Here is a 71122-nt window from a genome sequence, read left to right on the forward strand (position 1 = left end):
AGATAAGATATGGAGATAATATTAACATAGAGAGAGAGAGAGAGAGAGAAAGAGAGAGAGAGTTACATGATAAGTAAAATATATACATACTGACTTATCAGAGGTTATACATAGCAACTGTTTGTATCCATTGTATAATATTCACCTTGTGTGTATCCTCTGCAGGACAACCCAGCCTACGACATTTGGGCAACTATGCTGTTGGCATTGCCCGATCGTAGCCACATTAAAATGGGTTTTGACGTTTCGGTGTGGGCAGAGGACGAAGAGCAGGCCCAGGAGCTGCTGCAAAGGGACTGGGTGGTGCAGGATGGTTTAAATCAGAACATTGACCTCTCCACTCTCATCCGAATTTGTCCTTCCGACCAGTCAAAGAATTCGCGCCTCCCGCCTTGCTGAAAGATAGGCATCTGCCTAAAAATATTCAGATATTTGATTATTATTCCTTGAAATTTTACATCAATCGTTTCCTGAAATAAAGTTGAAAATTTACTGACTTTTGCTTTCCTGTTATACAAGTAATTCAAATCCATAGCTTTTACGTTTACGCATTTGATACGCAAAATATATATACCGAGTAAAAAAGAAAAAAGAGATTTAGGCACATTTAACTAAATATATGTATATATATTTATATATTTAGGCATGTTCATGAGCGTCGAATTTGTTTGTTGACAATCGCGGGAAAGGGAAGGGGAGTCGCATTTGGCGATGGTAACTATTATGGTTTGATTGTCGCCTTATCATTAGTTGTAATAGGTCTTGGCCAGCATAGTATTCACAAAGAACATGAATCAGGCTTAAATACTTTAAATGAGGCACGTACTTTGGTTGTGACAATTCATAGGAACAAATAGGTAACAATCAGTTTGAAGGGAAAAAGCAGGTATATTAAACAAAATCCAAGGGAAGCCATGTAATGATACAGTAGAAACAGAAATATGTCATTATATAAAAGCTTACTGAGGTGGTCGTACGTCTTATTAAGGATTACCGCCGACTGGAGGGAAAAAGGAAGATAATGGTAGCTAACAGAAGTTACCGTACCAGTTCTTACACGCATCTTCACAAATCCCAAAGTTTGTCAGTGTTTATTAATTCATTGATATTTTCAGAGAGTGACTTTGTGAACTTAAACCGTTCAGCCCATATGAGTGGCCTTGGAAGGAGAACATTTATACTGTACATCTGGTTTCCCCATTGTGCAAACCTTTAAAATTTGCAGCTGGATCCCATTGTAATAGGTTGATTTGGCACATGAACCATCCTCCCTAGGTTCATTCATTCATCCATTCATTGCCAGACGCCATGTATCCCAGACGGGGTGGCCAATGGCATAGAGTTAATTGTTTTACAGGGAGGGGCACTAATCCTCCACCAACCCCACTTGACACGTAGGGATGCCAACAGCATCTGGTGTTCCCAGGCGGTCACCCATCCAAGTACTAACCAGACCCAACGTTTAAGTTGGGCTTAGTTAGAGGTAAATTTTTCTAACACGAGTTTTTACATACAGATTTGTTTACTTGATTATTTTATTTGGTAAATATAAATAAGAGTGATGCAGGGATTCCAGCTGTTTTCTTATAGACCTACCCTACCTTCTCAAGGAAAATTATTTTAGTACTGTACTAGAGACATTTCAGGCAATTAACATTTGATTTTCAGTCAAAAAATATTGGAGAACAAACGAAATATACCTACTTGGTGATATTATTGACAGCAGCCTTAATGCCCCTGATAACGTGTTTACTGCTGAACTTGCCAACAGGACATGACGTCACCACACCAAAACAGAGTCATGTTTTGTTATCGTTTTTGAAGGCTCCAGCATGCTTGCATGCGTCGGCCTTGGTCACCTAATGGCAGCTATCCATGCTGCTCAATCTCTGGCAGCCTCCCTCTTCAGTCCATTAACCCTGAGGACACAATGACCTCATCCAAGGTCTTTTTTGGTTTACCCATCGCAACCCCACCCCTAATAGCCTATTAATGTTTATCACTTTCAGCACCCAATTATCATCCCCCATCCTCTCCACATGCCCAAACCACCTCAGTCTATCTCTTCTCATCATATAGTGTACATCATAAAACAGAAGGAGCAGAGGAAGCCTAACTGAAAGTGCTGAAACCTAACTGGAGGTGGCTTTGCCCCCCAGACCCTCCAGTGATTATAACCTACCCAACCTAGTGCAATCTAAAATGTGCATTACGTAAAACTTGCATCAAAACAGTATCCTGCATTAGAGCGTTTGTTCATCATGGCGCAATCGTCATACGACCATGTAATGGCAAAGGTAGATGCAATCATAAAGCAAGTCTCTATATACATCACACAGGAGACATCCATGAAAATATGACACAGGTCAGTAAAACAGCGCTCGGCAATTAAATTTAATCACTTCATATTCCCTAAAATATGAGACGTGTAGTATTACATATAATAATGGAATCCCCTATATACTGTACAAACATTTTTATAAACCAACATTTTTTAAAGGCCTAGTATATATGCTAATCTATAAAAAATAACAAAGGATCCTGCCAACATTTCATTCCAATAGGAAATTTGGAAATAGGGCATCACTGACATACATATTTAATTTTTATTTATTGATTTTTATTCACTGATTTTTACATACTTTTCTAGCATAAATAACACCTAGTGGATCCCCTCCCCCCCCATAGTTTATTTATTGATCACCTCAGATCAGTTGAAGGCATCCCTCTGCAGAACCTTAGCAAGTACTGTTAAAATGTAGAATACATTACTGGATTGAAGGGGTTGATGGCCTTTGCACAGTCAATGGGCAATGATCCAAACCTTTTTGCTGTATGTTTCAGGATATCCGCAACTATTTTTCTACCATTGGTGCCAAAAAGAAGCCCGGAGGGTCATCACAACCAAACAAGGATGCCAAGAAGAAGGTGTTTGTGATCGACTCTGATGAGGAAGAGGAGTCACCTAAAGTGTCCAAAAGACAGAGGATTGAAGAATCGGGTAAAGTGCAGAGTAATGGCGGGTGGTGTAGGAGGCTCTGTAGCATCCCATCTCGACTGATTTATTCTGCTTGTCACATATTAACATTCTCTTGAATGATAGCCACAAATAAATCATCTACGCATCACCTTGTCATCTGCCATTTGACTGATCTTCCTCCAACTCACACTCCCCTTAACTCATGTATCTCTCCAGTCCATCCCTCCATCCCATTCCAGGGCTCTTGCTAACTGCCGATGGTTGCGATCCATTTGGCTCCTGAGGTTTCAGATTTACGAGCGAAATAAATTTTTAGTAGCCAAATTGACTACGAGCCGAAATATTTTACGAGCAATAAATATATTTATATATTTATTTATACATTGTCTATTTTTAAACATTCACAGTGGCGACAAGGAAAGACTTTATAATTGATCACAACGTGCTTTTTTGTTCATTTAAGTGAGATTTACTTATTGTGTAGTTTACTGGGTTTTGAAGTGGATGTATTTTCTCCTCGCCAAAAGACGACTTGCATGTAAAATTTGTTCGCTGAAGGAAAAAATATTCGCATTTGCGAGCTGTGGCTCGCTAAACAAGAGCCCTGCATTCTTGGTCTTCCCTTCCACCTCACTCACGTATACTTTTTTAGTCAGTCTTCTGTTCTCCATCCTCTGCACATGACCAAACCGTCTCAAGAGTACAGTATTTTTCTTACCACTTTCAGTCAGATCCACATCAACACCACAGCACTTCTTGGATGTCCTTGTATGTGTCTGTCTGTCTCTCCACATAATAGCACGTGCTCCTCTCAGATGCTTTAAGCATTTCACTAGAGTTGACCCAGACTTAAAATCCAGGATGTGTGCTGTTGAAATGCTACTTTAAGTGATATATACCGTACAGTTTTAAGTGAAACATGATCTAGTTCATGACTGAGAGGCTAAAACTGAAAGAAACACCCTCATTTCTCACCTTAGAAGCAACTTCTGAATGAATCACAGGCGTCGTAAAGTAAGAAAATGTGTTATTTTGTCAGCAGCATAATAATGAAAGAACTTTAAAGAAGAACTAACTGTATGTATAAAATAAATGTTTTCCAGATGAGGAAAATGTTGAAGTCAAATGCAAGTGAAAACTATGAACTACGAATGAGGAGGAAAAGTCTGAGTCAGCGCTGATTATATGAAGAAATATATGGTACAGTACAGTCTTCTAAATGAGAACATCTATTTTTCCAAAAACTACCATCATCATCATCATCCAGACCTCCTTTCCCACCCTAGGGCAGGGTGAGGAGTAGCAATGTCCAGACAGCCCAAGTTCACCCAGTCCAGTGGGCCATGCTTCCATTCACTTATCATTTAAGCCACTGGAATCTTGGCTGTATCGGATACACCAAAAAACTTTCACCACATTCTGTAGCTTCAGATAAACGTATCCGAGAGTCAGTCTGACTGCTGTCATGTTAAAAGGGATGCCAGATCCCTGATCATGCACTTCTTCTTACAACATTCGTCCAGTCAGCTCGATCTCTTGTCAGTCCCCTAGCCGTACTGACTTCCATACCTCTCTTCCTCACACACTCATCTGCCATATCCTTCCACCTTCTCCTTGGCCTTCCTCGCCTCCTCCCTCCTTCAGATTTGCTCAGATATACCTTTTTCACCACTCTCTTGTAATCCATTCTCTTCACATGACCATACCATCTCAGTACACTTTCTTCGATTCTGGTGTCCACCGGCTTCATCGCTTCCACTTTCCAAAATATTTTTTCATGCAGTAGGAGTTGTTGCTATCATCTGTCCTAATACCACCAATGCATTTTTGAAGTCAGTGTATTTGCAGACAAGTATAACAAGAGATTTTACATTACTAATGCAGGGTATTTACTTTTCAATGTACTGTACTGTAGACTATATTTTTTTTACAGGCATTTCTCGTAGTTATCGTTATGATTCTGCTTTCCAAAATATTCCATTTTCTGAAAAGCCTTTGAACTCAAGCATTTTGGAATTGAGGGTTTGTACTGTATTTTGGAACACACACCTGCTGAGTACTTATTGTAATTGTTCTGCAGATGATGAAATATTTGAAGTCACACCTAAGAGAAAGTTGGAAGCTAAGAAGGAGAAAAAGGCGAAATTGGACAAACATAAGTCACTTCCCAAGCCCAAGCCTCCCAAGCTGAAACCAGTTGCAGCAACAGACTTTTTTGGCCATGCTCCTGTGGCACGCAAAGAGAAACATTCATCGGAAGAGAAAAAGGAAGAGGTGAGAGAGAGAGAGAGTAGAGACAAGTTTGTGCCATGATTTATCTCTTAATTCATATCAGTATGTTGCATAGAAAATTTTTGTATTATTTGAAGGTTTGAATGTTAGATTAGTGTCTGTTGAATAAAGTCTTTCATAAATTTTAGGTTGGGATGTGAATGAGTGCATGGTCCATTTCACTGGGCATGCTGTTGATACCGGTAGTTCTCCCACTTTCATGATAGCTCGTACCATGTTTTCTTGGACTCTACCTCACCGTATCCTTAGTCAGGAAAAAAGGTCATGATGGTGATGGTAGTGATGATATACTAGTATTGAGTGTACCCTTTTTACATTTTTCAGATTGTTATTGACAGTGATGATGATTTTGCTGAAACTCTGTCACAGCTGGATGAAGAAGACAAGAAGATAAAACACGCCGAACCAGAGACTAAACCACCTCCTTCACCCCCAGCTAACGAGGTGAAGCCTAAGCCCAATGAGAACAGTCCCCCAAATAAGATTAAACCAGAGGAGAAACAGGTGAAATCAACGGAAAAACAGGTGAAATCAGCGGAAAAACAGGTGAAGTTAGCGGGGAAGCAAGTCCAAGCATCCCAGTCCCTAAGTCTCTCCAGCAAGTTATCGTCAAAGCTGAAGGACTTTGAGTATAAGAGGAAGAGTGATGGCTTAGAAAGCAGTGATGATAACAGAAAAGAAGAAAGAGCATTGATGCATAAAGATAAGAGAATGAGGCATGAGGATCAGGAGAGAGGAGAAGCAAAGAAGGAGTACACACCACAGAAAAACAAAAATGAACACAGAAGGAAAGAAGACAAACACAGAGATGAAGACAGAAAGGAAAGAGACAGAAAACCACATAAAACTGAGAATGACGAAAGCCACTCCATCTTAAAGAAGAGTAGTAAAGGAAGCTCAGGGAAGGAGAAGCCACACTCACACACCCCAAGTAAAATCAAGGAACAGTGGGATGGGAAGAAAATGACCCCCAAAAGAGAAAGTAAAACCAAGGAAGAAGAGGATTGGAAGAAAGTTACCCCAAAGAAAGAAAGTAAAGAAACACCAGGAAAGGAAAAAGATAATATAAAGAAAGAGACACAGCAAGGAACCCCCAGCAAGGGTGAGCAGACGAAAAAGGGTGATGATGCAGAGTCAACACCACAAGATGAGAAGAGGAAGAATGCTAGGGAAGCGTATTTTAAGTTTCTGAGAAGGAGTGGCCCAGCTAACCCTGGCAGTAAGCTCATACCGGAGGTGAGAACATCAAGTTGTCTCAAGACTTTGATTTAAATTTTTTTCAAACAATTTGTACTTGGTATCTATCTGTCTTTCTATCTGTATGTCTGTTGTCATCTGCCTTAGTCCTGGGAGGGGTGGCTGCAGACAAATGACTTCTATTTCACCCTGTCCTTCACCATCAGGCTACCCTCCCACCAGATCACCTGACCTTTGCCTATATGCATTCTCTATTCCATCCCTCCATATCCTCGTTCTCTCCCTCCCCTCTCTTCTCCCACGTCTCCTTTGTTTAAATAAAGTTTTGTTACCTCCTTTTGCAGAATTTGTTGCATACAACATTACCATTACCTGCAACCAGTGCTGTTACGTAAAAATTTTCACAGCCATATGCTATATGTTAACTTTATCTCCTGCCTTAATCACTAAATGAAAGGGGGCCGGGCTAACCCGCATTATTTATTTTGCACTGTGCATTTCATAGTGTTTACTGTATGTAGGGTAGTTATGTTCAATCTTGAGTTCTTGACTGGGTGTGTTGCTCAGTGGCAGAAAGAGACAATGCTTCAGCACTACATCCTTTCCATAGCACATGTTCGTTACTAGCATCATATTTTGGTGTCAGTAAATTATTACAACTCAGCATTCAGGATGGAACGAATTACGAATGTATTTTTAGTCCAAGTTAGAGTAAAAAAGGTATACAACTACTTCACTAATACAGTACCACAGTACTACTACTACTACAACTACTACTACTACTACTACTACTACTACTACTACTGCTGCTAGTACAACTAATGTTACTGCTTCTATTCAGCTACTACAACCACTAAAATACTGTTACAACTACCAAAAAACTACTAAGACCACTATCCTCGCACCAGGGAGAGTTGGGATGCCTTCAGGGTTTGGTGTTTGTGCTGAGCGGCGTGTTTGAGAGTCTTGACCGAAAGGAGGCAGAAGACCTGATCAAAAAGTATGGTGGGAGGGTGACAACATCGATCAGTCGCAACACCTCATACCTCATACTGGGGTCGGAGGCGGGCGAGGCTAAGCTTAAGAAGGTATGTGCTTACTTGGTTTTGTCTCCTGGATGATTGCTACTTATCTTTGTGTTGATCTGTATATCTGTATGTCCATCTGTCCTTATACTGTATGTAGTCCTACATGTATGTCCAGCTGTCTATATATATACAGTACTGTATATGTCAGTCCCTCTGTCTGTCTATTACGAAGTACTGTACTTTAATCCTATAAGGGGTGGCTACATATGAATTGTCGCCATGCCATCCTATCTCCTGCCATCACACTGCCCCTTTTCAGCTCACACCCCCTCACTCATATACCTCTCCACCTGATGCCTCCATCTCATCCTTAGTCTCCCCCTCCCCTCTTTACCTCACTCACATTCACTTTCTTAGTCAGTCTCCCATTTTCTATTCTTCATGTAGCCACACAATAATGATATAAACTTAAACACAGTAGTTATAATTTGTGATACAGTAGTACAAGAGTATAAAAGATTTTGTATTGTGGAGTGGGCAGCACTGTAGCTGAAGATCAGCAATATAAATTATGCTTAGTTGAGCAGGCAACAAACACCAGACCATCAGATTAGGAATATCTGTTTCTGGTAGGTGGTGGCACTCTCCATCTATCCACTCACTCGGTGATGTGCTGCTTTCAGGTTACTACACAGAGCAACAGGTCAGATGGTGTACTGTCACCCAGGAAACCATTTACTCTGGTGGATGATAATCATATAAGCAAAGTACACCTGGTGGTCTAATGAGTCAAGACACCAACCAGCTGGGGCTGCAAGGGTTGAAAACTGAAGGGTTTTGGGGGTTTATTGCTCACATGATACCACTCAGGGGCAAGTAAGGCTGGTCACCCTTGTGTTAACCCCTTACATTCAGGTGAAGTCATTTTTTACTAGTATATTGGTGCTGCTGCCAGATTATTTTATTTAAGTTAGGCTCCTCATGAGGTAATGTAGGATTGCATGATGGATAGATGGATAGGAAAGGTTTCTTGTGCTGAATGGATTATAAGGCCAGATCTAACTCCCCAGTTGGAAAAGCACATCCTAAGCTAAATTAAATGTGTTAAGAGATGGCAAGAATAATTGAAAAAGATATCCCCAGTCTTAGTGGGTCAGCGTTGAGACTGAATAGCCAAGCAGAGGAGGAGGAAGAGTTAGTGATTTATGTGAAACATGTCCAGGTATTAACTAATGTGGTTTAGTATCTGGAGGAGTTCTGATGTCCTGTAAGATGATTGACCTGAAATCCACTATAATTGGTGTGTTAGAATGTGGTGTTGATGGTGTTTTTTGATGCCATGTGTGTATGTGTGTTTGTCTTTCGACAGGCAGAGCAGCTGGGCACCAAGAAACTGGATGAGGATGGCCTACTGGACCTGATTCGAACACTGCCGGGAAAAGGACCAAAAGAGGACACCAAGAAAGACAGTATGTAGGGGAATTTGTGGTTAGTACGCTGCTCTGCTATATTACTTGGCCGGAAATTTCCATCTCTAAGTTTTGAACACACGGCTACAACAATAGATTGCTGGTAACACTATAGTATGGTGCTCGTCACGTAAAATTTGTATGCAGAGGATGTAGAGCCATTTTATTTTTTACTTTTACTGGGCAGTAGCATGTTTTCGTGAATTTATTAAATATTTGTATATTTCAGGAGGTACAGGCAAAGCCTCTTACAAGCTGAAAGCATTTGCAAGAGAGGATAAGAAAGAGAGCCAGAAGGAGAATGAGAGAATGGCTCCTTCCCCCTCCACTATCAGCACCCCTACTGTCACCCCTGGTCCCAAGAGATCCTTACTTTCACATACCTCATCACCGGCATCTCAGGTGAGTTGGACATGTTAGTTTGATCGTGTCATTATCTTTGTTATAATCGTCATCATAATCATCCTTATTGTCACTATTGCCGTCATCATCATCATGTGGTGTGAGGTGGAGAGGACAGCCTGATGGCTGAGGACAAAGCGACATGGAAGCATCTCATTTCTGGTAGCCACACAATTTTATATTTCATTGTTGAGGGTAGCAGTGGGAAAGTAATTCCTCTTATATTGCAATTAACATTTTATATTTCATTGTTGAGAGCAGCAGTGGGAATCTTATATTACAATTAACATTGTATATTTCATCATTCAGCATGGGAGTGTACAGTATTTCTTCTTGTATTACAATTAACACTGTGCATTTTGTCTTTCAGGGCAGCAGTGACACTAGTTCATCATGGTCAGGCAGCTCCACACCCTCAACACAGCCCCTGTCATCACAAGAGGTGTCTGAGCGTCCAGGTGATGTCCTCATGTGGGTGGACAGGTACAAGCCAGCCTCCATAAAGAACATTATTGGCCAGCAGGGTGACCGATCCAATGTCAAGAAGCTCCTTAACTGGCTAAAGAACTGGAATGTCAACCAACTCGGGAATAAGAAACCACCTCGACCAAGTGAGTGGCAGTTTGCTACGGTAATGTTACATGGCTGTATGTATGTTCTATCTGTCTGTCTACCTCTGTGGATCTGTGTGTTTCTGTATATTTCTGTTTGTGTATTGAAATGTCTATTCATTACCAGATGCCTTAATCCCATAAGGGATGGCCACAGAAAAATCGCCACCTGGTTACCCTGTCCTCTGCAATGTGGCTCCCCTCCCTCCAACTCGCACACTTCTCTTTCATGCATTTCTACACACCAACCTTTCATCTCGTCCTTGGTCTCCCCCTCTACCTCACTGACGTTACAGGGTTATATTCTTGTTGAGTATAGATTTTATAACTCAGAAATGTAATTGGCCAGCAGGATGACCAATCTAGCATCAAGAGTCCTCCTCCTAACCCTCTTCAGCTGACCATTCAGTATTTATTTTTAATTTCTTTGCTCTTTTGACCAGGTCCCTGGGCAAAGGATGACAATGGTGCATTCTTCAAGGCTGCACTGCTCTCGGGACCCCCGGGTGTAGGTCTGTATTCCCCTTACTACAGTATTCAGGCTACTGAGAATCATTTTGTGTATTATGTTAGGTAATACAAAGCTATTGCACAAGATAATCAGCTTGGGAAACATTTTTATCTCATCAGTTCTGCATTAATTATTGACTTAAGTGTTTGGCAACAGATTGGTAGTGAACATTGAGAAGTAAACAATATTCTTCATTTATAAAATACACAGTATTTGGCAAGAAAACTTATTTATTTTTATTACGTTATTAGGCAAGACAACTTCAGCCCACCTGGTGTGTAAGGAGCTGAGTTATGATGTGGTGGAGCTGAATGCATCTGATGCACGTTCCAAGCGCACACTGGACGAGATGGTGTCAGAGCTTCTCACTAACAAAGTCTTGGCTGGGTATGCCACAAGTGAGTTCACCTATTCTTACTGTTGTCTAGTAATCCTGGGCTGTCTGGCTGAGCAGACCCATTAACAGCAGCCAAGCAACCACCCTTGCTGGGCCATCCTGTGCAATGAACCGATGTTCCCTTGCTTTGCTATAGTTAGATGCAGGGAATAGTGTAGAGGTTTGGTTCCTGATGGATGCTACATTTGTTTCTCCATCTAGTTATCTGGGGCAGCATAGTAGGCTTCATATCACCCTGTTAATGGTTTAACCCCTAAAAGATGGGTGACCGTGTATGCTGTCCGAGAGTACCAGAGCCAAAAAGACAGGTATCCGCATGTGCAGTCACACCATTTTTCAAACTAATGTGGGCATTGAGGTAGCTTCCCATGTCCTGTGGAGGAGTAGGATTATAATAACAAACCCCTATCACCTCCCCCTCACCATACTGCACCCGCATAATCCATGACTCACTCAGTCTTCATCCGGCTTTGTGACAGTGAATATGTCGCGCTCTCACTCGATCTCCTCTTACCAGTTGGCCCCTGATGATTCACATGGATCTGCCCCATCCACATCCACACCAATCAAGATCATTCCTAGGGGCCGTCCAAAGCCGCTTGGTGATGAATCTGTTGACTGGGAGCTAGGTAAAAGAATGGAGAGTGTGTCATTTTGGGGAAGTGAGAGTGATGCAATGCTCGCTGTTGACGAGCCATCATTTCTTGCTGGAGAAGGTGATAGTGAACCTGTTGATCACACAGTGAATGTTTATTGTATGTGCAGTGTTGAATAGTAATTATAATGTGAAAATCAGAGTATGGTAAGCTCCAGGTAGCAGTCATGAAAGTGAAAAACAATGAGTTTAAAACGCCTCCTAAGATCACTGCCCATCCAGCAGAAGTTCATGTAGTCTTCAACGCCACCTCAGATAAGACCTGAAGGTATGCGCTTTCCAGTGGTGCCTCATTTTTTACTGTAGTATTACTCATTATGTTTTCATAAAGGTTTAAAGTATTGTTTACATTTGACTGATTATGCCCATCCTGAGCATATGGCACACCATTCTGATGCCTGTCTTTTAAGGGAGTTAATGGTTACCACCCAGTGTTGGAAATGGCTTCCTGGGTTACAAGAAACCATTAGGCTTGCCACTTAGTGTAGAGCCACCTGAGGTGGAAAGAGAAATAAAAGTGACAGGAAGGATGGGATCAATAAGAAGAGAGAAGAGCAGACACAGAAAAAGAATGATTATTATAGAAACTAACCACCTAAAGGTGGGAAGAAGAGGTCAGGACAGTGATGATGATGACGATGATTTTTCTTGTATCACAGGCAGCAGTAGTGACAGAACCACCAGCACTCACCATGTGCTACTGATGGACGAGGTTGATGGCATGTCCGGCAATGAGGACCGTGGCGGTGTGCAGGAACTAATCACCCTAATCAAAAAGTCCCGTGTGCCGATCATTGCCATGTGCAATGACCGCAACCACCCCAAGATCAGATCCCTGGCCAACCACTGCTTTGATCTCAGGTTCCCCAAGCCCAGGATAGAACAAATCAGGGTACCGTAGGTTGTTTAATATGTTGGTTTTACTTTAACCTGATGAAGGAGAGAATGGAGCAGTACAGGGTGTCCACAAATTATTTGTATAACTTTAGAATTTTATAAAAAGTACAAGAATCAAGAAATTTCATGCAGTTTGTTGCATATTAACAAGAAAATAAAAAAGTTTTTTGTAACTATATGGTTCACCTCTACATGAGCATCATCAGCAACAGGGATGTCTGTACATCTACTCCTTTCCTCAGGGTCCACTTATGTCAATATGCTTCCGTGAGGGCATCAAGCTGAAGCCTGAAGCACTGGACCAAATAATCATCGGTGCCAACCAGGATGTGAGACAAATCCTGCACCACCTCTCAGTCTGGTCTGCCACCGAAAAGAACCTGCAGGCCGAAGATATGAAGAGGGAGGCGGACCGGGCCAAGAAGGACCTGAAGAAGGTCTGTAGAGTTTAAGTATACAGTACAGCCTTCCATATCTGTACATCCAGTTTCCAAAAATCTTAAATTCCTAAAATATTATTTCTTGCCGTATGGGATGTTGGTATCATCCTCACATAATCGGTACATATTTGAAGACAAACTCTATTTGTGGACAAATATAACAGTAGATGCTATATTACTACAGTAATACAAGGTGCTTCATTGCATTTACTGTTCATGGTACTGTAGGCCGTTTTTTACTTGATTTTCTCATAGTTACCATTATGATTCTTCCATACATTAAAAAAAATAGTAACGTGTTAAGAAAATAAAGTAAATAGCGCGGGGAGCAGCTGTTCCCATATGGAAGATGGCACCCTGCCAGGCTGGACTTGGTGATGTTAGTCATGTTTTATGTATTGTTTGAGATTTCGGTGTGACAATGTTAATACAGTGATTACTCTGCATTGTACCAGGGACCTTGGGACGTGTGTCGTGCAGTGTTCACATACTCAGAGCACAAGGACATGAACATCCATGGGAAGTCTGACCTGTTCTTCCATGACTACTCCATTGCTCCACTTTTCGTCCAGGAGAACTACCCAAAGGTTGTCCCCCGAGCTGCTGGGTGAGTAGGGACATGTGACTAAATATCTATCTGTCTGTCTATCAGTCCATTATATTTATCTGTGTATCTGTCAAACCCATTCTTCTATGACAGCTCCATCGCACCTCTTTTTGTTCGAACAACCCCTTGAGCCACTGGATCAGTAGGGACACATGACTAAATATCTGCCTGTCTACTGTATTTATTTATCAATCTGTCTGTTAAACCCATTCTTCAGGGGTAAGCGTATAGCCACCCTGGAACAGCTGGCCAAAACTGCGGAGAGCCTGGCCGATGGGGACCTGGTGGAGAAGCTCATCAGGTCGCGCAACGCATGGTCACTCCTGCCCACACAGGTCAGTTGGTTAGAATGGTGCTGGGTGGACAGTATAATTATATTACTTATGTTGTTTTAATACTAATGTAGTTTGCATCAGTCAATATAGTATCATCATGACATACAAGAGGATACTGATGGGCAGTATGGAAAATAAACAGCTGAGAAAGATATACTGTAAATCTTCATAGTTATTTAGAATACAACAGAATAACAATACAGTACAGATACTGTACAGGTATGATAGTATAGCCTACTCCTTTTACCTTGGCCTGGTGGTAGGTGGTAGTGACCATCATCCACTCACATGATATAGTGGTGCCTACGTCATTTGCCCTTTCTGTCTTTTTCTGTGTCTGCCCTCGTGGCTTCCTATTTCACGCATCTTTTCTTTCACAGTTGTAATTACTCATCTTTCCCCTTAAGGTGACTCTCTACTGAATACCAAGCCCCATAATACGATAAAGTTACGTTCATAGAAAACCAATCAGATAAAGAATAGAGATGGTAGTGATTTTGTATGTAGAAATTTCAGTTTCAGGTGCTGAAATGTAGAAGTGACAGTGAAAAGAAATGTGAAAGTGTGAAGGATTTAAGTGGCAGATTACTAACCCATGGAGGTGAACTAAGGACCAGATGGAAAGAATATTTTGAATGTCTGATGAATGGGAATGGAAAGAGCAAAGCGGCTGTTAACATGATTGGTTTTGGAGGCGTACAGAGAAGGAATGCAGTGCTAGGAAACGTAGCACTCAGAGAGGTTAAGAACACTCTGAAGCAGCTGAAAAATGGGAAAGCAGCTGGGGTTGATGAAGTGTATACAGAGATGATTAAATGTAGTGGACAGAGTGGAATCAAGTGCATGTTGGAGATATGTAAGAAGGCATGGATGAGTGAAACTGTGCCAGTTGAGTGGAAAAAGGCAGTGATTGTACCCCTGTACAAAAATAAAGGTGAGTGATGTGAGAAGGGCATAACAGGGATTTGGCACTCCATTTTAAAGTGGCAGCGTTCAAATTGACTCGTATCAGATAGGTATTTGTGAAGCTACAGAACGTGGTGAAATTTTTTTTTTTCCCTACCTGATTGATCCAAGATTCCGTGGGCTTGAACGATGAATGAACAGAAACGTGGCCTACCAAATTGGGCAAACTTAGTCTGTCTGGACGTTGCTACTCCTCACTCTGCCCTAGGATGGGAAAGGAGGTCCGGATGATGATGAAGATGATGATAATGATGTTCTGTATATAGAAAAAGGTGCTTCATAGGGGATTGTAGTGATTGTATAAATGTTTTTTTTTTTTTTTAAGTAGAAAACAAGGTGCTCCATTAGGGAATTGTAGTAATTGGGTAAGTGAAATGACTGTTGTGTATAAACAGATGGGTGCTAAAGTGGTATAAGCATATGATCTCACAACAGGATATTGTATAGTGGGGTGTGAGTGTAATAATAATTGTTTCCTTACACCCCAGGCCATCTTCAGCAGTGTGTTACCAGGCACCCACATGTCCGGCCACCTCTTCGCCCAAATTGAGTTCCCACGCTGGCTGGGCAACAACAGTCGACGCAACAAGTTTGACCGCATTATGCAGGAGCTGCAGATGCACATGAGGCTAAAGTGAGATATGCTAGTTTGTATAGAAAGTGAGGTGTTAAGAATTTTGTTGGCAGTTATTGTTGCGATCCAAGGTTCATCTGGACGTGAACCTGGAGGACTGCAGGCTGCAGTTGCTGGTCTCCTGCAGTTCACCTTCCTCATTTCAGGGAATAGAGTAGGAGTTGAAGGATGTTTGTATAACCGGGTAGCAGAGCCACATGGGTGTATTGGTGCTAACTTATGAAAGCGTCTCTCTCCACCACCTTGTGCATAATGTGGGATGTTACAAAGAGTTTTGAAGGGCTATTTCACTGGATATGTTGGTTGATAGTTCTCACTTATGCTTTACATTTCCCTCTTTCTGGATCCTATCTCACTCATGCAGTAGGTGTAAGTTAAGTTGGGATTATGATGATGATGATGATGATGATAAGGTGTCTTACTGACACTGTCTTAGTGAAAAATAGGATTAGGATGATAAGAATGAAAAGAAATCTGATTTACCGTACTTCCTTCCCTCAGGATCTCCGGCAACAAACTAGATGTAGGTATGGACTACAGTGGAGCTTTAAGAGATTCTGTAACACGGCCACTGGTGAGGCAGGGAGGTGATGGTGTGGGGGAGGCTGTGGAGGCCATGACGGAGTACCACCTCCTGCGAGAGGACCTGGATGCACTGCTGGAGCTGTCCAGTTGGCCCGGCACCAAGGACCCTATGGCCAGCGTGGAGAGCAAGGTCAGTGATGCAGTGGACACAGTCTTTAGCCCATGGTGGGCTGGGAGTGGCAGCTGCACCTGTTCATGGGGGATTGTGAGCATTTAGAGAACCAGACATGGGGTAACTTTTTGTCTTTATTGGTTGGTTTACGTATTTCTTCAAATCATTTATATATTGATAATCTTTAGTTATCTTTAGTTGTGGCACTTGGTGGTCTAGTGGCTTACAGCTTTATTGCTGGATGTGGCTCTTGAGGGTTTGTGTGAGGGTTGGTTGAGTTATTGCTTGCATAATGCCATTCAGGTGAGAGCAATTTGTCACTCATACTTTAGATTTCTAGGCTATGTAGCTGAGTTCCAGGTGTTAAGCACCTATTGGGTGATTAAAGGTTGATGATGATCATGATGGTCTTTAAGTTGGTCAAAATAATGGTGGTGATAATGATGATGATGTCTGACTTGCAGGTGAAAGCTGCATTTACCCGAACCTTCAACAAGGAGAGCCACATGACTCCATTTGCCGCACCATCCATCACCAAGAAGAAAAAGGTGAAGATGGGGGAGGATGTGTATGGAGAGGAAGAAGAGGAGGAAAATGAAGAGGACGACAGCGATATCACTGCAAGTGGCATGATTAAGGTAACACCAAATTAAGTACAGTATTGATTGAGACTTTCATGGCAGCACTGTGATGATGTTGATGAGGATGTGATTGAAAGCGTTAAGAATGGAGAATGAGAGACTTACTAGAAGAGTGCATGTGAGTGGGGTGGAGGGGAGGACCAAGAATGAGATGGAGGGATAGAGTGGAGATTTATATATGAGAGAGGGCTGTGTGAGTTGGAAGAAGGGCACCTAAATGGGAGAGAACAAGATGATGTGGAGGTGATTTGTTTGCGGCCACCCCATATGGGATTCAGGCATCTGGCAGCAGATAGTTACTTCATGACTCTAGCACCACATGTTTATGCCTGTAGGATGGAGTCAGGATTCTGGCTGCTTGATTGGTTAGTGAATGAGAGTGTGGACCCCCTCCAAAAAAAAGAGGTCTGGCTGATGATGACAGAGTGAAAGTGAGTATAAAGCACATATTTCCTCTGCTTGCTTTTTTATTCTGCTTGAAGCTAGGAGACAGTTTTGTTTTTTCAGCTTTGGAATGACTTCTTGGATTGATGATTCACCTTAACTGTTCTTTATGCTGGAGAGGGATGCCTTCATGTGATGGCACATATGTCCCTCAGTTTCCTCCCTGTCCCCCAAAAGGAGGATGGTGGACTGCAGGTAAAGGGCAACTTAAGCCTGCTGTTAACTGAGTTCATGTTCAGATGAACCTAGGGTGTTAACTACTATTACTACTACTGTTTTGTATTTATTTATCTATTTGTTTATCTTTAATCAGCAAAAGAAAGTTGGTGTGAAGAAAGATGGAGAGACAAGCCGGGGGAAAGGGAGTGGAAGCAGCAGCAGGGGAGGAGGTGCTGGAAGAGGAAGAGGAAGAGGACCAGGAAGGGGAAGAGGCAAGAAGTGAAGATGGACATGAAGATACAGGGTCATAGTTTAGGTGGCATAGGTGGTTTCTTAACACCTCATTGTTACTGGTTTCTTTTGGATTGTATCATATATAAAGGTTCCAACCTGCTTGCATGTGTCAGCCTTGGTCACCTAATAATGTTTGTTTTTTTATTATGGTAAATGTCACATGTCATATTTGACTAGCAACAGTTCATAACATATATTATGTTTGTTTTTATGTCATGTGTTTTATACAGTATCTGATATTCATGTGGTACCATCCATAAATATGCATATCTTTTTCCCTCCACTGCTTTTCTCAACATCATGCTCTGTTGCTCATCAGTTTTCTTATTTGTAACTCATTCTCTTCTTCTGGCATAAAGTTTTCTTTCACTTCCACCTCAAGTTCATGGTTGCTTTCTTTCTCACTTCCATTTATTTCATGCCTTATTTACCTCTTCATACATTGAGCTTTTTTTTTTTTTTTCTTTGTTTTCTTTTTTTTTTTTTAGGGTAGACTCTGAGATGGGAGGGTTAGATGTGGCCATGATAAACCTCTACAGCACTAGAGGTCTTTTTTAAAGTTACCTGGTACCAGCAAAAATAAACTAGAAAATGACATCACACACATTAAAGATAAAGTGTCAGATCATTGTGGGTGGAACTGAGAATTTAAAAGCCCTAAAATAGAGAGGCGGCTTGCAGTCCTAATGGACCCAGGATCGAATCCCGGCTGGGGCAGGGAACAGTTTAAGGATTTGAATTTCCTAAAAAGCAGACTTTCCTGATCTACCAGATGACCCGCCGACATGTCGTAAAAGTACCCCCGCTAATACCAGTACACCAGTCCTGTATGAGACAGCCCTAGCATGTATTCAATATGGACGGTGGGTGTTAGCGCCGAAGTGGTGACATGTGGAGGCGTAGGAGGACTACTGGGCCTTGGGATAGGCCACTGCCCCCAAGAAATAGGCCCTGAGCCCTTGCCCAGAGTCGGACACGTAAAAAAAAATATATATACAGTATATATATATATATATATTTAATGAGTCCATCTCTGGTCATAGGTTTCACAGCCTGCTCCCAGGGCCCAGTAGTCCACCTGCATACCATACACTTCTGCATGTCACCACTTCGGCGCTAACACCCACCGTCCATATTGAATACATGCTAGGGCTGTTTCATACAGGACTGGTGTATTAGTATTAGTGGGGGTATTTTTACGACATGTCGGCGGGTCTTCTGGTTGATCAGTAAAGTCTGTTTTTATTAAATTCAAATCCTTAAACTGTTCGCTGCCCCAGCGGGGATTTGAACCTGGGTCCGGTGGGATTGCAGACCACCTCTTTACTGACTGAGCCACACCTCCCCGAAATAGGGACGCATAGCCTATTTTAACATGGACTGTTGTTTACTCATTATTATTATTTTTTATTCTGCTCATCTAAAGTTGGAATGACTAGTGAATGGACATGTATTACTATTTTTTTTTATTCTGCCCATCTAAAGTTTCAGCAATTTGTGTGTGGGTGTGTAGCCTGTTTCTTCGGGGACTGATTTCTCTTCTGTGTACCATTTTTCCACCAAGAGCTAAGTTTGATTTTCCCCAGGATGATCACCCTTCAATATTTTTTTTTTTATTTATTTATTTTTTTTTAACCTACCTTAACCTATCATAACCAAACCTTTTGACAAGACTAACAAACTAATCAGACCAGATATATGTGGGTGCTTGTACCTAGTTGAGAGTGAATGGAGATTTGAGTGCCAAGTTATCCGTGAATGTTGGTGTGCATCGGGGATCACTCAGGCATCCCTCTAGAGTCCCTCTTTGAAATGGTTCTTAAAGCTGTCTCATGAATTCGGAAATGGACTCCGATTAAATATGTCATATGCTAATGTGATGGTGTTGATTGCAGAGAATGAAAAGGAGATGGAGGAAAGATTTAGGAAGTGGAGGGATAGAATGGGGCACACAAGTTTGAGAGTAAATGCAGATAAAACAGAAGTGGTGATATTTAGGGCCGGTGGTGGTACTGTCATAGCAGAGGGTGTGCGGCCATGTGCAGTTTGCCTCAAAGATGTGGTGTGTAGTTCCATCTTATGCAGTGTTTGTGATAAGTGGGTGCATAAGAGATATGCAGTAGTGTTATTAGAGGTAAGCTTTGAAATGATGATGATTTCATGTGCGATGTCTTGGAGAGTATGGAAAAATTGTCAGGCATGAAAGGATTGATCTTGCTGGAGAGTCTGAAATGTGTGGAAGAGTTTTGTTTTTTGGGGGGCCTGTTATGTGCTGGATTTAGGGCTGGAGCTAGTTATGTGGCTAGGGTAAGGTGTGGTTGGAGGATGATCAGGGAGCTGTTGCCTTTCCTAACATTGAGAGAACTCTTCCTCTGTGCTGAGGGATGTTTATATGCAGCATTTTTTGAGTGTGGTGCTGTATGGTACTGAGACCTGAGCAGTAAAGGAAGAGATGGTTTAACAGCCTTTTATATATCACATCAAAATACTCGTTAAATAAGTAGACTCTTACGTCTGTTCATGGTTTGGATTACTGCAAAGGGTTTTTAGGCCATCACGTGGTTAATTATGATTGCAGGGGCTGTTTTGAAGGGGCACCAGTTATTTGCAGATTTTCATCATCCACAAAGTATGTAATGAATCCCAGGTGAATGTTAATAGGTAGCTGTAGAATATTTTAAATGCATTCCCTGACTGATATTAAGAACTTGTATGTACTTTTTAATATGCTTTTGACTGATGAGTATAAGTTTTATAGTGAAAAGGAAAAAAAAACTCCTTGTAAATTAAATATACTGTACATACTACCATGATGCTGAACAGCCACATACAGTATTAGCATCATTGTTGAACATGCCTAGTGTTCAGTTTTCTCATTGTCCCACTCCTTTCCTCCCCCCACCCCTTTCCCATCTCTACTATCCTTTCCCTTCCTTGTTACTAGAGGACCAATAGGTCTGCTGTTATTTGCCTTCCTTTGTACTGCAGTACTTTGTATTCTCCTCTCTCCTCCCATACTTTCCCCTCTCTCTTCCATCACCCCCCCCCCTTCCCTCTTTTTTTTCTCTCTCTCTGTCCCAGGGTGTTTATTAACCCTTCAAGTATGAAAGTGCTCATTACTTTGTTGTATCTGTCTTTGTAACAAGGATAATAAATTTACCTAAAATACAAAATCTTGTAGCTCATGGACAACAGACTTCCTTCATCAGTTCATTTTCTCTTGACAGAGATCCACAACCCATATTCAGCTAAGTTGGCCAAGTGTAGCTAGATTGGAGGATAACTTTGACCATTAATTAAGAAGAGTCATTCCTACCTCATAACAGAGGCTCCTTGAATTTCATGCAACCACAATACAGGATTCAAGGTAGGTGGCCCAGTTTCATCAGATAAAAATAAGTGGCTATAAGGTAAACCACAGAAGAAAAAAAAAGGCAGGTACAAATACCAGTATTTTAGGATTAAAATAAATAAAATAAAGCATTTAAAATAATCATAATAAATTTATAATAGAAAAAATTACATTTTTGGTAAACAGTATTGTGGAAATTGAATTATACTACAGTAATTTATGAAGGCATAACTGAGAGTATGAAATTACAGAGCATGATGTGAAGATGACAATGAATTATATGAGAGCTGAATGTGATTATGATGAAACAGAGCCTGTAAGGGTTTCCATCTGAGGGCTGCTTGGAGGATCTGGCTTGCATAATACCACTCCGGCTGGTCGCCATTGCCTTAAATATTTGGACTGAGTTGCCCCGACGTAGGTCCCTATGTTCCTGTTTTGGGAGACACTTTAGGATTGAATGAAGATGAATATTAGTATTTGGGGCTAATAAAATACAATCAATGAAATGAGACAATAATGAAGATGATAGCAGTTTATAGAGCTGAGTGGTGTGGTGGAAAAGCCAGAGGTGAGTGAAATAAGTTGTGAGGTGAGACAAATTAAATGAAGAGGCATGGCAAGGGAATGAGAGATGATGCATGAATGTCAGAGGTGAATCAGGGAGGTGGTAGGATGAGATAGAGGGATGAGGTGAACTGATGGTGTGAGCTGAAGAGAGGGTAGCCTGATAGATGAGAGAACGGTGATGGAGGCAAATTGTTTGTGGCCCCCCATCCAGGTTTAAGATGTCTGGCTACAGATAAATGGATAGACACACAGATGGATGATGCAAGGGATGAAAAAAGATACAAGGAAATATGATGTAAGGGAGTTAGAGGTGTGAATGAGTAAGGTGGTGGTGGTGAACAAGTAGTGGCTGCAGGAGGTGAAGGACAGCCTGGCTGGCAGTACCCGCTGACATCACCAGCAGGAAGCTCTCCAATTTGCTCGCCTGGAGGGATGCTGATGAGGAAAATAAAAACATCTTGTTAATTACCTGCAGCCATTTCCCTGCTACAAATGCACTTCAGAATGATTGAGGTTAGTCTGTATACAGTGGAAGACTCCCATTCATTCTGCCAGGCATTATCTTGTGTGTTGTTGAGAGAGTTCAGTGTTTTCACTGTTTGCCCTTCATCATTTATTCATTCCTTATTCCCACTGCCACACCTACACCCAAACCTGCACACTGAGCCTTCCCCACAACACACAAGACACCCACCAAGTGGGATTCTAGTGGAACACTATTTACAGACCATCTTGTTTATTGGATTCCAGCTTTCAATCTCCTTGGTCTTCATCTCATTTTCCCATCAGCCGTGATGAACATTGGCCATGTGGAATAATATATCAATCATGCAGTACCCAAAATCAGTTTTATTTTATTACCAAAGGAAGTAAGGAGATTTAACTGTTTGTAACTATATATCTCAGCAGTCTAACTATTACAATCATACAAATAAGCCAAAGCTATTGTATCCAACAAGTATAACTGAGGAACTAAGATATGTATTACATGAACAATTTATTTCCTTACAATGATACAGGCATCTTGTACGTCTGCACATGACTGTTAGCACTAAGCACACTTAAGAAAATCAAGGGCATCCTGCCCGTGTGTGGTAATATTATGTTACCTCTTATGCTCTGAATGCTGGATATGAAGATGAATGCCAACATGAGGGCCTGGAATGTTGGACTGGTTCCACCATACCACACAATGGCTGCAATGTTGGCCAGACGTCCACTCTGGCCCAGCAACAGACCCATGTATATCGGTGGCTGAGGCCTGTGGACACAACTGACCACTTGTAAGTTCTGAGCCACAAGGAAGTTGAAGATATGGGCATAGGTAATTTTTGCAGTATTAACAGAAATCAAGTTAAGATACATGACTAGACAGGCACTCAGTGGAGCGCATCTCCGACAAAGGCAATGTAATTTCCAAACCACTCTTCATAATGGGTTAGGTTTTCTCATCACTGACTAAGGTTTCACAAAAAAAGGTTTTCCGGATCCAGAATCTGTAATACAATCCAGATCGGTCCCAAAAGTTAACTGATTGTTCCCTGGGACATGGGCTATCTACCCACCAATTTTGGTCCAAATCTCTTAGTTTTGAGTAATCCTGCTAACAGGCAAACAAACAAACAGTCAAAACAGGGGTGAATACATACTTTCCTTGTTGGAGAGAAATATCATGTGAAAATAGCTTTAGCCACACCAATATACCAAATACCTGCTCACCAGTGTTATGCTTCAACTTAAGTCATAGATAAGGAAGGTACAACATCGAAGACCATCCACCTTTTCACAGGGCTACAGAACTTGCTCATTACTATCCTTTTTTTTTACAGCTAAATAAAAGCATAACACTGCTCAGCATGTACCTGATATTATGTAAAAGCTGACCATCCACTCACTCAATGTAATGGTGCTCTTGGGTGCCTGCCCATTCCCTCTCTTCCTCATTCCATCCTTCCTTTTCTTTCTTTCTTCCTTCACTGTTTCCTCTTCCTTCTGGCTATGGGTGACTCTACACTGAGTGACAAACCAAATGGTTTCCTGTACACCAGGAAACCATTTACTATGCTGGGTGGTAACCGTATAACCAAATTATGGTGCCTGATAGTTTAGTAGGCATATACTGTAACCAAATTATGGTGCCTGATAGTTTAGTGGGCAATTAAGATGCTCCAGCTGGACTGAACTGGTGCAGGTTTATATCCAAAGGATGGTTGGGGTTAACTGCACATGGAATGCCACTCAGGGATGAGTGAGGCAGGTCACTCTCATCTTCAATGTCAGGACCAACTTGCCTGGCCCCGGACTCCTATGCACCTCATGGGGCAACACTGGATTAGATGATGGATGGATGGGTTTATCTGCTTTAAATATGGTATGCTGATGCTACAAAAATTATCAATGTTGATATTTTCAACAAACTGTACTGACATCAATATTATCAACTTCCTTGTAGCTCAAAATTTGCATTTGGTCAACTGTACGGTAATGCGTTAGTCTGGCTGTTACTGTTATCGATGTACAACTGTGGATAAAAGTCTAACTAATATTAATGGACTGTACCAAAAAGTTCTATACTCACCCATTAGGAAATTTTACCCAGGAATATGCAGTTATTACTACTGCAAAAATGCCCATTTCTGAAATATAACAACATGTAATCAGCAAAATGGGATACTGGTTTGTAAAGAATATTTATTACAACTTAGGAACTACAGTAACACATATTCCCATATTACCCTAATGAGGTGTAATGACAGGTGTAGGGGCCCAAGGATAAGGTACCATATTCCTGTACCTGGCTCCTATGGTATCTCAAGGCTCGTGACTACTGTATACTGTGTAGTTGAAATGCAGTTACTCACCAATAGAGGCAAGGAAGCACATGATGTATAGGTAGATCTCATTGTTGGTGATGGTGGTGTCGGGTGACAGGTGATGCGAGAAACTGTCCCACCTCACATAGCCTTCACTCAGTACCAAAGACACACCAAGCTTTAGGTAGAACTGTGATGTCTGAAAAATAACACCACAAATATATTATTGTACTTCATGGCACAAACTGTTTAAAGTTGTGGTGGTGGTTTTGGGCATATCTGAGTGTGGACCTGGTGGACTGCAGGCTGAAGTTGCCCTTCTGTAGTTCACTATCCTCCTTTTAAAGGATAGGGAGGGACATGAGGGGTTCAAAGTTATACTAGTGCTACTGCATGATGGTGTACCTCTCTGCCACCAAATTAATTAAACTAAATTCTTAATATAAGTTGGTTATTTTGACATCGTTTTTTGGTATTAGGTCATCAGTACATCAGCTACAGAAAAATTACTGATTAAAGTTCCATTGCTACATATAACTCTGATCTGCCAGATGGCATATACTGGAATAAATCTACCAGTCTATCTACCTATTGCCAGGCAACTTAATCCTGTAAGGAGTGGCCACAAATCACCTTCATACTGTCCTGTCCTATGCCAATTGGTTGCCCTCCTTCCAACAGATCCCCCTCTCTCATATATCTCTCCACTCCATCCCTCGATCTCATTTTTGGTCTCCCCCTCCACCTCACTCACACACTCTTCACAGTCTCGAATATGCTGTAATAAATCATCGACTTATAATTCACTCTTTCACTACTACTTATTTTGACCTGACAAAGATCCCTAACCCCTTTTAGCAAAGTTGATGGCCTAGTGTTCTCAGACTGGAGGCTTTATCTGACAAGAAACCAAGGATACTCATTCCTACCTCATAACTATGTGCACAAACTTTCATTCATCCATGACATAGTACCAATATTAAAGTTGTCGGAGAGGCCCTGTTTTGTAAGGTGAAAACAAACCAGTTATCAAGGTCCATCCTAACTTGATTTTAATCATATAGTTAAACATGGACTAAAATTAATAAATAATAATTAAAAAAAAAAAAAAAACAAGGGATTACAAAAATGAATTTTACAAAAAAATACAGAATACTATACTTACAAAATTATCAGCATTGAAGAGGATGTGTCTGTATGCTGTAATTTCTTGAAGCATCATGTCCATAAATATAACACTCTTCTCACACTCCACGTATCGGTCAACAGTCTGTCCACATTCCGACTGTAAAAGAGGCAGATGTTACCTCACTTTTCTTTACAGGAAACAAACATGCAATACTGGATAAAATGTAATTTACAAATCCCTTAATTCAGTGCTCTTGTGTTAACTCCAATTATGAATATTCTAGTGGGATTTTTTCTTGGTTGCCAGTTCAGCTGTGATCTCTGCAGTGATGTCTTTGTTGGCCAAAACCACTACATTACAGTACTGTATTACTGAATCCCTTGAAGGCCATAATCATGCATGGTTATGTCACTGTGCCAGTTTAGAGTGGCAGATTTATTTTCCTAACACACTTAAACTTTTGCAGGATATATAAAATTTTTTACTTCCAGTGGTTTGTACTAATCAATATACAGTAAACAAGCAGTATAGAGAACCCTCTTTTAACGAATTTCAGTTTTAACGACCACCTTGAGCTGGCTGAACGTTATGCTTATTTAACAAATTTTTGTTCGGTGAAAGAATGGATGCACAGGAAACACCGACCGGTGTGGCACCCTTACACATATGCATGCACGTGCACACACACACACACACACACACACACACACACACACACACACACACACACACACACACACACAGGAGATCCTCTGCATCAGTCTCTGGGTTACCAGCATTGTGAAAGGAGCCATAAATAGAGTATTTAGCCTACTGGGATAAAAGGCCATTTAGACCTAGCTGTATAGTATTGTGTACAACTGTACAGCCGAACGACACTCTACATTTAATGATCTTTGTTCAGCAAAAGCCACAACACCTGGCAAATTACCTAACAACCTGGTGTCCGGTGTCGTATGCACAGCCTGCTTTAATGTCAATGGTCTGGTACCAATTAGTTTGTTATATCGAGTGTACCGTACTGTATATGATTTTTCTTCTGTGGAATTTCCTCATCTTTATAAACTTATGGGTATCTCTGCAGTTCTGGTTACTTCTAGCCTTCACTTATCTTGCAGTTGAAAGAAAAAAAAAAATGGTCAGTGGAGTTGGGTTTGAGCAGACTATATTAGTTTGGTTAAGTCAGTTATACCTGGGCACTCATATTTAGTTCTATCTGTCAGTATCTATTTATTGCCAGACACCTTAATCCTGTTGGCAGTGGCCACAAACAAATCGCCTCCATGTCGTCCTGCCCCCCGTCATTTCACTGCCCTCCCCCCACCTCACACCCTCCCCTCTCATGCAGACAGCTACGGTACCTCTCCACACCATCCCTCCATCTCATCCTTCTGCCTCACACTCCTTCTCTCCCTTCCACCTCACATACACTCTCCTCATTAGTCTCTCACTCTCCATCCTCTCAACATGGCACCTCAGTGTATTTCTCCTAACGCTGTCTATCACATCCACATCCACATCACAACGCTTCTTCACTGCTCATTTGTCAGTCTGTCACTCCATGTAACTCTACATGCTTCTCTCAAGTAACTCATTTCCACTGCTCTCACTCTTGGCTTGTGTCCTTCCAACAAGGTCCAAGCTTCACTTCCATACATTAGAATTGTTACACAATATTATCATGCAGCAATTTTTTCACTTCCATGTGCAGTGCATCCCTGAATGCAAGGCCTGGAGGGGCTAGGTTTACAATGGAAGAGTTGAGAGGTAGGATGGGACTGGAGTGTATTGGTGCTGTGATGAGGAGAGGTAGACTGAGGTGGTTTGGGCATGTGGAAAGGATGGGTGATGATACAGTAATTGGGTGCAGAAAGTGAGAAGCATTAATATTGGGGGTGGGGTTGTGAGGGGTAGACCAAAAAAGACCTGGGATGAGGTAATTATGTGTGACCTCAGGGTTAAGGGACTGAACAGGGAGGCTGCCAGAGATTGAGCAGCACGGAAAGCCGCCATTAGGTGACCAAGGCCGATGCATGCATGTTGGAGTCTTCAAAAACGAAAAAAAAAAATGCTCGCTTCCATATTTCCTGTCAGTGCTTTCAATGAACCAGCAACCTTTCTTCCTTGTTGTACCCTTTCAAGCAAGTCATCCTCCAAACTTCCATACTTCCTCATCACACTACCCAAGTACTTAAGTACACTCACAGTTTCCATTTTGTTAAAATCCAACCTCACTACATTCAGTGACTTCATTCTCTCAAAAACTATACTCTTCTCTCCATTCACCTTTAGATTCCATTTTTTACACCCCCCCCCAAACTCATTCACAAAGCCTTGCAGTTCCCCTTCATCTTCACTTAACAGTACAGTATTATCTGCAAACAACAATACAGGAAGTTTCCAAATGCTACCCTCTCTCATTAGGGCTGCTCCACAATCCACTGCTCTATTTTGCATCTCATTTATACCATCCATATAAAGACTGAACAACCATGGAGACTATGACACATCCCTGTTTCAATCAAACATTCAGAGAGAAAAATTAACTCGGTTCACCATCCACATGCCCTGTAGTCTTAGCATCCTCATTACGGTACATATTGTACTCTACATGGCATTCAACAACTTCCCATTTACTCCACATATTCTCAGTATTTTCTACAATCCTTGTCTATCCACTCTGTCACATGCTTTCTTGAAATTCATGAAGGCGACATGACATACAACTTCTTACCCTTCCCCTGAAACTTTTCCACTAAAGACCCATGGATGAGGAAGGACAAGAACCTAGTGCCAAAATCCAGAATGGAGCTGGATCATTGGCTACCGGTACATATTGCAAATGCTGGGCAGGCCACAAACACTGACGTGGTATGTTTAAAGAAATGTATTAACAGAAGAGACGTAAGGATGAATATCTGATCTACACAATGTCTTCCTTCAGTAAATCCTCCCTGTCCTCCAACTAATTCCTTTATTTCACTAACTGTCAGTATCCTACCATATCCTTTTCCTCTTACACTACAAAGACATATGCCCCTATGATTACCACACACTTCTTTTTCCTCCTTTAAGCAGATTCCCGGTTAATTAAGGTTAGGTTTAAAACTAACATCAAATAATCGACCGTCCAAAACTGCAAATTTACCCAATTTTGCGACAGAAAACAGTCAGGTCGAATCACACACACACGCACACACCATTAATAACAAATCTGAACTTAAAATTGAGTGAACTGGCTACCGTAGGAAAACTACCACACTGGCTGGAGTCGATCGAGAAACGCACCAATAAAGAAAATTATTTCTTGTCTCCCACTTACACACTCATAAAGTTTAATAAAATCCCCGTCACTCTTCTTGAACAGAGCTTTGGCCGGGGTGGTGCAATGGATACACAAATACCGCCTCTCTTCTGATTCCATTGTTTTTCATTGACAGGTTGCCAGTGCCACCTTCACTGAGCAAAGGTGTAAACAAATCTTTTAGGAAGCTGTACTCTCAGCTGACTGATGCTGTGTTAGGAGCAATCCCATTTCCTCAATATTTTCACTAAAAATATGGCGTAAGTGGAAGACCCAGTAAATATTTATTTTTTGTACACTGAAGCAAAGCTGAAGGAGGATATGAGCATGTAATTAATGTTATTGTAGTATAACATTGGAACAATGCGCCTGCGCTGTGAGTGAGGTCTGGCCGGTTGGTTGTGGTCGTCTGCTGTCAATATCTTCTCTGCCGTATTACTTCCATCATGAGCAAACTTCTCGCCAGGATCCCGGCTTTGGCAAAATGTGAGAGTTGTTACTGAATAGGACTTTTTTTTTTTTTTTAACGAGTTTCTCAGTTATTGTGGCCACTTTAGACATTATCATAAGGCTATTATGTATGTTGAAGGTGTGTGGAAAGACTCACCACCTTTTGTTGTATCCGTACCGTACAGTGTTCCATTCACAACAGTAAATCTTATCAATCAATCAATCAATCAAGATCTGGATTATTTTGTTCTTAGGCTGTGCAAAAATATGGTGCAGGAAAGGGATGCCTTTTCTTGGTGGCATCGGTATAATCCGTCTGATATGTTGCCCAGTTACATAAATATCCCACATTTTCCTGTTCCCCAAAAGGAGGATGGTGGATTGCAAGAGGGTAACTTCTACATGCAGTCAGCTGAATTCACTCACAGATGAGCTAAGGGGTTACAACCACAACTTGGTTACTACCGGTATTTATTCAAGAGTTGTTTATTTACTTATGTGGAGCTGCAAGAAACACCCTGTTCATAGAGTTTTAAACTTTATTTTATCTAATTGAAAACCTTAAAACATAGTAATACTGTACATTTTAAATGTTGCTGAAATGCATAATTTTGAAGATATAAATATTCGGACTCATCAGTTTTACCCAAATTGTGGCAAACGGCTGTCAGCAATACTGGGCTTTCAGGTTCAAAGGTACGTCCATCATTAATTGCTCTGTCCTTTGTAACGTACCATAGTGTGACTCTAATGTATGGAAGTGAAGCTTGGACCTTGTTGGAGTGAGAGCATTGGAAATGAGTTATTTGAAAGGAACGTGGAGTTACATAGAGAGACAGACTGACAAATGAGGAAGAGAAGGACCATTGTGGTGTAGATGTGGATGTAACAAGAAGAGTTAGGAGAAACACAGTGAGATGGTTTGGCCATGTGGAGAGGATGGAGAGCGAGAGCCTGACGAGGAGAGTATGTGAGTGAGGTGGAGGGGGGGAGAGGGAGGGGGAAGCCAAGGATGAGATGGAGGGATGGAGTTGAGAGGTATATGAGGGAGAGGGTGTGACCTGGGAGCATCTACAAAATATAAGAAAGAACAAATTAAGAAGTTTCATGAAGGACATAGAATGTTTTGTTACGGTACCAAAGAGAATAAATGGAAGGTCGTGGAAGGCTATTGAAAAAATGAAAGTTTGTAGAATGTAGTAGAAATATCAGAATGTTTCATAAGGGTATATAAACAATACTTTGGTGCAGAGTGAATGAGTGTATGGCCAGATTTCAGCGAGTACAGAAATGATTTGTTTTTTCCTCTTTTTTTTTTATTAGTGAAAGATGTTAAGTAAACTACCGAATTCTTTGTTTCACTTCCAAAGTTTTGTAGAGTTCAGTATGTAAATTACCTAGAGTTTGTGCCCTTTCAGAACTTTAGTCAGTTACAGTACCTGAGTTTACTATATTGCATAGCTTAGATTAATGGTTAATTAAGGCACTCCAATCGGATTGAGCCGGTGCAGGTTTACATTCAAGGGGTAGCTGGGATTTATTGCTGATGTAATGCCACTCAGAAATGAGTGAGGCTGGTCACTCTCATCTTTAATGTCAGGACCAACTTGTCTAGCCCTGGACTGCTATGCTTCTTATGGAGGCATCAGAGAAATAGATGGTGAATGAATGAAATAGTCAGTTAACTACCGGTATGTACCAGTAATGAAATCCCCCCCCCCCTTTCAAAAATCCTGCTAATGGCCCTGCTCCAGCAAAACCTAATTGGTAAAAATTTACAAATCCACTCATTCATTTTTATCTTTGAGTTTCCTTCTCATGACAGTTTTTTGTGGTAATTGTTCAGTTACCTTATGACATTTTTTCATCATAAGCTATACCGGTACCTAATTTGAGGTGATGGGGCACTTTGCCCAGGTCTGCCCAAGTTTATGAATCATATAAAACCAGTTTGCAAAGCAAATGCCATAGAAAGTCGTTTACATTGATGAATACTGTATTGTTGTACATACTAGAAGCAAAATTTTATTATCTTCTGAGAGCTGGTTTGTAAACTAAAATGATTTATCTGAGCATGTTGGTTGTCTTAACATGTTGGGTAAATAACATGTGAGAGAGTAGTTTGTGGCTTGCAGAAATAAACTGTTAGTAACAAGTTTCCTTCTGCCAGGTGAGGCTATTGTGTTGGGGCAGTCAGTTACATCAGCATACTCGGTGGCTGATGGTGGTCATCATCCACACACTTGATGTATAGTGCTACCTTCTTCCTTCACCTTTATATATATTAATGATGATTTTACTGTATTCAACTCGTAAGAGGACTGGTAGCAAAGGGTTGTCTCATTAGCTGCTGTAGTGTATAAGTAACTAAAAAGAGTTGTGTGTACTGATTGCAGCGGCTGTGGATGCGTCAACTCCTCGGCTGAACACATTCATGCGCTATGCCAAGGTGGAGTTGGTGCCACCCACACCGGCAGAGTTTGGCGCCGTTGCTCAGGGATTCAATAACATCATGAAGGGCGCCAAGACTGGAGCATGGAAGAAGTTGACGGTCAAGGTGTGTGCGTAGTCTTTGACAGTATCTGTTTATCTGTAGCTGAATGGCTTTAGGCCTATCCCAGAAGAGGTGGCCACAAGCTAGGTCATGAGTCTGGACAGACCAGCATTTGTATACTCAAGTGGTGGTAGCGTTCGTAGTACAGTAGTAGTGGTAGTGGTAGCAATAGTATTAGTAGTAGTAACTGTAGTCATAGTAGCAGTAGTAGTAGTAATAGTTGCAACCCCAGCCTCGTCTAGGCATGAACCCAGTGGATAGCAAGCTGGTTTTCCTTCTGTGGTTCACCATCCTCCTTTTGGGGGACAGGGAGGGGGTGAGGGACATTTGTAAAACTTAGCAGCTTCACTGACTGGTCAAGTGGGTGCCAGCATTTGAAGGCAAACCCTCTTAATGTAACTCAGTACAGGTAGACATTGTAAGTCAGGGGTGTGTTTCAAAACACAGCATTAATTTCTTTGTACCACTGGCACTGTTATTGTGGCATGGCTTGTTGCAGTGTGAACTTTGTGGACTGTAGGATGAAGTTGCCCTGCAGCAGTCCACCATACGCCTTTCAGTGGTAACGAAGTTGAGGGTCTATATGTTACAGGGAATTTGTGTAACCAGTGATTTCATTAAATCCCTAGGGAATTTGTGAAATGAGTTTAAATTAGGATGAATTAATTAGGGTTGGGTTAATTTAGGCTGCAGTTTGGTTAGGTGTGGATAATCTAGGTTAAGCTGAGGTTAGATTAATTTAGATGAATGCTTAACAAAACTTAGCATTCATCTAAATTAACCTAACCTAGACTAACCCAACCTAAACTTAACCTAGATTATCCCAGTCAAACCAGACTGCAGCGTAAACTAGTCTACCCTTAATTCACCCACCTTAATTTAAACTCATTTCACATATTTCGTTGGGATTTCATGAAATCACTGGTTACACAAATTCCCTCTAACATATATACAGTATATGTTTCATCCATCCACCCCACCCCCCATCAGGCACATGACAGACCGGAGCTAGGCCACTCATTTCCGACATTTAATGGAAGATGATGAGCTTCACTTGTACCTGAGTGGCATTAGGCTATGTGAGGAATAAACCCCAGCCACCTCTCAGATAGAAACTCTTACAGGTCCCATCCAATTGTATTACCTTAGTCCAGTAGATCACCAGGTTTCATTTGTTGATATGGTTACCACCCAGCATAGTAAATGGTTTCTTTGGTTACAGGAAACCATTGGCTTGTCACTAAATCTAGTCACTTGGCGAGTTATTATTATTATTATTTTTATTATTATTTTTATCAACCATGTCTTCATGACTGTTGACAGGAGGCGTGGTTGAACACACTGGTGACAGTGGAGGTGCTGTGTTGGTTCTTCGTTGGCGAGGTTATTGGTAAGGGCACGCTGGTTGCTTACCAAGTGTAGATCACCACATCAGCACTTTTACACGCTCCTATACGGCCATTGCATATGTACAGGCTCCAGTCTCACTTGTATAAAATGAAATATATAGTTATTTCTTTTTACTTGTATTTTTGTAAGCCTTAGAATGAGTGTACTTTTTTGACTTCCATATTCCACTATAAAATATAAGTAACATATCTCAGAACAGCTGCATTTCAACTCCATACTGCATTTGTTCTCTACATAGCCCTTTTTCATCTCAGTTGAGGGTCAAGTAAGTAGATCGGAGGGGAATACTTGACTGTAGTTCTTTCACTTTAAGTTGGTCCTTACTTTTGTCCTTTTGCAGCTCATTTCAGGGAGCTGAATGGCAGAAAGACAATGCTGCAGCTCTATGTCCTTCTCATAGCACTTGTTCTTGACCAGCACCATATTCTAGTGGTAATCTCTTGCTACAGCTCATCATTCAAGATGAAAAAGTGACAGTTTTTGGCAAAGTTAAAGAGAACAGAGTATAGTAACCAAGGAGTCATTCCTGCATCATAACTAAGGCTCACTAAATTTCTTGTACCATATTCAGATTTTGATAGTCAGTTCTGTTCTGTGATATATAGTATTTTTTAATTCACTTTTAATGCATGCAAGTAACAGGTAGCATTTTTGATATGTTCTCAGGTAAATCCAAGTCAGTTTCAGTACCATTTCATTTATTCATTCATTCATCATCCAATCCTACGTTGCCCTATGAGAAGCGTGGGAGCCCGGGGCTAGACAAGTTGGTCCTGACATTTAAGATGAGAGTGACCAGCCTCATTCATCCCTGAATGGCATTACGTGAGCTAACCCCAACCATCCCTTGGATATAAACCTTCACCGGCTTAGTCCAATTGGAGCTGTGTAATTACCCACTAAACCAGCAGGCGCCAAAATTTGGTTATATGGTTACCACCCAGCATAATAAATGGTTTCCTGGTGTACAGGAAACCATTTGGCTTGTCACTCAGTGTAGAGTCACCCACAGGCAGAAGGAAGAGGAAAGAATGAAGGAAAAAAAGAAGAGGGAGTGTAAAGGAATGAGGAAAGAATGAAGGAAAGAAAGACAGAAGAGGATGGAAGGAAAGAAGAATGGAGGAGAGGAACGGGCAGACACCCGAGAGCAGCACTACATCGAGTGAGTGGATGGTGAGCGTCCCCACCTACCACAAGTTTCAGTACCGTAGTCATATAAACGGTGTCTTGGTGTGGGAAATGAAGTTTGGATGAAGACGATGATGATGACAACTGAAAAATATGTCATGGAACCTATGAAGGAGTGGAACACATGGGTCTGTACCTTGGCTGGGAAGATTAGGTCCTTCAGTCTGGTGACTCATTTTCCATTCTTGATCTCTCCAGGCAGTTTTACCCTAATGACAGATTCTAACCTCTCTGTTTAGTTGATGGGCAAATGTCCAGTTTGGGGGTCAGTTCAGTTGGTAACCTAGGAGACACATTCCTGTCTAATAACAATGATTCAGGATTTCATGCAACCACAGCGTAATCTTAAAGCTGGCCCAGATCTGTTGAAGTACAGACAAAGCAACTCTCAAGTCTGACTACACTTGGCCATCAACTGAGCTGAAAAGGGTTAGGGATCTTTGCTAGGTTAGAATAGCAGCAGAATGTGGCCTTAAGAGTGAATGCATATCAAGGCGAAGTAGGAAACTATTACTGCATATGTGAAGTTGAGCCAGAAAAAATATCAGTTCAGTAATGCATTTTTACTGACTACAGAAGAGATAAATCCCATTAATAACCCACTCATTCTCTTTTGTCACACATGTATTATCACAAGCAAAAATTCTCATGACAGTCCCCTGCCAGCATTGTGCCCCGCCTTCATACAAGTATTTCTCGTTCCTCTCTAAACATCAGTGTCCTTACTCCTCATACTCTTTTCTGCTTCATGCTGCTGTTGCATAAAAATATTTCATGAGAAACTTGTTGTCACAGCTGGCAGGGAAGCATTGATGAATTTTTTATTTGTTAATGTAAAAAAGAATTTAAGCCATGAAGGTCTGTTAAAAAAAAAAAAAAAAAAAAAAAAAATCCAATCACTTTGCCCCATAAAACAGAAGCATTGAGGCCCAGGGCTAGTCTACTCAGTCCTGACATTTAAGGCAAGGGTGACCAGCCTCACTCATCCCTGAATGAGATTATGCGAACAGACAATCCCAACCATCTCTCAGATGGATATCCTTACATGCTCCATCCAAAAGAAGTGCCTTGACCCACTAGACCACCAGGCATCATAGTTATAGTATTGTTCAGTATATGGTAAATAAGTAGTTTCTGGAATTACACGAGGGGAAAAAAAAAAAGACAAATCCTTCAACAATCCACTCAAATATGTACACAGTTTGGTTACAGTTTACAGTACACTCCTCAAACAGTATTATAAAGGTACAAAATATTATGAAAGTCTTATTTTTATGGTATTTTTTAAGCTATACTGTACACAAGCAGGTCCATATATAATGCTCCACTTCCAGTCAGGCAATTTCTCGTGTGTTATGGGGACAGCAGTCAGTATCATCATTATTAACTTGCATCATTTATTCTTTTCCTACTGCAAATGCCATAATCTCATCTCCACCAGCTGACTGCACAGTCTCCACAACACACCAGATACAGTCAGGTGAGTTTCTTGTGGAGTATAACATATGGGACACTGTATATAAAGGCAATCCTTGTTATATATATGTCAGGGATGCACTGAAAAATTTTACAACTTTTTACATATACTATATATGATGATGTTTTTCATAATGTAACTAGAACTTGGCCTGTCAGCTACAGAGTCACCTATGAAATATTAGCAGGCAATTTTCATGTAATATACTTTGGCCTTAAGTGTATAAAAGTCAATATACAGGGTGGGCTATATATATAAAACTACCTTCATCCATTCTGCTTGGCTGTCATCATGTGTTGTGGGGACAAGCTCACTCAACATTATCAATGTCTATCCTGCATCACATACTAGTTTCCTGTTACCATTGTCAATCCTACACGCAAACCAGCAGAGTGAGCCATCCGCAAGACACATAAGGTACCTTCAGGCGAGTCTCTAGTGGAGTGCTATTTACAGAACCATCCTATGTATACAACAGGGAAGTAACTCCATCTTGTGCAGAGTTTGTGATACGTGGCTGTGTAAGAGATGTAGTGGTATTAGAGGCTGGCTGCAAAATAATGTTGATTTTGCGTGTGTGACGTCAGGGGGAGCAAGCAGAGACTGAAAGGTGGGGAAAGGACCTATTATGCTGGAAAGTCTCTTGTATGGAGAAGTTTGTTATTTGGTGGACATACATGCTGAAGATGGGGCTGGAGCTAGCTTTGAGGATAGGGTTAGGAGTACTGGCTGTTGCCTCTCTTGACATTAAGAGGGCTCTCCCTCGGAGATAAAGGATTCTTGTATGCAGCATCTGTTAGGAGTGTATTATTAGTAGTGGTACCTGGACAGTAAAGGAAGAGGGTATTCATAGGCTCAAACAGATATGATAATGATTAGATGAATGTATGGTGCATTCTTGAAGGAGAGGCCTGGGGGGGAGGGGGGAGAGAGCAGTTAAGCCTGAATGAGGAATGGAGAGGAAGGATGGGACTTGAATGTGTGTTGTGATGAAGTGGGGTAGACAAAGATGAGCACTACAGGGTGTGGAGGGTGAGAGGTGTGAATACTGAGGGTAGGGTTACAAGAGGCAGACCAAAAAAGACCTGGGAGGAGGTCATACTGGAGTGAGACCTCAGGGATAAGAAACTAAATAGGGAGGCTGCCAGCAATCGAGCAGCGTGGAGAGCCTTTATTAACGATAGTTACATAAATGTCCCTCAGCTTCCTCCCAATTCCCCAAAATGCGACTGCTGGGCTGCAGAAGTGCAACTTCAGCCTGCAGTTCATGAAGTCCACATCCAGATGAACCTGAGGCCACAGTGACAACTATTGGAGTATTTTAAGCATATGTTTTGACAAAGTTTTGACATGTCAACAACAAAGTTCAGTATCTGGAATACTTAAGTGTCCAATGGCCACCCCATATGGGATTATGGCATCTGGTTATAGATACACAGCAGCACAATACAATAAGAGATGGCTAATATAAATAACACTGATAAGTAGTTGAAAGAACAGAGAGCAAGTAGGTTTACAGTAACCACGTGAGGGTGTACTAAGTTCAGGTAGCGCCATTAAGCTCTGTGCAGGAAATCGGAAACCAACTTGTTGAACTCGTCAGGGTAGCGCAGGTGAACGTTGTGTTTCCCATTCTCCATTATCACGAGTCTGTCAAGAATGAGGTACAGTAGCTCTATTAGTTTATCATCAGCATCACATCACTGAACTTCTTGGCATTACATAGGTGTATATTTTCTTTCCCATCCTTCAATACTGTGAGGCTGTCAAGAGACACGGAGAGTTTTTAAACAATTATTTATCACCCAACAACTGGCAAACCTTCAGCATAGCCTAAATATTTGATTATTTGTTATTTATTTTTTTCAGAAAACTGAAAGTAAAATCAAATGCATATATATTATGAATCACTCTAGAATTCTTTATACTGTACTACTCCCGAGGTAGTTCGGGTAAAACACTGCCACCGACTGTATATAAATGTCTATCTATCTATCTATCTATTGCCAGAAGCCATTTTCCCGTAAGGGGTGGCCATTTGACTCTTGAGTTATTTGTTTTACAGGGAGGGGCACTAACCCTCCACCAACCCACTTGTTGACATGTAGGGAGCACAAATGGTTTGGTTATATGGTTACCACCCAGCGTTGTAAATGGTTTCTTGGCTTACAGGAAACCATTTGCCTTGTCACTCAATGTAAAGCCACCTGTAATGGAAAGAAAAGCAATAAGAAGTGACAGGAAAGATGGGAGAAATAGGAAGAGAGGAGGGCAGGCACAGAAGAAGAATAATAAAGGCTAAGGAAGAAGTAGGCAGCACTACATGAAGTAAATGTATATACTGTAGTTACATTTTTTTTTTAAATCTGCAAATAAAAGGACATGGACTCACTCAGAATTCTTTATATTTTCTTTGAGATAATTAGGGTGGAACAACGGGACGACAGGATCCTTTGCTCCATGAATGATGAGTGTCGGGCAGGTTATATTACGCAGGTCCCCCGTGCAAATATCCCCACCCTGCTTCTCGAGGATGCTGCACACTGCATCCACCCATCCCTCCCATGCCACCTTGAAGTACTCCCTGCCGTACATGGTCTCGAGGGGCTCACGCATCTTCTTAGACCAGGTGTTGATGTCTCTGATACCTGTGGCATTTAGTGAGCACTGAAGGGTAGTATTGTGGGTGGGGATTTATAACTCAATGAGCATGGTGATGTCCTTTTTCATGATACTGTTGCCATTTGTTGATGATTTTCTTCACCTTTTTATTATATTCTTTGCTGACAATTTTGTTCACCATTTTTTCATTACATTCTTGCTAATTGCTGACAACTTTATTCATCTTAGGGTATGTTTTTTTGAAGCAGAGGGGTTAGATATAGCATTAATAATCCCCTACCATATAACAGGCCTTTTCCAAGTTGAATAAATTATACAAAGGATGTCACTCGAACTCAAAGCATCTAGTTGATTACTGAAAATGTTGTAGGTGGGAGGCACAGACAGATTCAAGATTGTCTAGCTGGTGTTGAAGTGTCTGATGAAGAACAGTGACATGTGTTTATGGCTGTCCCACATCACCTCTGCAAAACTTCTGTGTAAATACTGACAATGCTGTGAAGTACCAATGATATACACATAACACCTTGCCTGCAAACTGCCTCCTTTGGACATTATTTGGTGCTAATGTCTGAAGATGGAGCAACATAAAGTACCTAAAATGTTAAAAAGTATCAGGATTATCGTTAGTGTCCAAGAACAAAGAAAACCAAACTGAATTACAGCCTATGACAGATGATTTGATCCTGACCACAGAAACTTTGCAGTTATAGGGTTAAAGACTATGGTACCTTTGAACTTAGCCAGCCTGCCATACCAATTATTACACATATTTCAGCCAGTTCATTGTACCCTCCGAAATTCTACACTCTGACCTTTATATATTTCGTAGTCCTCTTGTGTAATGTAGGCATTGGCACCCCAAATGACAAGCTTCTCCACATGCTGGGGGAAAGCTGCAGCCAGCATCATGCCACTGATTCCTCCATCACTCCACCCCAGCACGGAGTATTTGTCATAGCCCAGGTTCTGAAAGGTCCAACAACGGCCTTCATGAACCACCTTCAGACATAATCCTCAGAATCTACGGTACTGGATACCCAGAAAGACATGAGTGCACCTGGCCAGACTGTGATTTGGCCATTCTCTCTCTACCCTGGCACTTCATCTTTCCATTATAAGCACTTAACAATATCAGTTCAAGTTGCTGATTTCCTACAGTCCACTGGATCCACTTAAAGATGAACCTGGGACTGCAACAACAAGAACAAATAACAATAACAGCAATAAATGAGCAAGAAAACAAGAACATTAACAACAACACACCCTGACCTTCATCATATCAGCAACTAGCTCAGCATCGCATCGCAGGATGTCCGCTGAGTATTGTCGTGGTGGTGGTCGACTCCTGCCATAGCCGGGAGGATCCCAACACACCACCTTCAGTCCCATACCCGGCAACTCAGCCATCTGTGGCCCAAAGTCTGACTCGACTGATCCTTCAGGTGATAACAACATAGCATTAATTTTATCATCATTAAAAACATCATTATTACCTATCATTATCATCATTAATATCTATCTTTTAATTTATCTGTACATCAACAGCCACATGCCTTACTACTGCAGGGGGTGGCCATGAACAAATCACCTCCACATCACCTTGTCCACCACCATCAGGCTGCCCTCCCTTTAACTCATGCCTCCTTCAATCACATACCTGTACCTCACCTCTCCACCCTATCCTTTCATCTCTCTCTTAGCCTCCCTCACCCCCTCACTCACATACATTCTCCTAAATCTCTGTCCATCATCTCTACATGCCCATTAAGGTAATTCACTTAGTCATACTTTTTACAATCTTTTCTGATATTACACCCAAAGCAAATTACAGAAAACTAAGAAACAAAGCTTAAAACATTACAGACAACAACAATATTCAGCAGTAAGATGATTATTATGAAAGTTCCAAAGCAATATGAAGTGAAGGGAGGAACTACAGAAATATGAAGTTATTCAGTAGAGTTAAAATGTGAGTGTGTGTGTGTGTGCGTGCATGCGTGTACACACTTATAATCTTTGTACAGTATGTATGTGTATGTGTGAGCATGGATGCGTGTTTATATCTGTTTTAACATGTATGCATAACTGTATGTAGGAGTATGTGTATAACAGCATTGCATACCTAGTGCCCCGGGGAGACACAGAGCCACCTTGTCACCATCACCCTTCACCTCATAATTCAACTGCAGCCCATCCACCATCACCTGACTTGCAGATCTGGAAAAAAAAAAAAAAAAGTTATATATATATATATATATACAGCATCTTATTATATCGAGGGTCATATTCTATGTAGCTTTGGAGAGTTCTTAGCACCTCTTAGTGTTTTGTTCTGTGCACTGCATCTCGATATCCTCTTGTATGATACTGATGGAAACTACGATGATACTGCACACAGACCGATGCCTCAAAGTAATTCGCTAAGGAAGAGGTGCTACAAAGCCTCCTATGAAACCTACAGTGAAGGCCTAAGATACATAGCACATATCCACTACACTCGTTTTACTTTAACTTCGTTTAAAATTGCCATCTCTCCATCTCGAATATGATGCTGAGCTGTAACAAAAGAGTAACACTAAAAAACAATGCTAGTCATGAAGAAGTGATATGGAAGGATGGTGGAGCTGTAGCACTGTCTTCTGCCAGTTCCATGGTGGAACTACTAAGGGTGTCATTCATGTATGTGAATTAGGAGATGTTTCCTTCCCTGTATAAGGCTTTGATTAGGTTTCACCTGGAAATCTGTGTTCAGGCCTGATCTCCCTACACCCAAGATGAGATATACAAACTGGAATAAATAAAGCATCATAGTACTAAGCAGGTCCCTGAACAATAGGACTTTCTTATGAGGGAAGACTATCTAGACAAGCTCACAACACTGGGGCCATGAAGAGTAAGAGATGACATGACTGAGACCTTCAAGATCCTGAAGGGAATACAGTACGAGTAGTTAGATTATGAATGGTCACTTCCTCCTCTTGGCTCCAAGACATGATAACCCACAAACCAGGAACATAACCTGATTCTGAGGAAACAAGGGAACAGAATTTCAAAGAGGAACAAGTTTTTTAATGTACTATCAACAAACTGAACAGTTTCCTGGAAGAAGTAGTGACAAAGAGAATGTTAATTCCTAGGACACAATACAGTTATTATGAGACTCAGATCTTGTGAAGAGGTATCCTTTATGAACTCTGACCTCATAGCCTCGTTTCCATCACTAGGTAAGTGGCGACTACAAATGCCTTCTGGGTAGAGTGTGGAATGTAGAAATGGGTAGGTTACAGAACTTTGAATCTCCTTCCATCCCAAATATTCTCTAGTTTCTGGGCTTTTGCATCTTATGTTTCTGTGATTTTTTAATCCCTACACGTTAAGAATCATTTTACAATAAAATTTCTGCTTAATCTAGGAACAAGTTTGATGAGCCTGAGATACGGAATGTCGGTTCAGATCAAGCTATATACAGTAATACATTAATGTCAACTTCAGAAACCATTATCTAAGGCATTTACAGGTATTTAACTTACATTTGCGACATGTGGAGACATCTGACTTCCCTAAGGCCTCGACAAAAGGCAGAAATAACAGACGTCGCTCCAAACATCCCGATACTCTTCTCCTACTTCCGTGTGGCAAGGTGTCAGTAAAAGGTTATTGTGCTTTTCAAGGACCATACTTGGCCGATAAGTAGGGACGGTGTTTAAAAAAAATAAATCTTATCTCATTAAACAAACCCAGATTAGATAAATATAACATAGAGAGAACATTAACCTTTTTGATATGATGAAGTATTAGCTGATTGATTGATTGAATGCAAAGGTATACACTACACAGAGTACTAGTAAAAACTGTCCAACACTAGGTGGTGGCTCTTGGTATGAAAACGAAAACAAACAGAAAATAATTTATGCCCACCGATTGTATAAGAATGAGTGTTTGTTGAGGGAGGCGTGTAGCAAAATCCACTCCTTTTTATTATTTTTATAACAACTGACTGTTATATATCATTTTACTTGTTGAAGGTGTGTGGCAAGATCCACCAGCTTCTTTTGTTGTATAAGTACTGTCTCTGAATAATAATAATAATAATAATAATAATAATAATAATGAAAAATGAGATAGGTACTATATCTTTCAAAATATTAGTTCCTTTACGGTGATTTTTCAGTATATTTATGTAATTGCTCTGTTAGGTACATTCATTAAATTATATTGGCGTACTTTAATAAAGTATTCACTGTATAATTATGTAAAATAAAATTCAAAATAATAAAGTTGTATGTGTAATCAATGTCGGGTCTGTAAACATGGCGCTCTCCAAGTACGTGGGGGACGAGACCGGTTCCTCAAAATGGAAAATTGCGCTGGCTGTAGGAGGAACCGTGGTGGCAGGAGCAGCCATATATTACTTCTTACTGAAGGACTCCAGAAAGAAAGACAGTCAGGATAAGACAGCTCCAAAGAAGGCCCCTCAGAACCTTGCTTCTCCCACCACCGAGTCAAAGCCTGAGGATTTGGCCAACTTGGCGAGTATTATTTCTTTTAATTACAATGTGGACATCATCATTTATGCTTTAATTGGCCAGTTGAAACTACCATTCTTATAATTTTTAAATGACATTAAGCTACAAAAGTTCTGCGTTAATCTCCTAATTATGTACCGTACCGTTGAATGTGTTTGGAGGTGTCGCTTCATTCTGCTAATTTTGTGTAACATTCGCAACACAGCCTGTTTAATTAGCTCTTGACAGTACTTTCTGATGTTATTCAGTGGCTGTCTTTTACATAGCCGGAGGTATCATAGTTTGCCCCTTTGCCCTTTCATATTTAGGCCTATTGAGAGGTGTTAAATTTTATATACCGATAGTATATATATATTAAGAATATATGGAGTGAAGGGGAAATTGTTGAGTGCTGTGAAGAGTATGTATGAGGGAGCTAGGGCTACGGTGCGAGTGGATGGTGAGCTGAGTGAGTTCTTTGATCTCAATGTGGGACTGAAACAGGGGTGTGTAATGTCTCCATGGCTGTTTAATATATATATGGATGGGGTTGTAAAGGAGGTTCAAGGTAGGGCAGTGGATGTGGGGGTGGCCCTAATGAATGAGGGTGAAATTTGGAAGCTTCCGGTGTTGCTGTTTGCTGATGATACAGTATTGTTGAGTGAAGATGAATGGGAGTTGCAAGGTTTGGTGAATGAATTTGGGACAGTGTGTAGGAGGAGGAAGCTGAAAGTTAATGTAAACAAAAGTAAAGTTATGGTGTTTGAGAGGAATGAAGTCACAGAGTGTGCAGTGAGGTTGGATGGTGAGGATATGGAGAATGTGAGTGCATTCAAGTACTTGGGTAGTGTGATGAGTAAGGATGGAACTTTGGGGGATGAAGTAAATGAAAGGGTACAGCAGGGAAGGAAGGTTGTTGGTACACTGAAAGCAGTGATGAGAAATAGGGAGGTGAGTATGGAAGTTAAGAAGTCACTGCATGATGGTATTGTGATCCCTACCCTGACGTATGGAAGCGAGGCGTGGACCTTGCAAGAAGGGAACAAGTCAAGAGTGAGAGCAGTGGAAATGAGTTACTTGAGAGGAGCATGTGGAGTGACGTGGAGGGACAGGTTGACGAATGAAGAAGTGAAGGAACGTTGTGGGGTAGATGTGGATGTGGTTGAAAAGATTAGGAGAAATACACTGAGGTGGTTTGGACATGTGGAGAGGATGGAGAATGAAAGACTGACTAAGAGGGTGTATGTAGGTGAGGTGGAGGGAGGGAGAGGGAGGGGTAGACCGAGGATGAGGTGGAGGGATGGGGTGGAGAGGTATATGAGAGAGGGGGGTGTGAGTTGGGAGCAGGGCAGTCAAATGGTGGGTGACAGAGTGACCTGGAGGCGTTTTGTCTGCGGCCACCCTTTGCGGGATTAGGGCGTCGGGCTATAGATAGATAGATAGATAGATATATATACTTACAGATACTAACAGACGTCCTTCTGGAAGAGGCTCAATGAGCCTGTGACTCCACATCTTGAACCACAACATTTCTATATATGTGTATATATATATATATATATATATATATATATATATACCGATAATATGTCTGCCATTTCTGTTGGGTTTGGTGTGTTTTGAATGTTTTTGATGGTATTACTTATCAGAATTGCCTTATTTTCCATTTTTCTCCCCCCTCCCCTGCCCCCTCCATGGGAAAATAAGGCAGGTGTGACAAGAATGAGTATAAAAAATTTATTGAAACTAAATTATCAGTAAAAATCTGGTACCTAGTTGGGGGCATGACAACCGTCTGGATCGCCACAAAACTTAACCTTGAAAGCTACTCATTCTGTACCAGAATATCGAAGAAAAGTCCATAGAGAAGACCCCGTGTAATATGATGAGAAAATGTCATAGTCTCTCTCTCTCTCTCTCTCCTCTCTCTCTCTCTCTCTCTCTCTCTCTCTCCTCTCTCTCTCTCTCTCTCTCTCTCTCTCTCTCTCTCTCCCTCTTTCATACATCTACTTGCCCTGTTTCATTATTATTCTTGTCACATCCAGGGGTGATGGTACAGTAAAAGAAAGCAGTGTAATAAGGTATTAGAGGGGATCTAGAAATCAATTTAGGTTGGAAATGTCTTTTAGTCTTTGTTGGGTGGGTGACCCCTGGCTTAAAATACATGTCCCTGTTGAACTCAGGTTATAATTGACTCAGTACTGTACAACAAATCATAATGTGATGGATTTGTTCAAAACACATCAATAAAAAAGGTGACATTTAACTTGAACTCTGTACTTTCTGTTCAAAGTGGAATTATTGACTTAGCAGGTAAACTGTTATCATTGGTAACAGAGCCCACTGGAGAAGGCACAGAGCAGCAAGAACAAGGGCAACAAATACTTCAAGGCTGGGAAGTACAATGAAGCCATCAAGTGTTATGACGAGGCAATTGAAATCTGCCCACCGGATAGCAAGGTTGACCTCTCCACTTTCTACCAGAACCGAGCGGCTGCATATGAACAACTGGTGGGTGGATGGTTGCGTGAGATGTAGGCCATTCCACATTAGAGTTACACTCAGCCATGACTGACACTCTTCCATATATTCCCTCATTTTTTAATCATAACCCGTAACCTTTTCAGTTTGATTCTCTTGGGCGAAGGGTTAGCGGAGATTGTTTCTAACTTGTTCAGCACAGGAGTGTCTCACATACCCAGTAAACTGTCTGACACAACCTGTAATGAACTAAGAAGATGTACAGAGACACAAATATCGTCCCAAAGTTTGACAGATACATGGCAGAAAAATATGTAATGCACACTAGCAGAGATACATTAATGTTTTCGGTGTATTTCGCCAGTTGTAAATTTTCTTCTGACTGAACTGAGAAGATTGTTGTGTCTCTGACCGTAACCGTACTTGGGTAGAAGGAATTACACTGAAACTCATAATTGATTTTACAGTATATCCATGTAGTAAATTTGACTCTAATATGGTTTACCCAGTCAGATTGTATCTATAAAGAAGTATCACCCAGAGCTCAACTGCACTCATTTCACTCTAACGTGGTGTTAAATCACTATCCTTGTATTGAATGCTGAGTCAAAACAAGAGAGAAGCTCTAGAATATTATGATGGTCATGAAGGTGTGCTGTGGAAAGGATGTAGAGGTACAGTATTCTCCTATTTTGCCAATGAACTATGTGAAATAGGCTGCAAAAGTACAAAAATCTGGGCAAGTTAAAGGACAGTATAGCAGACTTAGGCAGTGTGTTCCATTGCCTGCAGAAAAACTGGGAATGTGTTCTGCGTGACTGTACAAAGGCACTGGAGCTGAATGAACGCTACACAAAGGCCCTGCAACGGCGAGCCAAGGCATGTGAGGTGTTGAGAGATTTGGAGCAGGCATTGGAGGACCTCACTGCCGTGTGCATCCTCGAATCGTTCCAGAACCAGGCGACACTTGTTAATGTCGACCGGGTACTGAAAGAGCTCGGTAAGTCACTGTACTCTGCAGTATCTTGCCTCAAAATTGCCATTTTTTTTAGTCTATAACTAACTTTGCTTAAAATTGCCATCATTTCACACTAACTTGGCCTAAAATTGCCATCCCTTCAGTATACTATTTTTACATTCACATGGCCTGAAATTTCCATCTCTCCCCTGTTATCTTTTTACTTTCTTGGCCTAAAATTGCTATCTCTCCACTATACTCTTCATACTCTTACTTTGCCTAAATTTGCCATTTCATCACAGTGCTCTTTTTACACTAGCTGAATATAAATACCTCCCTCTCAAGCACCCAGCACTTAAGAGAAGGTGTTGTGTTCATTAAATGGTAGAGGAAGTGATGGGGCAGCTATTTCTGTGCTCTCTTCACTTTAACTAGGCATTAAATTGCTACCACCTCATCTGGCATGCTTAGCCACAGCAGGAGATTAACACTAGAATATGGTGCTAATACTGAAGAAGTGCCAACTAAAGGTTGTAGAGCCATAGAAATGTTACTTTGATACTGAGTTAGAGGAAATTGGCAGCAAATGGGTGAAAATATCAGCCCATTTAAGGTGATTGAACTGTAGCTTGCATCAAGGCAGTAGACAAGAGAACAGTAATCTGATCTAATCTAATCTAAAATTATGGTTGATAGAAAAGTGTAATTAGACTGAAGAGTTGCTTTGACTAGTAACCAAGGAGATTCATTCCTGCTTCATGACCAAGGCTCACTCAGATTTTATGCATCCATGTCGTGGTGGTAAAGTTGCAGGAGTGACCCAGTTCCACCAGTTGAAAACATCATCATCAATCCCATTTGCTTTGTATAAACAGGGACAAAGGGGCACAGGGCTAGATTGCTCACTGTTGACATGTTAGACAAAAGTGACAGCCTCACTATTCCTTGAGTGGCATTTGTTTCTTTTTTAAAGGCTCCAACATGCCTTCATGTGTCAGCCTTGGTCACCTAATGGCGGCTTTCCATGCTGCTTATCCTGGAGGTCACCCTCAGTGAACTCATCCCAGGTCCTTTTTTCGGTTTGCTTCTTGCTACCCAACCTCCAACATTGACACTTCTCACTTTTTGCACCCAGTTATCATCACCCATCCTCTCCACATGCCTAAACCATCTCAATACTTCCCCTCCTCCCAGGCCTTGCACTCAGGGACGCACTGCACATCCACCTAATCATTGCCATTTCTGTACATTTGAGCTTGTGAATATCCCCTTCCTCTACAGCCCAGGTCTCACTACCATACAGCATTACACTCTTAGCACATCCTGGATACAAAGATCCCTTAGCACATCCTGGATACAAAGATCCCTTAGCAAGGAGGGAGAGCCCTCTCAATGTCAGGAGGGACAATAGCTCCCTGAACTTTTTCCAACCACTCCTCACTCTAGCCACAGAGTTAGCTAGCTTCAACCCCACCTCCAGCACATAACATGTCTCTCAAATATCATAACTCTTCCACACATTCAAGAGCTTCACCATCAAGTTCAGTCCTTTCATGCCTGGCAATCTCCACATACTCTCCCCAACACACCTCGCACATGAAATCAAGGTTATCTCGCAGTCTACCTCTAATACCACTACATCTCATATGCACCCACTTATCACAAACACTGCACAAGATGGAACTGTTTCCCACACCCTTGTGGCAGATTGCACATGGCCACTCTCCCTTTTCTTTGACAGTACCCCTCCAGCCGTAGTTACCACCACTTTTATTTTATCTGCATTTACTCATAAGCCCTTTTGTCCTGTACCATCTCTCCATTTCCTAAATCTTTCCTCTGTCTCCCTTTCATTCTCTACATTCAACACCAGATCATCAGCATACAACATCTTCCATGGGAGCCCATTTCTGTAGTCCCGTGAGAGGCCTTCAGGTACCATATTAACAACAAGGGGCTCGAGACTGACCCCTGATGCACACCAACATTCACAGAAAACTCACTCAAAACTCCATTCACCCTTATGTGGGTGTGAGCACCCACATACATGGCCTTAACCACCCTAACCAGCCACTCCTTAATCCCAAGCTTTCTCATTGCCCATTTCACCACCATTCTAGGGACTCTGTCAAAAGCCTTCTCCAAATCAACAAAAATAAACCTCAACCACCCCTCAGATGTAACCTATACAGGCTGCTTCAACTGATCAGAGTGTCTTAGCTCACAGAACCATCAGACACCATCTGATTGTAAGGTTGCCACCCATCCTACTATAATACAATGTAATCTTCTTCCAGGCCGCATGCACGCTAAGGAAGCGATGGAGAAGCGTGAGCCGGTCATGCCGTCAAAACACTTCATCAAGACCTTCTTTGAGTCATTTGCCGAGGACCCCATCTTCAACTCAGTGGATAAGGAGAAGGAGGGAGATGTAGATGAGACGGAACGCCCACCTGAGAAAAATACAGCTAACAAGTAAAGTTATTTCTCTTTATTCCCTTATTCTAGTATTTTATTTATGTATTCTCCTTAATTGGATGAGAAGGAAGAGGGAGATGTGGATGAGAGCGAACATCCACTGGAGAAGAATGTAGACAGTAAATGAGGATAATTTTCTTTATGCCTTTATTCCTTCTCTGTATTTGGATTAGTATAAAGAGGGTGGAGCCAGGATTCTGGGGACCTTAATGGTTAGTGAATGAGGGTTTGGCTCCTTCAGTTGGGCAGAGTTCTAAGTCTCTGGATGGGCAGGGAACGGTTTGGATGATGATGGTGGGAAGGAACGCCTGTCAGAGAAGAACACAGCCAGTAAGTGAGGATGTTTTTCTAGTTTCTTCTTTTAGATTACTTATTTATTTATTAAATTTATTTTAGTGGTAGGAAGGGGCACTCACTATCCACTCACTTGCTGCAGTGCTGCCCTTTACTCGCTTTCTTCCTTTCTCTTGTGTCTTTCTTTCCTTCATTCTTTCCTCTTCCTTCTGTCTGCGGGTGACTCTGCACTGAGTTACAAGCCAAATGGTTTTCTGTACACCAGGAAATAATTTACCATTCTGGGTGGTAATCATATAGCCAAGTTATGACGCCTGGTAGTTTAGTGGGTAATTAAGGCGCTCCAATCAGATTGAGCCTGTGCAGGTTTATATCCAAGGGTTGGTTGAGGTAAATTGCTCACATAATGCCACTCAGGGTTGAGTGAGGCTGGTCATGCATTGTAAATGTCAGGACCTACTTGCCAGCCCTGGTCTCCAATGCCCTCATGGGGAAACTCAGGATTAGATGACAGTGATATATTTATTTTTTCTGTGATGGACATCCCTTTTTATTATCTTGCTAGCGATAGGCAGGTGATGGTTCGTTTTATTTTTGTCCAGGATTTTTCTTTGACTTTAAGTATGGTGTATGTTTACATTTAGAGATCATTGACCATACTATAGTGGATTTGTTTTTGTGCAACATAACTGAGTCATTCACACAGCTTATGGACATTCATGCCTGTTACTGTCCTTAACAATTTAAAGAAAAATAAAATGAAAATGGGCATGATTAATTAAAAGGGATTGTCATGAAACTTTGTCTATTTTTGGAATTTGTAATGGTACCTGAAGGCTCAACAGTGCCTTCAGAAGGGTTAATCTGATAAAAGTATCAGCTGCTGTCCCAACTACAGGTCTCTCACCTTGGTGGAGATTTGTGCCCTGTTGCAGATTATTTCCTGTAGGTTGATGGCAGAGTGAGACTGACTTACAGGTCAGCATCCTTCACATAGCACTTCTTTGTGACTAGTGCATTGTTTTGGTGTTAACCATTTGTTGCACATCAGCATTTTAGAGAGATGGCATTTTTGCATTAAGTTATAGTGAAAAGAGTATACAGTAGTTACCAGCTTTGTCATACGTATTTCAGTGGTTACCTGAAGGCTAGACAGCACCTTCAGGTGGGTAACTATGGTGAAATCATCAGCTGCTGTTCCAATGAGCTGGCCAACCCACTCACCCCACACAAGGTTGAGGCGCTGCTACTGCGAGCCACACTTCACCAGCTGCGTGGCGAGAGCAAGCCGGCCCTTGACGACCTTACTGCTCTTATCAACATTGAGGACTGTCCCCTGAAGGTAGGAGTTAAATGTCTCTTAGTAATGTAGGCTATCTCTTGGTAGTGTTGTCAGTGTCATTTGTTGCCATCATCATAGTCTAGATCAGGTAGGATGTAGAAAACCAACATATGGCCCTGGCAGGATTATTATATTTCTCGGTAGTAGTTTCACTAAAGCTCAAAGTCTTGTGTACTGTACGGTAATGTCAGGGAACAGGTAGACATATATAACAATACATTGATTCTGGATATAGGGATATTTTATGGGTACTTCAGTGATGGTAGAAAATATAATTTTCCAAATAGATGTATAGCAAAATGGAATCATTTGACTGAGAGAGTGGTAAATGCTAAAGATATTCCTTTTTTTTTTTTAAGAAAAGTTAGATAAAACACACCCTTGTTTTTTGTTGAGGATGCATTTTGAGGAACCAGTTGTATAACGCATTTAGTGTTATAGTGATTGTATAAATGAGAAAAAGATTGTACCGGTATTATGAGAAATCTGGCATTGCAGTGATCGTTTGAGTGAAAACTTGGTCGCATGAACAAAAAAAGTGCTAAATTTTTCGTGTCTGGAATGTCTATCTATCTACCTATTGCCAGATGCTATAATCCTGTAATGGGTGGCCATTTGACTTTGAGTTATTTGTTTTGCGGGGAGGGGCACTAACCCTCCACCAACCCACGTTGACACGTAAGGAGCACGTATGGTTTGGTTACATGGTTACCACCCAGCATTGTAAATGGTTTCTTGGCTTGCAGGAAACCATTTGGCTTGTTATTCAATGTAAAGCCACCTGTAAAGAAGAGAAAAACAATAAGAAGTGACAAGAAAGATGGGAGAAATAGGAAGAGAGGAGGGCAGGCACAGAAAAAGAATGATAAAGGCTAAGGAAGAAGTAGGCAGCACTACATCAGGTGAGTGGATGATGGTTGTCACCACCTACCACTAACTGGAATGCCACTTAGCCATATTGCAGAACTTCTGCCTATCAGAATTCTTTCATTCCCTGAACTGCATCTCTCTGTAACTCGCATCCCCAGAGTTGTTTCCCTCCAGACTTCAAGCTACAGCTGTTCAAGTCTAAGTCTAACTGTTGCAGACATTTTATGAACAGAGGACACCAGTAACCTAGTGTATGGATTAGTTTTTTTTATTCATTTGTTTTTCCTTCCTCTGTTCTGTTATTTAAAAAAAAAGTGATGTATAGGAAGGGTGTACTGTAGGTGTAATAATGGAGGCACGACAATATACCAGTAACTCAGATCCTGTAAAACACAAATAAGTTGAATATACAGTAATATTTCTCAGATCTGTACAGTTAGCCGAGGTAAGTGTTGCAGCTTATAAATATCAGCCTGTGGGATTTGCATCACTTTTCTTGTTTGTAGTGAATGTGTAATAGTGAGAGGAAACATATACTAATAGGTTTGTGATTTACACCACTCTTCCAGCTTATAATAAATATGTTGGAGGGTAGTAAAAGGAATTGTTTGGTTGTTTCACACTGTCAGGGCCATGCTCTTCGTCCTTTTGCATCATGGTTCAGGAAGGTCAGTGGGAGATCAAGACAGTACTATGGTTCTACATTCGTTTAATGGCACTCCTTCATGACCAGCAGTGTATTCTATTGTTAATATGCTGTTACAACTCAGCACCAGTATTCAAGATGGAGAGACGGCAATTTTAGACCTAGTTAGAGTAAAAAGAGTATAATAATCTTGTGACTTGCTTTGCTTTTCCACCTTATAGTAAATGTGTAGTATGAGGAGACACATTGTTTGATATTTTTTATTTATTTTTTCTGCCTCAGATGCGCGTGAATGCCCTGGTAAAGCGAGGGTCCCTGTACATGCAGCACGAGAAAGTGGATGACAGCCTGCGGGACTTTGACCGAGCCGCCCTGCTGGACCCGACCAACTGTGACGTCTTCCACCACAGGGGACAGGTGAGGTGACGTTGGCTGGCATGGTATCCGCTCATTGGCACCATGACATCATTTTAAGGAATTTTAATGGTCTTATGAAGGACATCTCAGAGTGAAAGGGTTAGGAACAGACTTCATTAACCCTTTCATTACATTTCAGTTCAGATGATGTTTTGCTTCCTGTTTATACTTAGGCTGCGCCCACACCTCATTTGTGGTGTGTGGGAATTGTGCTTCAGTGTAACCCATAGAATTACTTGCCCGCACCTGCCAGCGTCCAGTGGGGCCATTTGCATGGGTTATGGTGATCGGCTTTAGGCCAAGTTAGAGTAAAAAGAGTGTGGTGTTATTCTTTGGGAAGTGTGACCATAACATCAGATGGTGGAGATAGGTAGTACGGTACTACACTTCGTTCACTGTAACTAGGTAAAGAACTGCCCTGTCTATCTTGAATGCTGTGCTGTGGCAAGAGATTAATACCAGAAGCTGGTGCTAGTCATGAGGTACTATGGAAAGGATGTAGAATCATGTAATGTCTTATTCTGCCACTTAGCTATGGGAAATAGGCTGCAAAAGAATGAAAACCTGCAGGTACTTAAAGTGAATATATGACTTATTCATATATTTAAATATTTAAATATTTATATAAGTAAAGAACTTATGTAGAAGTTACCCACATTATGAAAAGTTAGGCAAGTGATAAGAAAATGTTGTATGACCCCCAAATAATGTGCTTGTGTTTGGATCAGCGTATGCAGAAGTTACTCAAGTGATCAAATGGTGAACTTTTCTCTCCACCATAACTTGGCCCGGAGTTTCATCCATTCGTTTCTTGTTTCACAAAGTTCAGTGGGGCAAAAGATCATACAGCAGCTCCCGATCTTTTCCATAGAGCTTCTTTGTGACTAGCATTGTATTCTAATATTAATCTTTTGTTGTAGCTCAGCATTCAGGGTGGAGAGATGTCAGTTTTAGGCGAGGCTGGAGTGAGATGAATATAGGGTTGTTAAGAAGCAAAGCTGTCTGACCACCAAACACTTCCATCCAGATCCATCTTCTGATTGGTAAAGTGGATTCAGCCATGTCAGACTTCAAGAAGGCAGTGGACCTCAACTCCAACTTCCCTATTGCCTTTGTCCAGCGCTGCTACACTGACTACAGGTAAGTATTTAATTGGCATGATGTTTTTTAAGCCCTTCAGTGGAACAGTATCTAATGAGACTAATGAACTGACAAGTGATCGAGCTGGCAGGTTGAATTTTGAGAAGTGTATAATGAAGGGTTTTGCACCCCTCTTTAACATGACAGTCATTGGGTTGACTCTTTCGGGTAGGTAAGTGTGAAGTTACATGATTTTTTTTTTTATTATTATTATTATTATTATTATTATTATTATTTATATTTTCACTCATTGTACATGTCAGGACCAACTTGCCTAGCCTCGGGCTCCTACGCTCCACATGGAGCAACATTGGATTGGATGATGGATGGATGGATTTATATTTTCACTCTCATCTTAAATGTCAGGACAAACTTGCCTAGCCTCGGGCTCCTACACTCGTCATGGAGCAACATATGATTGAATGATGGATGGATGGATGGATTATTAATATTTATTTATTTGTTACGTCATAGATGGAACCAGGATTTTGGGAGCTTTATTAGTGAGTTCTTCATTCAGTTGGGCAAGCTTTGGGTAGGATCTCATTCAGTTAATTTTTTTCAGGCTTCCTGGACCCTACCTAACCACACCATGGGATGGGAAAGGAGGTGTGGATGATGATGATGTAACAGTGTGTTCTGTAACATATTTCAGATGCTGCCGGACACTCCATCTACTGATAATAGAAGATGATTTATGCACCTGTTCAATGCAGGCTGATTCCATGTGGCAAACACAGCGAATTTTCACGTATTCATGTTACGAAATTTGACTTCTTTTCTACTTTAACATTTTTATATGTGGAACTGTTTTAGCTCACTTCCCTTGGCAGTGGCCGCTCCTCTCTTTACATGTAAGTACTCTTTAGTCTCATAAGCACCCTCCCTCCCTCCCCCAGGAATTGGATTAAATCTACGCCAATGTTCGTTGGGTTCGAGTGAGTTCTCTATATACCAGTTTAACACCACTGGCCTGTTAATGAGAAGTATTGCCTTCCAGATATGCCTTTCAGATGGGTGACAAAGCAAAAATGGAGGAGATCATGAAGAAGTTTGACGAGGCGATCCAGAACTTCCCCAAATGCGTTGAATGCTACGTCCTCTATGCTCAGGTAGGCCGACTCTTCACTCATGATTAGTGTATGCCTGATCGGTAGTTTTGAAGCATTTGTGTGTGGAAGGTGTGCATGTGAGATGGAGCCAGGATTCCAGTGGCGTGAATGGTGAAGGAATGAAAGTGTGGCTCATTTTAGTGGGCAGACTTTGGTTATGTATCATTCTGTCAATTTTTTTCTTACTCACTGAACCCTATTTATCCCCATCCTTAGGTGGGAAATGAGGTTTGGATGATGATGATGATGGTAATGATGATAATGTATATTGTATTTAATTTGGAAGCGTGGCAAAGTCATCATTTTTTTAATACTTCTTTTTTATATAATGTTTTAAGTGATCTTTGTGTCCTGTGCTTCAGGCACATAAAAGTACTGTAGTAATATAAGTTTCTCCATTAGGAGTTGATAGTTTGTGAGTGGTCCCGTCTGAATAATGGTAGTAATATTTGATGATGCTGATAGAGGTAATGGTGACCAACATGTTGTTGTTTTGTGATCATGGCCTGTCTGGCTGAACATGGCTATTGACCTCAGGTAAGCAATGGCTCCTGCTGAGCTGTCCCACACAGTGAAGCAATGTTCCCCTGTCGCAGGCAGCACCTTGCCACAGCAAAGCACTAAGAAGAATATGGAGGTTTGGTTCCTGCATATCATGTACAATACTGTAATGCAAGCTGAAGGTGCTCTTGTCGTGTAGTCCACCATCCTTCTGTTGGGGGATATGGGGGGAGTTGAGGTATGTTTGTATTAAATAGGCATTTAGGATGTCTTACCCTTGTTTAATCCAGAATGATGGGGAGGTGGCAAATTTAGGCCACGTTAAAAAAATATGAAAGAACGAGAGAGAATATAACTGTGTTGTTACTTCAGGTGCTGTGTGATCAGGGTGAACACGAAAGAGCCGATGAATACTATGTGAAAGCTCTGGAGGTGGAGCCCGACAACCCCACCACCCTTGTGCATCGTGCCCTGCTGACCTTGCAATGGAAAGGGGACCTGGCCTTGGCTCGCTCCTACATCACTAGTGCCTTGGAGATTGACGACAAGTGTGAATTGGCATATGAGAATTTGGCGACTATTGAAGTGCAGACGTGAGTTGACCCTATGTCCTTGTGTTGATGTGTTAGTTCATCCGTTTTCTCTCTGTCGACTTTTCATGTTCTGCCGTAATCTCCCATCTTTCTCCATCCTGTCTGTATTTCCTTTCCTTTTCAGTCTTTCCTGCTTCTTATTTTTCCCTTTTAATGTTCTGTCCTAATCTCATCCTCCTTCCTCTACACTCTCTTTCTTTATCTCTCGCCCTCTTTTCTTCCCTTTTCGTGCACTGCCTTTATCTCTCTTTTTTTATTTACTCTTCTTGTCTTTATTTCCATTCCTTTTCAGTCATTCTCATTTCATTTTCTTGTTCCCTCTTCATGTTCTCTCATATTATCCTCATCTTCCTCTACTTCCTTTTTTTCATTTTCCTTCTTTTCCAATCCTCCTTGCTTCCTTTTCTTCCCTTCCTTTCTTGCCATCAGTTTCTCTTTCATTTTCTTATTCTCTTCATTATCTCCTTTCATCAGTTTCACCCAATTGAATATCGTTTTACATTTGCTGGTCGTCATGCCTTGCTCCACATCACCAGTCAATATTAGTGTACAGAAAAATTGCATTATGAAAGTTCAAGGACTACTGATAAACCTGATCATCCAGTTCCTCCAAGTTCCAAGACAAATTGTAAGGTAGCTACAGGTGATTAGAACCCATTCCTGCCTTACCAGTATTACATTTACTCTAGTTTGTCATTTTTTAAATGTACAGCTTCCTGTTATGTTAACAGTACAGCCTCCCAAATCCAAACATCATATTTCCCAAAACCTCCACTTTCCACAATATTTCTTCTTGCAGTAGGTGTTGATATTACATGTCCACACACAAGCAATGAACCATTGAATAGAGTTAAAATTGTGGACAGGTGTAACAGCAATTGATATATATACTGTATTACAGTTGCAAGGTACAGTACTTCATTGCAGTTACTGTTCGTGGTGCGGTAAGCTATTTTTCAGATTTTTTCTCGTAGTTATCATTGTTTGCTTTCCAGAATATTCCATTTTTCACAAAATTATTGAACCCAAGCATCCCAAATTTAAGATTTTGTACTGTATTGTGAAAATCTCATCTAAGGTTATTGTATTTGGAAGTTAAATGTAAATGTACTGTATTATCATTTTTCTTTCAGCGGCAACTTGAAGAGAGGCGTGGAACTGTTTGACAAAGCAATCCCCTTGGCCAAGACGGAGATGGAAATGGCACACCTCTTCTCCCTGCGTGATGCGGCTGTTGCACAGCTAAAGATTGTTGAGAAGATGGGCATTAATATTCCTAATCTTGGTTCCTTGTAAATAAGTTAAAAATTTATTAGCTTTTTCACTTAGTTGTTATTATTATTATTATTTTTTTTTTTGGTTTATTAATTTTCACTTCTGATTTTTTTACCAATTTTTATATCCTGTGTAATTACTTGATTGCTTGGTAGGAAATTCATGTTGAGGCATTTCTTCAGATCACTTGACTAACAAGGACTTCCTCTTGACTGACTACAGACTGACAGAGAATGTATGATAGGGACAAAAGATCACTTAACATTTCACTTCCTCTATTTTTCCGTTAACTCTGCTGGCTGTTACTCCTAAGCTGAGAGAGGCTTGGTGTGTTTTTTTGCCCATAGATACAAAGTTTGTCTAATATTTCATCTCAGCTTCTCACTTTACCTTGCTGGCTAATATACCAAAGCTGAGAGAGGTTGGTATGTTTCTTTACCCATAGATGATTCTCTTTGATATAATGAGATAGTGAGGAAAGTGACTTCATATGATGCATTGGAGAGGAGAGTGTTTGTCGTGCCCCAAGTGTTAAGTAGATGCAGTGGGATGGTAATCAGACTTTTGTCCCCAAATGTACTACAGGAACGTGAATGAAAGAAGACTATGAGTCAGGTGAAGGTAGAGGAAATTCATGTGAGTAATTTAAAGGGGAGACAGTTATGATGGAAGGGCCTGGATTTACTTGCAGCCTTAGGATCAGTTGCCTCACAGCAATGATATTTGTGTGGATGAAGAACAAGGGGTACGAGAGGTCTCTGCACTCTCCCTTCTGTTTCCTGCCTCATGTTTATTCCTCTGTTAATAGATAGATCCCTTAATCCCAGGAGGAGTGGCCACAAACCAGTTGCCTTTGTGTCACCCTGTCTGCCATGAGGCTGCTCTCCCTCCATCTTTTACACCCTCCTCTCATAAGTACTTCTCCATCCCATCCCTCCATCTCATCCTTGAACTTTCCCTTCACCCCTCTCGGGTTGACTCTCATTGCCAGTCTCTCATTCTTCATTTTGTCCACATGGCCAAACCATCTCAAAGCACTTCTGTAAATGCATTGTAGCAGATCCACAGCAACACAAAGCTCCCTCATATCCTCATCTGTCTGTCTGCCATCCCACACAACTTCATATACACCTCATAGAAAAGAAGTTGTATGTGGCCTTCATGGATTTGGAGAAAACATATGACAGGGTGGATAGACAAGGAATGTGGAAAGTACTAAGAATATAGAGAGTAAGTGGAAAGTTGCTGAATGCCGTGAAGAGTATGTATGAGGGTGCCAAGGTTGTGTTGCATGTGGACAGTGAAGTGAGTGAATTTTTCTATTTGGAGGTTGGATTCAAATAGGGATGTGCCATGTCTCCATGGTTGTTCAGTCTGTATATGGATGGGGTTATAAAAGTGATATAAGGTAGGGCAGTGGATGTTGGAGCTGCCCCAATGAGAGAGGGCAGTGTTTGGAAATTTCCTGTACTGTTGTGTGCAGATGATACTGTGTTGTTAAGTGAAGATGAAGGGGAACTGCAGGGCTTGGTGAATGAGTTTGGAAGAGTGTGTTAGAAATGGAATCTAAAGGTGAATGTAGGGAAGAGTGAAGTTATGGTCTTTGAGAGAAATGAAGTCACTGAATGTACAGTGAGGTTAGATGAGGAGGAAATGGAAAATGTAATTGCATTTAAACAATTTGCTAGTGTGATGAGTAAGGATGGAAGTTTAGAGGGTGAAGTGCTTGACAGGGTACAACAAGGAAGAAAGATTGCTGGGTCTTTGAAGTAGTGACAAGAAACAGGGGAGTGAGCATGGATGTAAAAAAGTCGTTGCTTGACAGTACTGTATTGTGATACCAACTATGTATAACGTATGGAAGTGAAGCTTGGACCTTGTCGGAGGGACACAAGTCAAGAGTGAGAGCAGTGGAAATGACTTATTTGAGATGATCATGTGGAGTCACATGGAGAGACAGACTGACAAATGAGGAAGTGAAGGAGCATTGTGGTGTGGATGTGATAGAAAGTGTTAGGAGAAATACACTGAGGTGGTTTGGCCATATGGAGAGGATGAAGAGGAAGAGACTGACGAAGAGAGTGTATGTGAGTGAGGTGGAAGGGGGGAGAGGGAGGGGGAGGCCAAGGATAAGATGGAAGGATGGAGTGGAAAGGTATATGAGTGAGGGGTGTGAGCTGGGAGCAGGGCAGTGAAGTGGCCGGGGACAGGGCAATATGGAGACGATTTGTTTGTGGTCATCCCTTATGAGATTAAGGCATCAGGCAATAGATAGACTAAAATTTGATGGTCTGTTAGTAAGTTACAACAGATTTTTGTGAATTTCAACTTTCAACTCAAATCGGATGACACCATACTTCTTCTTAGGCACTCCCCATATTGAGGGTGGCTGGCCATGTACAGCTGTTTCTATGATCTGGGAGCTAAACTGAGTGCCAAACCCAGCGAATTACTTCCCAATTGTTACTGGAAAGTGTTGATAAAATGGAAATCTGAGATGTGTAATAAGATTTTAAACAATGTGTGAGTCTTACTTTGGATTTTGTTTTCTTGTGGCTGAGTTTACTGATTTCGTGCTGGGAAAAAGAAATTAGAGAGATGTAATAGGATTTGGGTTTGTCATAGTCATCATTTAAATCTTTAATACTTCAAACCAGGTAATTGCCATGTAAATACCCACTCCGGTGACTGTGTAGTATATAATGTTGTACTGTTTTATTAGCTTATAATCTTGGGTCATATCCTAAGTGGCGTTGGAGTTTCCGAGCACCTCTTCTTAGTGATTCATTCTGTACATTACATCTCATAATCTTATTGTATGATAGTGATGTCGGCTGTGTTATGATAGGTGGCATGCTGTACAAGAAAATGTTAGACGTTATGATCAGTATCTTTTTGTAACCAGGAAAAAAAGAAAAGATTAAAAAACTTTGGTTTAGCATTCTCTCTCTCTCTCTCTCTCTCTCTCTCTCTCTCTCTCTCTCTCTCATTCCATACACTGAACCCTGTCTCACACCATCTTGAGGTGGGGAAGGAGGTCTGGATGATGAATGATGATGATATTGATGCAAACTGTGTAGATATCAAACAAATATAGCAAACATTATGTATAAGAGAATGTTAAGGAGTAATATGACAAATAAATCCCACTCTGTAAGGCAATATGAAGGTGTAATATGATGGATAAATGCCTAAGAAAGAGGTGCTTGGCATCCTCCACCCTCCCTTGTCAGAGGACTTTTCAGAACCTTATCCACACTTAGCATGAAAGCTTGCTAGTGTGTGCTCAAAGTGCACTTGTAAGGCTTTTAGGTACAGCACCTTTTAAGTGATTGGGTCCTGTGTTTAAATCTTGAATGGCCAAGTGCATTGTAGGCTGCCTTTTTTTTTTTTACCATGTGATAGAGATGGAATCAGTTTAGGTTTCCTATATCCTGTATCTTTGCCGACTGCACTCGGTAATGTTGGATGCAGGTTGATTTAATGTTTGGCTTTGCTCTCTCATTGCTGACTGCACTTGGTAATTTGGGATGCAGGCCAACCATACCCATGAACCACAGATGTTGCCTAAGTGTCCATCACAAATAGGGCATTGCATTGCACTTACAGATGTAAGGTTGAAGCACATGGCCCAACAACTGTTAATTTCTTAATGCCAGAGAATGGGATGAGTGGGAAGTGTCGAGTGTGTGGAGGACTAAGTGGCCATTACACAGACCTAAACACAACTTTTTGTACTGTTGAGGACTTAAGTTTGCTAGACTCTTTTTACTGTATGTTGGCCTAAAATTGCCATATCTGTCTTGAACGCTGAGTTGTAACAGGAGATTAGAATATGGTGCCAGTTATAAAGAAGTGCTGTGTATAGGTCGCAGAGCCATACTGTTGTCATTTTCTGACAGAAAGCACATGAAGTAAGCTGCAAAAGGACATGAATGTGTGCCATATTAGAGTAAAAAGAGGATGATATTTCACACCTTCTGCTTTTCACTTTTCTCAGCTGGATTGCACTGCTAAGCTGACTGGGGCTTGATACATCTCTGCCCATAGATACAGGGATTAACCTGATGTTTAACCACATCTACTCACTTTCCTCCACTGGCATATATGCCCCAGATGAGAGAGGCAGGTGCATTTTTCATCCCATAGATGAGTCTCTGATGTGCAAAGGAGGAAAGTGACTGGCATGCCATAAGAGTGAAGTGTGCAAATATTCCAAAGCTGAGGGATGGATAGATGGATGTTACTTTGTCCGTGGGTTATTGTTTGATCAGGTGTGCCAGGAAGGAAGCTGATGGGCACGTTATAAAGTGTGAAGCCAATGCTGTGGAATAGTAGGTAACTTTTGTCCCAGACTGTACACTTCCACTGCCCTTGTTCAACAGTGCAGCTGGAGAAAACTTACTTTATAACAGTTATATTAGTATTAAGTATATAGTCTGGGAGCTCACTCAACACTGATTGTAATGGTGTATTTTTTTTTTTTTTTTTTAATTAATAGAAAAAATGCAGGGTGGGTCATCAATAACACTACACTTGAAACTCACCTTGGTATCCATTGTGTTGTGGGGATGGCTCATTCTGCCAGTGTGGGTGTGCCAGTGGGAGTAGGAGTTTAATAAATGATGCATGATAGACACTGATAACATTGGACCATCCCTACAACACATGAGAAATCATCTGACAGAATAGAAGGAAAGCATCATACGTGAACCACCCTGTATATCTGTGCATAATACAGTGGTTTTAACATTCAGTATTTTCATGAATATGTATCATGTATATCAACCAACCATGCTGTAATTTTGTGTGTAAATAATTATGTGCAAAATGTGACATAATGAGCTATGTGCACCTGTAGATACATTGCAAGTTGTTTTTGTACATACCTCTACCAGCTGATTATGCCACATTCCCCCTTGTAACACATCTAGGGCTTTAAAACCGAGTATGCCTAAATCTGAACAAGCCTCGATTCTTTGACAGTCGTTTCAGAAGCACATGATGATGGTACAGTTTGTGTGACCTTTCTTAATTGTTGCTGACTGTACTCTGTAATATGGGATGCAGGCTGATCACACCTAATAGATACAGGGGTTCCATGAATGGCTGTTAGAGCATGGGTTCTTGCTCAGACCTAGGTGCACTCGGTTCTGTTGGTATGGCCATTAATCCTTTCACTCCAGTGATGTAAATGTTTAGTTAATTGTTGCTGCATTCTGATCCTTTTACTTAGCTTAGGAAGGGTCTTTGATACTGAAGGGGTAAGCGAAGACAACTTTAACCTTCGTGGCGTGCACAGACAGTGTAGGGGCAGAGACTATTAAATAATAATAATAATAAAAAAATAAAAAGTACCACACCCTGTGCCAGTTACTGCTTGACAGAGAGAGAGAATCAGTGTAAGAAGACATTTTGTAACCAGTACAGCAAACGGGCAGAGGCTGTAGCCCCTTGGAGCCTAACCTGTGCACACCTCTGTTTTAACCACTTCAGTGCAAAGAAAATCTCCCTCCAGCATAATACATTCATCTGTAGTTAGGAAGAATCAACTAAATATTACACCACTGGGTTTATGGAGTTCGTTGGTGATTCAAATGTCGTATTTTGAGTGATTAGATTTTGTAATGCCTCTTCCTTAGCAGTTGGTTATGGTCTGTATATTTGGATATTGCTCAATGCAGGGATACCTCTACAGGGTCAATTGCTGATCTGCAGTTGATAGGTCTGCTTAGCCAGACAGAGTGGAGTTACTCTACTGCTACTACTACTACTACTACTACTACTGCTGCTGCTACTACTACTACTACTACTACTACTACTACTACTACTGCTACTGCTACTACTACACATCTTAATATCACTTTGAATGTTGATGCAGACCATTTTAAAATGTTATAAGAAAAAACCTACCATAGGACAGATGTGTTCTGCATATTGGATATTCAATATCCTGTTGTATGTTACTGATACAGACTGTATCAAGAAGTTAATGAGAAGGGTTTGGCATCCCTTTTTTAACATGATAGTTGTTGGATTGACTCTGATTAGTAATTCTGAAATGCATGTTTGTGTTGAAATATGTTCCTTTGAAGTAGAGTTAGTATTCTGGAGGCTTGAATGGCAAGTGAATGTATGTGACCCATTTCTAGACATGCTGTTGATTAGTTCTCTTACAATCATGTTTTTCTGTTTCCTTGCTTTCTGGACCCTACCTCACCCGACCTGTGGATTGGGGGGGTGGGGGGAGGCCAGATGATGATGATGAAAGCCATCAGTAACATACAGTAGAATGTTAAAGTGTAATTTGCAGAGTAAATAACAAAGGAAGAGGTTGTACGAAGCTTCCACTCCACCTACGATACGGCATAACTGTGTTCATTAATACAGGCTATACATACAGTATATATACAGTATATTGTTACAAAGTTTAAGTCAGCAGAGTGCCTGCCTTAACCAGGGCCAGGATCCACAAACACTCTCACTGTCATTTCCCAATTGTAATTGTCCAAGATTTAATTTCGCGGGAAGAATGGAGGACAAGGATGCAGCCTTCCATCCCAGTCCCTCCTGCAAAAGGAGATCCTAAATTATGTTGGAAAATCAATTGTAATTGCGTTTGCGAATTTTGGACCAGATGTGGCAGAGTGCATCCCTTGTGAGCATGGTACAGGTCTAGTCCTTAAATGATTAGTAGGACCAATTAAAGATATAATTGAAACTGGTCTTTGATTGCCATTAATGTCCTTTTAACTATACTTTCTCCACTTTAAGTTGGCTTAAAATTGCCATCACTCCATCTGAGGTGTGACATTAAAATAACATGAATATACATTGGTAGACCAGTTTTACTGTAACTTAGCCAAAAATTTCCATTTATCTTGAATACTGAGCTTGCAGGAGATATAACTGCTCACAAAGAAGTGTTATGGAATGGATGCAGATAAAGAAGTATAGTCAAGAACAGGTTTCATGGAATGAGATGTGCAACTGAAGTATTAGCATTGTAATTGTGACAGTAAGTTCTTGTGAGAGACTGACACTATAATATACCTGTTTGTTGCTGGTTCTTTGAAAGCAGTGATAAGAAATAGGGAAGTGAACTTGGAAGAAAAATGTCACTGAATGATGGTATTGTGATGCCAACTCTGATGTATGGAAGTGAAGCTTGGACCTTGTTGGAACGATGCAAATCATGAGCGAGAGCAGTGGAAATGAGTTGTTTGAGAGGAGCATATGGAGTTACATGGAGAGAGAGACTGACAAATGAGGAAGTGAGGGAGCATTGTGGTGTGGATGTGACAGAAATCGTTAGGAAAAATACACTGAGGTGGTTTTGACCATGTGGAGAGGGTGAGAGACTGAAAAGGAGAGTGTATGAGTGAGGTGGAGGGAGGGAGGGAGGGGGAGGCCAAGGAAGAGATGGAGGGAGGGATTGAAGGGGTATAATGAGAGATGGGTGTGTAAGCTGACGGGGAGGGCAGTGAAATGGCAGGGGATAGGGCAACATGGAGGCGATTTGTTGCCAACCCTTACAGGATTAAGGCGTCTGGCAGTACAGTAGATGGTTAGTCTTCCTGCCCGTCTGGCTACCTGCCACCGAGTTTTTCCTCGGCCATATTAACTATTATGGATTCAAGTATCGTAACTCTACTCCATTTCACCTAGTTTGGCACCATCACTGATGTCAACGCCTTTAGTGTTCTTGTAAATCATCTGCACTAGATAACCTCTGTTTATTACCTTGAGAACCAATATATAAAGGCAATAAAAAAAGGTACTGTATATCCAGTACTGAGGACCTTTATCAATGCTACAGGAGTTGAGGACATAACTGATGGTGATGCCAGACTCGATGAAATGGAGTATAGTTTTAAGATCCCTTATAAGATTCTATTAAACCCTTCCAGTGTGATATTTGAAGAACAGGTAAAGGTAAGGCCCATTCCCCTAGTTGACGAGCCTGCTGGTTGCTGATTGGTCCACGTACTCGTATGTGATGTCATTGTGCTTGTCGCTGATTGGTCAGCCTCTTTGCTTTTGATGCTGAGTTGTCCAAGTTTTCCAGTGATAAGTAGGTAAAATAGTACTATTATAGTATTGCTTCTGTCATTGCTAGGACGTTGATACTGTCATTAATCATTGACGCATTTGTCTTCTTTCATGAGTAACAAAATATGCGCGATTTCAGCCTTAATTTAAAAGATGAAAATGTCTTTTATCTTAGTTAATCATTTTTTGGGGGTTGTTATGAATGGGGTGGGTGGGATCCAGGACGTCACATACACAGGTAGATGCAGGTGTGCGGGTAACTGAGAGTGGGTGTTTATAGTGGGTGCAGATGAATATCCGTGCGTGAAAGTGGGTGTAGGTGGGTCTGAATGTGTTGGTGTGGGTGTAGCAGGATGGCAAGCAGGCTGGGAGGCAGGCAGACAAGCAGGCAAGCAGGCTGGCAGGCAGAAACAGAGTGGCACGTAGGGATGTATTGACAGGCAGGCAGGCTGACAAACATTTTTCTGATGAGCAGGCAGACAGGTGGCCAGCAGGTTGGTAGACAAACAGGAACCCAAGCAGGACTATTTAGGCTGGTAGAAAAGGAAGTTGACTGGTAGGCTGAAATGCAGACTGGCTGACTGGTAGAGGCAGATTAGCAAGCAGCATGACAAATTGGTCGGCTGGAAGGCCGGCTGGCAGAACAGGTAGATAGACAGGCTGGCAGGCAGGGAAGCAAACAGTAGGCCACAACAACAGCAACAAGAACAAGAACAACAAGAATGATGATGGCTCCATCCGCCTGCCTGCTTCCCTACCTACGTGGCTACCTGCTTGCCTGCTTACCTTCCTGCATCCTATCTGCCGCAGCCTGCCCGTTTGCTACCTGCATCGCTGTCTTCCTGCTTACCTTCCTGCTTTCCTGTCTGCCTGCCTGATTGCCTGCTGCATGGCTGCCTGCCTCCCTGCCTTCCTGCCTGCATTTATGTGTTACCTGCTGAAGACCTGTCTGCCTTTTTACCCTGCCGTTTTTTAAAGACAGAGAATCTTCAATAAAAAAAAGATAAAAAATCGAGTATTATTAGCAGACAGAGAAAGAGAAAGCCATCTTAGCCGATCAAGTACAAGCCAAGTTAGACAAGAAGGCATGTAGGAAGGCAGGGGGGCAGGTAGGTAGGTAGGCAGCAGATAGTCAGGCAGGATGGTAGTCCGACGGGAAGGTAGACGGACAAACAGGGAGAGTGATAGGCAGCAGCTAGGTAGGTGAGCAGGCAGGAGGGCCAGGCAGGAAAGCAGGCAGTTAGGTAGACAGTCTGCAATGCTGCCTGCTGTCTCCTTGCTTACCTGCTTGGCTGTCTGTTCCCTACTTGCCTACCTACTGGCTGTGCCTGCCTGCTTACCTTTTTGCCTTCCTGCCTACTTACCTTACTACTGTATCTACATACCTGCTCTCCTGCTTACCTGCCTATCCGCCTACCTACCCTGCCATTTTTTAAATGAATATCATCAGTAAAAGCAGCGAATCCTCACTCAAAATAATCACTAACACATTTAGCTATTTATATAAAAATCAACTATCTCTAAGCTATTAATTGATTTAGGGTGATCTGTTATAAAAGACCATAATAATACACATAATGGAGATAATAAAGTAACGCTAACTCACTCGTCTGGGTTGATATCACCTGAAATGCGACATTTTCAATATATATATATATATATATATATATATATATACAGTATAGATAGATAGATACATATTACTGGCGCTATACTCATATATTTTCACTGGCGCGGGATGCGCGCATCCTCCCTGGACCCTCTTTGGAGAGCGTTTTGAGGGGCGATTTTTTTGCTCAACAGGAAAACATAAAACGCGGTCCTGAGTTAGATTTTTTTGCTCAACAGGAAAACATAAAACGCGGTCCTGAGTTAGATTTTTTTGCTCAACAGGAAAACATAAAACGCGGTCCTGAGTTGGATTTTTTGCTCAACAGGAAAACATAAAACGCGGTCCTGAGTTGGATTTTTTGCTCAACAGGAAAACATAAAACGCGGTCCTGAGTTAGAATCGACGGTTGTGACGTCATCTTTGCGTCATCATGACGACAGGGATTCTCCCTCAAACGTACCCCCACCCTGTCACAAGAAGACCAGAATTGGATAGCGTTTTAATCTTACGACAACATCAAACTTCACCATTTTCCATTAAATATGGTACTCATCCAACACAGCTACATTCAAGGAACACATCTGTATCTGGAAATTTTAAAAATAATACTAAATAAGTGTGTAGTTTTGAAAAGATGAATAAAAAACCGTCAAATCTGGTAGCGGAAGTGACGTCATAAGTACCCCCGAAGTAATGATCACACACTCCTGCTACTCATACACCCACATTCTACCTTTCTTTTTTTCTACAGAATGACTTAAAAACCATATTGAATTAAACTGAAACACGTAATTCAAACTACTTTACCAGTATAGGGACTTGAGGTAGTACATTTACGAGGGTGATGCGTGACGTCACAAGTTTCCCCGCCACCATCACACAGCTCACAGGTGTCACTGGGAAGATGCCAAATATTTTTTTTTAATTCCGATAAAGCTACCTCCAAGAGGATTGCTGGCTATTGTTTACCACAAGAGTCTGTAGAAATTTAGTAATAGATATCGCAGCATGGATAAGGTGTCGCTAAAATTGGGAATTAATTACAAAAATACCTATCGAAATTTAATAATCTTTCGCTATTTAGTAACTTTTGTTTGTCAACGGGACGTGGTTGTTGTGCTGGGGAGTCAGTGTGAGAAAGACCGTTGGTGAGGGTGGGTAGCCGGACGCACTCGCATTCGCTTCGTTTCTTCTCTTCCGTCTGCTCTACCTCCTCTCTTCATGACTCGTATTGGTTTCTCATTCTTCTGTTCTTTATTTTACTTCTCCCTTTCATATTATCTTCCATACATACTCTGTTATTCTACTTCTGTGCCCTCAAAATTGAATATAATCCTGTCACCAGCAAAAATAAATTTAATACGACGTCCCTCACCCGAAGAGAGAGAAAAAATGATAGTAATAAATGTATAAGCTATATAATTCAACAATAAATATTAGTGCCAACATCCCAATAACAGTATTGCACCAGTACTATTTTTTTTTTATCATACCTTAGCTTTTTTTTTTTTTTTTTTTTTACGTGTCCGACTCTGGGCAAAGGTTCAGGGCCTATTTCTTGGGGGCAGTGGCCTATCCCAAGGCCCAGTAGTCCTCCTACACCTCCACAGCTGGATAACAAAGACAAAAGATTTAGAACTAGTTGTAACAGTATTAATAGTACTAGTAGTAGTAGTAGTAGCAGCAGTAGTAGTAGTAGTAGTGGTAGTAGTAGTAATAGCAGTAGTAATAATGATAGTACTAGTAATAGTAGTAGTAGTAGTAGTAGTAATAATGATAGTACTAGTAATAGTAGTCGTAGTAGTAGTAATAGTAGTCGTAGTAGTAGTAGTAATAGTAGTAGTAGTAGTAGTAGTAATAGCAGTAGTAATAATGATAGTACTAGTAATAGTAGTCGTAGTAGAAGTGGTAGTAGTATTAGTATAATTGTGGCAGTAGAAGGATGAGGAGTTGTATTAGTAGAAGTCGTAGGATGGGTGGTAGTGGTAGTAGTTGAGTACTACTGTAGCAGACGTAATAGTAACTACTAGTAGTAGCAGCAGTAGTAAGAATAGAAAATGTCAGCCTGCCGTCCAGCCTGTTGTCCAGCCTGCTGCCAAGCCTACTTGCTTGCCTGCCTGCTTGTGTGCATGTCACCTACCAGCCTGCTGTCTACCTGCCAGCCTGCCTGTCTGCCTTCCTGCCAGCCTACCTCCTTCTTTACTTACGTGCCTGCCTTCCCGCCAGCCTATCTCCCTACTTGCCTGCATGCCTAGCTCTTCATGCCTGCCTATCTGATTGCTTGCCTGTCTGGCTACCCACGAAGCGAGGTAGGCAGGCAGGTATTTAACAGGTTGGCAGGCAGGCAGGTAGGCGAGTAAGAAGGTAAGCAGGTAAGCAAGCAAGCGGTCTGGCAGCCAGGCAGACAAGTAGGCGGGTAGGCAGGTAGAATGACACGCAGGCAGGCAGATAGGCAAGCAGGTAGTCAAGTAGCCCGAGAGGTAGGTAGGTAGTCAGGTAGCCAAGGAGGTTGGTAGGTAGTCAGGTCGCCAGGGAGGTTGGCAGGTAGCCAGGGATGTTGGCTGGTAGTCAGGTAGCCAACGTAGGTAGGAATGCAAGTAGGAAGGCAGGTAGGTAGGTAGGCAACAGGATGGTAGTCAGACGGGAAGGTAGACGGACAAACAGGGAGAGTGATAGGCAGCAGCTAGGTAGGTGAGCAGGCAGGAAAGCAGGCAGTTAGGTAGACAGTCTGCAATGCTGCCTGCTGTCTCCTTGCTTACCTGCTTGGCTGTCTGTTGCCTACTTGCCTACCTACTGGCTGTGCCTGCCTGCTTACCTTTTTGCCTTCCTGCCTACTTACCTTACTACTGTAACTACATACCTGCTCTCCTGCTTGCCTGCCTATCCGCCTACCTACCCTGCCATTTTTTAAATGAATATCATCAGTAAAAGCAGCGAATCCTCACTCAAAATTATCACTAACATAATTTAGCTATTTATATAAAAATCAACTATCTCTAAGCTATTAATTGATTTAGGGTGATCTGTTATAAAAGACCATAATAACACACATAATGGAGATAATAAAGTAACGCTAACTCACTCGTCTGGGTTGATATCACCTGAAATGTGACATTTTCAATATATATATATATATATATATATATATATATATATATATATATATATATATATACAGTATAGATAGATAGATAGATATTACTGGCGCTATACTCATATTTTTCACTGGCGCGGGATGCGCGCATCCTCTCTGGACCCTCTTTGGAGAGCGTTTGAGGGGCGATTTTTTTGCTCAACAGGACAACATAAAACGCGGTCCTGAGTTAGGATCGACGGTTGTGACGTCATTCTTTCGTCATCATGACGACAGGGATTCTCCCTCAAACGTACCCCCACCCTGTCACAAGAAGACCAGAATTGGATAGCGTTTTAATCTTACGACAACATCAAACTTGATTCTTTTCCATTCATTATGGTACTCATCCAACACAGCTTCATTCAAGAAACACAACTGTATCTAGAAATTTTAAAAATAATACTAAATAACTGTGTAGTTTTGAAAAGATGAATAAAAAACCGTCAAATCTGGTAGCGGAAGTGACGTCATAAGTACCCCCGAAGTACTGAACACACACTCCTACTACTATACACCCACATTCTACCTTTCTTTTTTTCTACAGAATTACTCAAAAACCATATTGAATTAAACTGAAACATGTACTTCGAACTAATTTTACCATTGTAGGGACTAGAGGTAGTACATTTACGAGGGTGATGCGTGACGTCACAAGTTTTCCCGCCACCATCGCACAGCTCACAGGTGTCACTGGAAAGATGCCAAAGATTTTTTTTTTTTATCCGATAAAGCTACCTTTAAGAGGGTGACTGATTGTTGTTTACCACAAGAGTCTGTAGAAATTTAGTAACAGATATCGCAGCATAAGTAAGGTGTCGCTAGAATTGGGAAATAAATGAACAAATACCCATGGAAATTTAATCATCTTACGCTATTGCGTAACTTCTACTGCTAAACGGGGCGAGTTTGTTGTTGTCGGGGAGTCAGTGCGAGAATGACCGGCGCAGGGGTAGGGTGTAGCGGACCCTCCCGCAGTCGCTTCCTTTCTTGTTCTTCCTCCGCTCCTCGTCATCCTCTATTCGTTTTTTTTTTTTTTTTTTTTTTTTTTTTTTTCCTGCAGGTTAGGGACGTCCTATTTATTTTTGCTGGAGGCAAAGGATTATATTCAATTTTGAAAACAAAAATAGAATTACCGAATATATATGGACGATAATATGAAAAGGATCAGTAAAATAAAGTATA

General features: G+C 41.3%; 6 protein-coding genes across 6 annotated transcripts in view; 4 read left to right on the plus strand and 2 right to left on the minus strand.

Moving 5' to 3' along the window:
- The window catches only part of LOC145398789 (uncharacterized), a 3208-nt gene extending 2809 nt beyond the window's left edge, over nucleotides 1–399 (plus strand). The window contains exon 6 of the mRNA XM_080271598.1: nucleotides 166–399. Coding sequence (XP_080127724.1) covers nucleotides 166–399 — 234 coding nt within the window. The remainder of the gene's footprint in view (nucleotides 1–165) is intronic.
- Nucleotides 400–2356: 1957 nt separating this feature from the next.
- Nucleotides 2357–17660, plus strand: Gnf1 (germ line transcription factor 1). Its single transcript, XM_080271599.1, has 18 exons — nucleotides 2357–2365; nucleotides 2845–3001; nucleotides 5061–5254; nucleotides 5597–6508; nucleotides 7378–7557; nucleotides 8867–8966; nucleotides 9196–9368; nucleotides 9739–9979; nucleotides 10423–10491; nucleotides 10742–10888; nucleotides 12202–12434; nucleotides 12682–12876; nucleotides 13335–13486; nucleotides 13704–13821; nucleotides 15276–15421; nucleotides 15923–16136; nucleotides 16583–16756; nucleotides 17517–17660. The coding sequence occupies exons 1-18, from the start codon at nucleotides 2357–2359 to the stop codon at nucleotides 17643–17645; spliced, it is 3543 nt and encodes a 1180-aa protein (XP_080127725.1). The 3' UTR covers nucleotides 17646–17660.
- Nucleotides 17661–21868: 4208 nt separating this feature from the next.
- Arv1 (ACAT-related protein required for viability 1) lies at nucleotides 21869–28944 on the minus strand. The gene is made up of 6 exons (XM_080271396.1): nucleotides 28843–28944; nucleotides 25557–25676; nucleotides 24440–24590; nucleotides 24157–24214; nucleotides 22688–22839; nucleotides 21869–22013 (listed from the first exon to the last, which is right to left on the minus strand). Exons 1-6 carry the CDS (start codon nucleotides 28942–28944, stop codon nucleotides 21883–21885), a joined length of 714 nt encoding a protein of 237 aa, XP_080127522.1. The 3' UTR covers nucleotides 21869–21882.
- Nucleotides 28945–29188: 244 nt separating this feature from the next.
- On the plus strand, nucleotides 29189–33351 carry LOC145398592 (ATP synthase F(0) complex subunit g, mitochondrial-like). The gene is made up of 3 exons (XM_080271397.1): nucleotides 29189–29310; nucleotides 31671–31831; nucleotides 33152–33351. The coding sequence occupies exons 1-3, from the start codon at nucleotides 29271–29273 to the stop codon at nucleotides 33248–33250; spliced, it is 300 nt and encodes a 99-aa protein (XP_080127523.1). The 5' UTR covers nucleotides 29189–29270; the 3' UTR covers nucleotides 33251–33351.
- Nucleotides 33352–37445: 4094 nt separating this feature from the next.
- Nucleotides 37446–42163, minus strand: LOC145398593 (serine hydrolase BPHL). The gene is made up of 6 exons (XM_080271399.1): nucleotides 42059–42163; nucleotides 40651–40745; nucleotides 39798–39964; nucleotides 39341–39494; nucleotides 38296–38551; nucleotides 37446–37553 (listed from the first exon to the last, which is right to left on the minus strand). Exons 1-6 carry the CDS (start codon nucleotides 42133–42135, stop codon nucleotides 37460–37462), a joined length of 843 nt encoding a protein of 280 aa, XP_080127525.1. The 5' UTR covers nucleotides 42136–42163; the 3' UTR covers nucleotides 37446–37459.
- Nucleotides 42164–42838: 675 nt separating this feature from the next.
- On the plus strand, nucleotides 42839–57473 carry Tom70 (translocase of outer membrane 70). Its single transcript, XM_080271400.1, has 10 exons — nucleotides 42839–43057; nucleotides 45371–45544; nucleotides 46307–46514; nucleotides 48770–48947; nucleotides 50379–50586; nucleotides 52385–52519; nucleotides 53547–53659; nucleotides 54660–54771; nucleotides 55645–55865; nucleotides 56999–57473. The coding sequence occupies exons 1-10, from the start codon at nucleotides 42839–42841 to the stop codon at nucleotides 57159–57161; spliced, it is 1731 nt and encodes a 576-aa protein (XP_080127526.1). The 3' UTR covers nucleotides 57162–57473.
- Nucleotides 57474–71122: the final 13649 nt, after the last annotated feature.

Source organism: Coenobita brevimanus, chromosome 46, assembly GCF_032717465.1.
Source record: "Coenobita brevimanus isolate Jiangsu-jjx chromosome 46, ASM3271746v2, whole genome shotgun sequence".
NCBI lineage: Eukaryota > Metazoa > Arthropoda > Malacostraca > Decapoda > Coenobitidae > Coenobita > Coenobita brevimanus.

Coding starts and splice junctions, on each gene's coding strand:
- Gnf1 (XM_080271599.1), top strand. Junction 7,558..8,866: donor GCGAGGCTAAGCTTAAGAAG/GTATGTGCTTAC, acceptor GTCTTTCGACAG/GCAGAGCAGCTGGGCACCAA. Junction 8,967..9,195: donor AGAGGACACCAAGAAAGACA/GTATGTAGGGGA, acceptor TGTATATTTCAG/GAGGTACAGGCAAAGCCTCT.
- Arv1 (XM_080271396.1), bottom strand. CDS start 28,944: ATGGAATCAGAAGAGAGGCGGTATTTGTGTATCCATTGCACCACCCCG. Junction 25,677..28,842: donor TTATTAAACTTTATGAGTGT/GTAAGTGGGAGA, acceptor CCTCTTTTACAG/TCGGAATGTGGACAGACTGT. Junction 22,014..22,687: donor CAGCATTCAGAGCATAAGAG/GTAACATAATAT, acceptor TTTCCTCATCAG/CATCCCTCCAGGCGAGCAAA.
- LOC145398592 (XM_080271397.1), top strand. CDS start 29,271: ATGAGCAAACTTCTCGCCAGGATCCCGGCTTTGGCAAAAT. Junction 29,311..31,670: donor GATCCCGGCTTTGGCAAAAT/GTGAGAGTTGTT, acceptor TACTGATTGCAG/CGGCTGTGGATGCGTCAACT. Junction 31,832..33,151: donor GGAAGAAGTTGACGGTCAAG/GTGTGTGCGTAG, acceptor GACTGTTGACAG/GAGGCGTGGTTGAACACACT.
- LOC145398593 (XM_080271399.1), bottom strand. CDS start 42,135: ATGTTTGGAGCGACGTCTGTTATTTCTGCCTTTTGTCGAGGCCTTAGG. Junction 40,746..42,058: donor TGTCTCCACATGTCGCAAAT/GTAAGTTAAATA, acceptor TTTTTTTTCCAG/ATCTGCAAGTCAGGTGATGG. Junction 37,554..38,295: donor GAAAATATAAAGAATTCTGA/GTGAGTCCATGT, acceptor CATTCTTGACAG/ACTCGTGATAATGGAGAATG.
- Tom70 (XM_080271400.1), top strand. CDS start 42,839: ATGGCGCTCTCCAAGTACGTGGGGGACGAGACCGGTTCCTCAAAATGG. Junction 46,515..48,769: donor CCGGGTACTGAAAGAGCTCG/GTAAGTCACTGT, acceptor ATCTTCTTCCAG/GCCGCATGCACGCTAAGGAA. Junction 52,520..53,546: donor TCTTCCACCACAGGGGACAG/GTGAGGTGACGT, acceptor ACTTCCATCCAG/ATCCATCTTCTGATTGGTAA.